This window comes from Patella vulgata, chromosome 1 (genome assembly GCF_932274485.2).
Source record: "Patella vulgata chromosome 1, xgPatVulg1.2, whole genome shotgun sequence".
Taxonomy (NCBI): Eukaryota; Metazoa; Mollusca; class Gastropoda; family Patellidae; genus Patella; species Patella vulgata.
Window position 1 is genome coordinate 85,285,475 of NC_065879.2, and position 60,948 is coordinate 85,346,422.

Genomic DNA, 60,948 nt, shown 5'->3' on the forward strand with positions numbered 1-60,948 from the left:
AGGATGGCGAAGGGGTGGTTGGTTGTTTTACCTCCTTAGACATTGATGTGCACACTGTATCATAAGGTCTGTCAATGTGTCAACTGGCGTGGTTTCCATTCCCCCTGGGGGTCACGGTGGCTAAGTGGGTAAGACGCTGGTTCGCTAGCCTGGAGGTCGGGTGTTCGATCCTTGCATTGGCCGAGAAAGTTCATTGGGATTTTCCGGCTTGGTTCCCCCTTGTCAGTGATGCGGGACGGAGGATCTGACAAGTATAGCTGTCTAGTCGTTCGGATGGGCGAAAAACCGTTGTTTTGTGTACACATTGGCGTGCACGTAAAAGATCCCTTGACAGTTGTAATTCGATATAAGAGTAGGTCGTAGTGCCGCTGTCCGGGCAAAATTTCCCTCAAAGCACACTGTATGGCGTATGCCCGTCTTCATTAGCCCAGTTCGGAGCAGAATAGTAGGACGTTAAACCCCATTTCATTTCATTTCATTCCATTTGGTTGTACGTGACAAGGAGTAGGGTCGCCTGTTCAACCTTTTGTGGTTTTCTCCAGGTCCTCCGGTTTCATTCCACTGCTAATGACCCCTGCTGAAGACCTCTCTCTCTCTCTCTCTCTCTCTCTCTCTCTCTCTATCTCTTAAAGGGACTACCCCATTTCTCTTTCTCTCTCCCTTAGACTTAGTTTATGATAATGTAACAGACCGGATAATCTAGCCAATGACCTTTTATTCTCCGATGTTGACAACGCATCCAGACAAATATTCGTAGATTTTAGATTATTACTCAGATTAATCATAGATGTAGAGACAGAGAAATGGGGTTTAACGTTCACTCAACACAAACTAGGTCATTTCAGGACTAACACATGATTCAAATTTATTTCAATAATTCGCATGCGCGTAGGGGTGTTTAGCAGTGAGAGGAAACCGGAGAACCCGGAGTAAATCTACGAGGTTGGACAGGCGACCCCACTCCTTGTCACGTGCAACCGGAGGAATCGAAACAAGTTGACTCAGTGACCGACCTTATGATTCAGTGCAAACCATTGGCCAACCTCAGCTCCCTTCCCCCTCCCCCCTTCCCCCGCCCCCTCATAGATGTAGACTGTCATTCCTGATTCTTCGAATGATGTCACAATTGAACAAATACTCCGGTGTATATATCCACGGGCGATTACCACCTAAATCAATAAACGCGGCCTCCGGTTTCCTCCGACTGCTAAAGACCTCTACGCGCAAGCGAATTATTGAAATAAAATTGAAGTATATGTTAGTCCCGAAATGACCTAGTTGTGTCGAGTGGGCGTCAAGTCACCCTCTCTCTCTCTCTTAACCTATATATATATCCCCCTCACTTGCCCTAACCTTATTTACATCTCAACAAAAACTGACCTTAGCCAATAGATATAGAGAGAGAGAGAGCGAGAAATGGGGTTTAACGTCCACTAGACACAAAGTAGGTCATTTCGGGACTAACATATGGTTTAATTTTATTTCAATAAATCGCTTGCGCGTAGGGGTCTTTAGCAGAGTTTGGGAGGGGGGGGGGCATACCCCCATCAATTTTTTTTAAAGTTTCAGTCTTTTGTAATCACTGTTTTGGCATATTTTACGGGGTTAAACTAAAACATCACACCAATACAATGTTTATCATGCATATTTGACAATCACCTTGTTAACTACAATATTATATACATATACACATTGACATTTACAAGAAAGTTGTATAGATATTAAAAGTATTGTGTACATTTTGTGTATTATAAATGGATTTCCAAAAGTAAACATATAAGTGTTTGTGTTTTTATTTTTACATTGATTTATACAGATAGAATCTTAACTAATCCTAATAATTGTTGTAAATAAATAGGAGTTTGGGCCTACTATGTAATTATTTTTTTTTTTTTGGGCGGGGGGGGGGGGGTCCAAGTATATTCAGCCCCCCCCCCCCAATGTGGGGGGGGGGGGGCACCCCACCACCACCACCCATGTGTGACGCTCATGGTTACGCCTACAATGGAATGGGGGATAATAATTAGTGATTAGAATCAGACAGTATTAAATTTGTTTTGACAAGTCAGATTATACTAGTCTTGTACATTGCCCTGGTATATTTGATATTATATTCAGACGACATTTTACGAGAAATACAATACAGGCACCATTAATTTCTGGACTGTACAACACAGTGCCACAGTGGGCGGAATTTTAAGGCTCAATATAGTCGTGTTTTTGTGTGGTTGAATTCTATTTGTTTCCAATCTTCCTTCACTATTTGGGATGGCCGAAGGGTTAGCACGTGAGCGCCATATCGTAAGGTCTGTCATTGAGTCAACTGGGGTGGCATCGATTCCCTTGGGGTCGTTATCAAGTATGATAGAAAGGGAGAGAGAAATTGGTTTAACGTCGACTCGACACAAACTAGGTCATTTCGGGTCTTACATATGGTTCCTTTTCATTTCAATAATTCGCTTGTGAGTATGGTTTTGTAGCAGTGGAAGGAAACTGGAGGACCCGGAGAAAACCCGCGAGGTTAGACATGCGACCGGGGAATCGAAACCCCGCAGGTTGACTCAGTGACAGACATTATGATGCAACGCTCACGCGTTAACCCTTCGCCTATCCAACCCCCTGCATAACAATATACAAATGAGGAAAACGAAAAATTATGTGTATAGACCCCTTAAATAACAACAAAAAACACTTTGGTATTTTTATACGCAGGCTATTGTTACGACCATGCTTTCAGAGCCCTCCATCGGCGAAGTTAAAAACTTAAAAACTGAATAGTCGTAAAAATAGTCCTGTGGCTATTGTTACCACCATCGATTTCTTTTATTCCTCTGAATCAATGGATTTCAACTTCACTACAGGCCCGGATCCAGGGGGCCGTGTCCCCCCTCCCCTCAGCCCACGCCACTAATGCAAACCACTAATGCATGTGGCACTCTGATGATTACCCTTTGCTCCAATGTATGCTACTATCTTAGTTAGTAGTTTGGACGTTTGTCTTACCAGGAATAACAATGCAACAGTTCAGTTCTACAGTTTTATGTCAAGCTAGATACATATGGTTACAATGCATAATAGATTACATAATAGATTACATAATAGATAACATTAGCATACTTAAAATTGACATCTTTCTCTCACCTCCAACTTTTGTAAAAGTCTAACCAGCATGGCTAGACCCCAGAAACGGCTACATCATATGGTCGTCTAAAGAACCAAGGCGATGTCTATCCTCTCTGAGAATTTAGAGGCAGTCTCTAGGAACTCATATGGTATCTGTCCGAAACCAAGTGATATCTAAATCTTAAATGGCTGGTTTGGGCTTTTTAATAGATTTGCTTACGTCTTGACCCAAGATTCTGTAAATAATGAATTAAGTTGGATGATTACAGTGTATGGTGCAATTAGTAATTTGCTTTATTATGAGCTATAACGTTAGCAGCGGCATCTTTTGGTTTAGTAAAATTAATATCTTCGAAGCCCCTTCGTTAGGCCAAAGAATAACATACTAGTAGTAGTTTCCTTTTGTTTTTAGAAGGTTCTCAAAACAATCGTTGAGTTGCCTAACGTGGGTGTATCTAAATTAGATTTATTGATCTAGCTTTCTGTAATGTTTCGTTTCGTAGATAATAATCTTGATTATCTCGGCCTGTCAATCAGTCGGAGAACGACCAGTAGACTGGTTAAGAGGGACTAATTTCAAATCACGAGAATCACGAGCAGATAACCTATTTTCCACTCAAAAATGCCTGGATTTAATGGTGTCACTTGTAAACCCTTTCAGTCTATTTTTCCATTGATGTTAAATGGTTAAAACTTGTTAAATACAACACGGCCTTTAATTTATGAACTATAAATGTGATAAGATAAGTTACGGTTTTGTATATATATATACACACACATCCTCGGTTACCCAGTGTATTCATTCCGTTCTACTCCACTATACCCTGGGTTAATCTATGGGGGAGACACGTTTTCAAGTTATCCGCCCTTGATGATTGGCAAAGGGAAGTAACTCTCATCGGACAATGTAAGGAGTTGACCTATTCTAAATGCGTTATTATTAACAACTAATTATATATTATGTTAATGAAGACCAGACGTTCTTATAATAATATAGGGTCATTAGTTTTATTTAGAATTGTTCGTTCGTTCCGGGAATTTTATGTCCACGTGATATCGTAGGCAAGTTAATGTGAATCAAATTGTCAAGTATAAGTTCAATAATTTTAAAACATAACAGAATGACATATTTCAGACAAAGAACAAATAGTAATAATAATAACAAAAGTCACACATATAGATGTTGTCCATATTTGATCTCAACAACACATACTACAGATTTTGATAATACAAATAAATATATATAAATTATAAATATATACATTATTTACATAAATCATTCAGTAAATGGTCATGAATATGGTTATCTACCCTTATAAAAACGAAGGTGAAACCATTGGTGTTTAAACTGTTTTCTGATTGGTTCGAAAACTGTAGCTACATTCTAGGCCAGGGCAGATAATTTGAAATCGTGGAAACCCTATGGATTAACCCAGGGTATAGTGGAGTTGAACGGAATGAGTACACTGGGTAACCGAGGATGATACACACATAGAGTTATAATTTTCGAAATATTTGTAGATATTTGGAGATATTTATTTATGGCGGGGCACCCTACCACTGTATAAGTTCTAACCACTTTCTATACATACTATACATTAATTAGAGAAGGATTGGATGGCCGAATGGTTAGCACGTGCGCGCTGTATCATAAGGCCTGTTATAGAGGCAGCTGGAGACCTAGACGAACGCACCCAGCCTGTGATCATGATAACAGGAGTATAACACCATAGATTGAAAAGGAGACTCGACTAACTGTAATACACCATATACATATCTTTATTCATTGTCTCTTTAATGCTTCATGACATCGGACGAGGATATCATCGTATAAACATTGGAAATAGCCTAACGTAGAATATCATACAATCATGATGAACGCAAACAACTTAGACTCGAACTTCCAGACTTGAATTAAAAGACATGCCGGTAACACAGACGTGAAAACTGAAAAATACAAATTAATACAGTTTAACACAACGCAAAACCTAGCAGGACAAATAAATGAATACTACATTAAACGAAATATGACATACAAATGCAATATTACAGAATTATTTACCTCCAAGAGCCTGTTAACTTGACCACACGCAAAAACGAAAAAACATGGTTTCTAGGAAAGCCATTTGCAAGACTGACACAGGGAGCATTAATTACGCAGGGATATTAAACAATTTAACAATCAATGCTTTAGGTTACTATTTTACGAAGCGTAGCGCAGCCTGGAAGTTTATAACGTAATAAATTAATATACATAAAAAACATACATCAAAAAACATTACAACAGTCCAGAGAGTTCATATTATTAGACAATAACAATAACCTATCCCTTAAACTAAAAGCTCTTCTATCATATTAACTTAAGGCTGTTCCAACGTACAAACTGACCCGATTTATGAATCGGTTACATGGCTCCTCAAAATTAAAGACATTTAATTTTCATAAAATGAAGCATGACAAGACACTCTGCAATCTGCGCAGAAAGATATTACATGTTACATGTACATAAATATACGCACATTACCAAGACTAAAATTGACAATTATTACAGAATGTTCGAATTCCCATATTCGTATCGCACTAACCAAATCGCAACGAAAATGTACATAGGCCTACATCTATATGTATGGCAAGATAGAACAACAAAATGTCCCGCAACGCACTGACGTAATCGTAATCGCAAAAACGAAGGCTCCTCGATGGGGAACACCCCGGTCTAGTTTTCCAATAAAACAACTAGTTTATGAATTGGACGATCCAGGTATGATATAGGATTAACTCGCTTTCCGTTATCATCCAACGCACGATCACCAATCATAATCTTCACCTTTCGCACATGTCCATCTGAGTCTGGATCCGCAACAACAACTCTTCCTAAGTTCCAACTATTTCGGGGAGATTCAGCATCCTTAATCAAAACAACGTCACCAACTTGAACATTTCGAATGGGTTGAGTCCACTTCTGTCGAGTTTGTAGATTCTGTAAATATTCTACTCGCCAACGGGACCAAAAAACATTAGCCAAATACTGTACTCGTCTCCAACGTTTTCTAGAGTAAACGTCAGGTTGTTGAAAATTACCAGGTGGTGGTAACAGAATTTTTGATTTCATAGTTAATAGATTGTTAGGCGTGAGAGGTTCTAAAGAATTGATATCATTTAAAGTATCAGTCGTTAAGGGTCGGCTGTTTACGATTGCAGCTGCCTCGCACATAAATGTCCGAAGTGACTCGTCATCTAGTTGAGTACCGGATTGGTCCATTAATGAAGAAAGAATACTGCGTACGGTACGGATTTGCCGTTTCCAAATGCCTCCCATGTGACTGGCAGAAGGGACGTTCATCTTGAACTCGAAATAATCGCAACTACGTTTAAGCAGGAACTGTCGGATGTGTTGATGATTCATCTCTTTGAAAGCATCCTTAAGCTCTCGCTTAGCTCCAACAAAGTTAGTCCCGTTGTCACACCGAAGCACTCGTATTGGACCACGAAATGTTAAAAACCTACGCAACGCATTGATAAAAGAATCAGTAGTCATGGTATTGACAGTCTCTACATGAATCGCGCGACAATTTAAACAGGTAAACAGAACACCATATCTCTTGAGTTCTTTACGCCCCTCTTTGATCAACCAAGGGCCAAAACAATCAACTCCGCAATACGTAAAGGGCGCCGTGGATTCCAATCTGTCCTCGGGAAGATTTGACATCTTCTGGTCTTGACATCGACCACGCAATTTCCTACATTTAACACATTTATGAATGTATTCCGAAACCGCACTGGTACATCCCAGAATCCAATAACCGTTTAAACGAAGTTCATTCACAGTAAGTCCACGACCTTGGTGTTCACACAATTCATGATGATGAGCAATTAAAAGTTCTGTCACGAAAGACTTACGCGGCATAATAATTGGGTATTTCTCAGCACAACTTAGTCTTGAGTTACCAAGTCGTCCATCAACTCGTAAAAGGTTATGATCATCCAAAAATGGATCTAACTTACTCAAAGTTGAATTCTTTTGTATATACTTCCGACGCAAACGAATGTCATTTCTATTAGACTCATTTTAAAGCTGTTTCACGGATCGCAAAGTTTCCAACTCCTTACTAAAAACTTCTGATTGAACTAGCTTCAATAACACAATTTCTGCTTTATTAAGTTCGTTAACCCTTAAAGGTCCAACAGGATTTTCAATATTAGTGTCCTTAGCAATTCGATTTCTAAGAATAGACATGTAACGTAAACAGTAGGCAATAACCTTTTTAAGTTGAAACCAACTAGAACAAAAACTCAGTCTCATCACATCAAAACTGTTCTCGGTTTTCAGAGCGAAAGAGTTAATTTTACGAATGTTAGGATCATCTGCCTCAAAGGCGATACTCGAATAATCTTCCTTGTCATCCGGTATTACAGATTTCCACAGAAACTCTGGTCCTTTAAACCACATTGAATTTTCAACTAAGTCATTAGCAGATGCGCCCCTAGACGCTATGTCCGCCGGATTTGCTTTCGTTGTAACATGATGCCATTCTCTCGGTTGTGAATGATCTCGGATTTTCTGGACGCGATTTGCAACAAATGTTTGAAAGCGACGAACATCGTTGTTTATATACCCTAATACTAGTAATACGACACGACTATCAGTCCAAAAATATTGAGCAACTGTAGGGTATCCTAATTCTTTTTTAATAAGTAAGTTCACATTGACAGCAACGACAGCTGCAGTCAGTTCAAGACGTGGAATAGTTATAGCTCGCAACGGAGTCACTCTGGACTTCGACATGACTAATGAAACATGAACACTTTGATTAGCATCCACTAGTCGCAAATAAGAGCATACTCCATAGCCGAATGTACTCGCATCCGAAAAATTATGAATCCCTACGGAAACCACAGTTCCAAAACCATCAGGCTTGAAACATCTATCAATCTTAAGAGTCTCAATTTTAAACAGTTCATCTCTCCACCGTTGCCAACGTGGTAGCAAATCTTCAGGAATCACATCATCCCAACCAGTGTTAAGCCTACACATTTCTTGTAAAACTTGTTTCCCAACTAATAACAAAGGAGATATGAAGCCAAGCGGATCGTATATCGAACTTATAATAGAAAGTATACCTCTTCTCGTTAAAGGTTTATCCGAAAGTTTGATTCGAAATCGGAACGCATCCGACTCAATGCACCACTCAATCCCTAGTGCACGTTCTGTTGGGAGATCATCGATAGTCAAATCGAGATTCTTTACTCCTTCCGCACGATCATGACACGGTATAGATTCAATAACTTCTGCTGAATTAGATAGAAATTTATGCAAACGTATTCCACAACACAATAAAAGTTCCTTACTCTTACTGATTAGGTCGATAGCTTCACTCACAGACGAAACTGACGTTAAACCATCGTCAACATAGAAATCCTTCTGAATGAAATTTGAGACAATTGTGCCGAAATCTTTCTCGTGATCTTTCGCGGCTTGTTTTAAAGCAAAGTTTGAGCATCCCGGAGATGACCCAGCCCCAAACAAATGAACGGTCATACGGAATTCTTGAGGTTTAGAGTCACAATTACCATTTCTCCACCAGAGAAATCGAAGGTAGTCTTGGTGTTCAACATTAACGTGAAACTGGTAAAACATCTTTTCGATATCGCAAATAAAGGCAACTCGTTCTTTCCGAAATCGACAAAGTACACCAACTAAGGCGTTTGTTAAGTCCGGTCCTTTCAACAGGTAGTCATTCAAAGATTTATCTCGGAACTTAGCTTGACAATCGAATACCACACGGATTTTTCCAGGTTTCTTTGGGTTGTAAACGGCGTGATGCGGAATATAATTAACATGTTCAGATATGTACGAATCATCACTAACCCTTTCGGCATATCAATAATGTCTTCCATAAAACTTACGTAATCTGAGCGCAAATGTTTATCCCTACGAAGACGTGACTCTAAATGATACAAACGACGAAGTGCTAAAGTTTTATTATTCTGCATAACTGGTTCAGAACTCCGAAACGGTAATGGCATTTCGTAATGTCCATTTGGCGCAATATGAATCTCTCGCGACATTATGTCCAAAAATCTCCGGTCGTCACTAGACATAATTGAAGAGTCATCCAAGTGTTCATTGAAATCCATTTCCATGAGCTTAAGAATACAATCTGGACTGATGACTTCCTTTATCTTGTTGCGAAACGAAATATGAACTTGACCTTGATCGCAGCGATCGACAACATCCTGTCGACCATCAATGTCCGCAGTGTTCAAATTAGGCACTTCACAAGTTATAATGCGATGACTCAAGCCAATATGATCTACTTCATTAGTCGAATTAAAATCTACAATACCAATGATGCCCCAACCCAAGTCTGTCCGTTCAGCGTATGGACCATTACTCTCGGGGGGTATGACATCGCGTGGAACTAGAGCTCTTGCGCAATCGTAACCAATGAGCAATCCAACGTCGCAACTCATCAAAGGTTGAAGTTTATTTGCAACGGGTTCTAAATATGACCAACGCTTCGCCACATCAGGTGTCGGTATATGAGTACGATTAGCCGGCATAATATCTCTTGTATAGGTATCAGGCAGCGGAATTCTAACGTCAAAATTATAGCCACGCACAACAAGACCATTAAGTTTAGGACTGTCGATAAGAGTGTCTTTAGAAAACATAGTAGACAAAGACAATTTAACAGGAAGTCCTTCTATGTCAAGAGCATCACATGTTTTGTCTAAAACAAATGTTGTGTCGGACTGAGAATCCAAAAGAGCATACGTCAAAATTTCTTTACTTGGATTATCTTTGTGAGACAACCACACGGGTACGATCATAGCGCACTTATCAGTCCCAGTTCTTAAAGTATGCGAAACAGCAGACTTGACTTCAGTATTTTCATTACGCATTGGCCTACTTGGTTGACCAGTATCTCCATGAAGTAATGAAGGATGCAAATGATTACAAATTCTACACCTGAGTCTTGATTTACAAGCACGTGACACATGCCCAAGACATAACCAAGCAAAACATAATCTGTTTGACCTCAGAAAGTCTTTACGGTCAGACATTGATTTTTTAGTGAATAAAGTACAATCATTAATGGAATGACTTGATCTATGACAAAAGGCACAATTTTCTGGAACATAACTCGAATATTCCTTTATTTCAGTTGAAAATGCAGTTCTACGTTGATTTGTTGAAGGAACATGTTCTTTCTTATTAGGCGCATATGTAATGGAAGTTAAAGGGTCACATGCAATGTCTGCTTCATCAGTCACAAAGCCAACAAATTCACTAAAGGGAGGGAACTCTTGTCTCTTTTTTCTATAATCACTAACAGTTCTTCCCCAACGCATCACCAACCAATCAGGGAGTTTATTTAACAGTTTTCTATTTTCACGCATATCATTCAGTACATTAAGGCAATTAATTGTTCGCATCGCAGTGTAACACTGTTTAAGAAAATCCGCAAAATGACGCAGTGCAGGACCATCTCGGTTAGGTACTTTTGGCCAAGCCTCTAATTTGTCCCTAAATGCATTAGCCACAATAAATGGATCGCCATATCGCTTTTCAAGCAATGACTTTGCATCTTCAAATGCTGTCGGAGTGTCAAGAAGACAGTAACTTTCAATGGCTTCCTTAGCTGGACCACTGATATATCGATGCAGATAATGAATACATTGTTCTTTCGGAATGTTCTTATGTTCGATCAGTGTTTTAAAGGCACACTTCCAGTTTGGATATTTCAAAGGGTCACCGGAAAACACACCTGGTTCTGGAGGGGGTAATCTATTAAAGTTAGCCTGATCTGTCAAAATACGAACCAAGTCACTGGCAGGTACATGTACAGCAGAAGAAACTTGGGCAGGAGCGGACTGTGACGCATGAGAGTGATCAGCATTGTTCATAGGTGGGGTATTATTATATACATCACTAACTGGAATTTGGGGCGGCGGTAAAGACACCAAAGGTGAACTGACAGGAATGACAGGTTTACTTATCGAACTCACAGGGTTAATAGGGTTAACTGCAGGAGACAAGTGAGGCGGATCACCATAATCTGTAGAAAAATTATGACTATTCACAAAGGTTGCGACAAGTTCTGACTTATTTTGTTCACATACTGGTACCATGGATTCAACTTTAAAATCTTCATTTTCAAATCTTCGAAGAGCATTCACCTTTGCATTCGCAATATCCAAATCTTTACGTAGCTGAATATTTTCAAGTTCTAATTTCTTTTCGGCTTCTATGGAATGATACTTTAATTTCTGTTCAATAACAGCTGCTTCCTCGGCTGCTTGAATTAACTTCAATGAAATAACAGACGATCTTTTTGATGAACGTTCAGAGTTTTTCGCTGATCTTGATTTAACAGAACCGTATGCACTCTGATCAGTAGGATCAACTGGATCACTCGCAGACGAAGCCATTGTAAACAATGCGCAAACGAAAAAATATAATGTCCTCTTCATCAATACTGCCGCAATTTTTAGAACACTTCAAATAATACTAAGGACGCACTAATGTCAGAAAACTTCAAAGTTCACTTACATATTTACCGCATAAAGTTCCTTTCATTCCATTCGAAAGGTGTTCGAACTCCGTGCAGAGGAGTTTTCACTATAGAGGCAGCTGGAGACCTAGACGAACGCACCCAGCCTGTGATCATGATAACAGGAGTATAACACCATAGATTGAAAAGGAGACTCGACTAACTGTAATACACCATATACATATCTTTATTCATTGTCTCTTTAATGCTTCATGACATCGGACGAGGATATCATCGTATAAACATTGGAAATAGCCTAACGTAGAATATCATACAATCATGATGAACGCAAACAACTTAGACTCGAACTTCCAGACTTGAATTAAAAGACATGCCGGTAACACAGACGTGAAAACTGAAAAATACAAATTAATACAGTTTAACACAACGCAAAACCTAGCAGGACAAATAAATGAATACTACATTAAACGAAATATGACATACAAATGCAATATTACAGAATTATTTACCTCCAAGAGCCTGTTAACTTGACCACACGCAAAAACGAAAAAACATGGTTTCTAGGAAAGCCATTTGCAAGACTGACACAGGGAGCATTAATTACGCAGGGATATTAAACAATTTAACAATCAATGCTTTAGGTTACTATTTTACGAAGCGTAGCGCAGCCTGGAAGTTTATAACGTAATAAATTAATATACATAAAAAACATACATCAAAAAACATTACAACAGTCCAGAGAGTTCATATTATTAGACAATAACAATAACCTATCCCTTAAACTAAAAGCTCTTCTATCATATTAACTTAAGGCTGTTCCAACGTACAAACTGACCCGATTTATGAATCGGTTACACCTGTCATTGAGTCAACTGGCGTGGTTTCGATTCCCCGGTTGTACGTGACAAGGAGTAGTGTCGCCTGCCCAACCTTGCGGGTTTTCTCCGGTTCCTCCCCAGCTAAAGACCCCTACGCGCAAGCGAATTATTTAAATAAAATTGAACCATATGTTAGTCTCGAAATGACCTAGTTTGCGTCGAGTGGACGTTAAACCCCATTTCTCTCTCTCTCTACGGCCCCTCCGTCTCTTCTCTCTCGCTGTCTGTCTGTCGCTCTCTTTACAATATGTCCATCATCTACACAACCAGAAGCTATACTCATAGACATCTGTGTCCAACTATTAAGATGGTCGACATCTACACCAGCATATGCTAACTTAATAACACTCGGTAACACCATACCCTTTGTCCTCGACATCAACTGCTGTGGCTTAAAAACATGTGCAATAACTTATTCGAGCTGACCTACATCAACCAAATGTACATCAGCACCATGTTCCAAAAGATATATCACATCAATATATAATCTACTGTAGGAGTCTCTTCATCTTCATGTCCTCCACAGAACAGTGTATGGTGTATGCCGGTATTTATAAGCCCGGCCATTGCAGCAAAGTATGTCACTGAATCCCATTTCATGCCATTTACTATTGCCATATAAAATAACAACACACCAGCCTGTGAACTCATCATAAATATTGTACTATGAGAGACATTTGCCTATCGTTTTATTAAATGTACATCCTTTGGTTTCCCTTTTGAAATGAAATAGGGTTTAACGTCCTACTGTTCTGCTCCAACGGGGCTAATGAACACAGGCATACGCCATACAGTGTGCAACGAGGGACAATTTACGCCGGCGGGAGCGGCACTATGGCCAAACCTTATATTGAATTCCAACTGCCCAGGGATCTTTTACGTGCATGCCAATGTATAGACGGGACCTCGATTTTCGCACCATCAGAACGACTATACAGCTGGCCTTGTCAGGCCCTCCGTCCTGCACCACTGACAAAGGGAAGCCAAGTCGAACACAATCGACTTTTAGGCTAGCGAGCCAGCGTCTTACGCGCTTAGCCACCGTGACTCCCTCCTTTTTGGGAAGTCCACTAATATCGCTCACTACTTGTCACTGCTCTATCCCATATTCATCATTAATTAATCCCATCAACACATTCACATCACGCCAATCCTAATATTACATTCTGTAAAATTATATTTCAGGAGAAGAACTGCTTCTGTTAACTTCCAAAGATGAAATATATATGTATAAAACAAAGAACAATCAAGCAAAGATAATTGCTGGAAATGGTACACTTCAATAATATTTATTGTTCTGACGCTCTTCCGATCCCTTTAATTTCAAAACAAGAAATATTTCAAGTTTAACACCTTAGCTGTTCGTAATCATATAAAATCTCCAATTTCTTGAAATAGACACCGTCTGACTTATATTTACAGCTACCCACATGGCATGTGACTTTGAAAGAAAACTTGTATATTACACTCAACTGCCTGTAAGCAATCAAGATTCCATAAAGATTTTCAGAGTTGATGATGACGGTGGGGATATAGAAACCATATCGGACACAGGTAGCGTTAACATTAAACATACATTATGCATGAGCTAAATCTGTCGATTGCAGGTCTTTCTTTGAAATGAAATGAAATGAAATGGGGTTTAACGTCCTACTCTAGGTCTTTCTTTAGGCCTGAAATGTTTTCTAAATTATCAATTAGACATTAATTAACTTATCCAGACCGTAATCAACCCTCGATGGTATCGCTGGCATGCGATGTTTATTGGATTAGGTTCCGATTTGTTGTTCGACTTCCATTCATAATTAAATCATGAAATCGATAATCGAGACTATGTTTTTTTTATCCTACCGACTTGAGTAATGATGAGGCTAGGCCGAAAATTTCAATCGCTAAAATCTCGGTACATAGTGGATCAATTTGACTGAAATTTTTTAACTATTATATAGAGAACTACCAGCTCTCTATCTATTCTCCCATAATGTATTTTTAATATACACATTTTATTTATATGAAATTATTCGTAAATATTATGTTGCCCACGTACATCAGTAGAGGTCTCTTTCGTACTTCTGGTTAATTATCATTTCAAAGTTGTCTTTCATCTCAACTTGTTCAATGAAATGAAATAAAATGGGGTTTAACGTCCTACTGTTCTGCTCCGACTGGGCTAATGAAGACGGGCATATGAGGGTATTTTTTCCCGGGCAGCGCCTCTATGACCTACTCTTATATCGAATTCCAACTGCAAAGGGATCTTCCCTGTGCTATGAGGGACATTTTGCCCGGGCAGCGGCACTATCGCCTACTCTTATATCGATTTCCAACTGCCAAGGGATATTTTACGTGCATTCCAATGTATACACGGAACCTCGATTTTACGTCTCATCCGAAAGACTAGACAGCTAGACTAGAATCTGAAAATGTTTTCCTATAATCATTTGAAGAAACACACACATTCAATATTTTAACAATACTATTTCTTGACAGAGGAGTTTGGTGGCCGAATGGTTAGCACGTGCGCGCTGTATCATAAGGCCTGTCATTGAGTCAACTGGCGTGGTTTCGATTCCCCGGTTGTACGTGACAAGGAGTAGTGTCGCCTGCCCAACCTTGCGGGTTTTCTCCGGTTCCTCCCCAGCTAAAGACCCCTACGCGCAAGCGAATTATTTAAATAAAATTGAACCATATGTTAGTCTCGAAATGACCTAGTTTGCGTCGAGTGGACGTTAAACCCCATTTCTCTCTCTCTCTCTCTCTCTCTCTCTCTCTCTCGCTCTCTCTCACACACATTAATTAGAATAATGATCTACGATTTAATGGCCTAATGGTAATTAATAAAAAGCCAAGGTATAGAATTTTATCAATGGTATCAGGTTAATTGTGATACGGTTCATAATTAAAAAAAATTGTAATTTAAATCTTGCCTTTAAGACTTCAGCCAGAAATCCTGATCAATACTTGCTGAAAAGCACAGATATCTAAAATATTCCACTGTGCCATTTGATGTCTAGAAATGGAGTTGTTTCGATGTATTCTGATTTTTTATATATTTAATGCAATATTCGTAACAGGTAGGATACTTTTTCTACTTAACACCTGGCTACCCAAATTGCTTCTTCTATTAGTGTCCCAGTTGTCTTATTGTATTATGCTTAGGAGACGCCCTATCGCCAGGCTCGAAACCACGACTGTAGACTAGAGGTAACCGGCCATTCTAGACCACTTGGACATCCCAACCCCAACCTTTAAGATAACATAAGAATAATAGAAATGTTTAATCGAATGAATGAATACTGAACGAATGAAATATTGAAAGAATGAAATAGAAACAATTCATAAATTTATCACCATTATACAATCGTATTTTGTTTTGATGGTTCACATTTGAACCAACTTCCATCAATACGATCACCCATTTACATTTCAATCTTAAGACCAGTCTGATTAAAATACAGATCTACATGCATATTTCGCTTTGTTTTTTTTATACTTTCGATGGCCTACACTACATGAAGATCTGACAAGTTGTACTAGAAGGTTGTGTCAGGGGTCGTAGGGGCGGCTTTTGACCTATGACGTCAAACATTGATTAATCAATCAGCGTTGGCGTTGCTAGTGCTTTACTCAAAGTTCCGTGCATGACACGCCAAGAAGTCGCCGTAACAGATTGTTTCATTGGATTATCCATCACTTCAACCAATACGCCGATAATATAACAACTGTTCCAGAGTAACACCTCTTCCAGTAAAGACAATTAAAACGAAATTTTGAACTATAAAAACGAAACGAAATAGCTAGGTTCCGTGTTTTAATCAGATTGATTGCGTAATCTGTTCCGCTTTGTATTTTATCGCAACCCAAATAAAAGATCGAGTGTATCCTCTGTAATTAATATTTATGTCATAAAATAAAACATATTTCAAAACATTTTTACCAGCCTTATCAACAGTATCGATTCCCCGGTTGTACGTGACAAGAAGTAGAGTCGTCTGTCCCACCTCGTGAGTTTTCTCCGGGTCCCCGTCCCTCCCACTGCTAAAGACCCCCGCCCCCCACGCGCAAGCGAATTATTGATATAAAATTGAACCATATGTTAGTCCTGAAATGACTTAGTTTGTGTCCAGTGGACGTTACGGCCCCTCCGTCTCTTCTCTCTCGCTGTCTGTCTGTCTGTCGCTCTCTTTACAATATGTCCATCATCTACACAACCAGAAGCTATACTCATAGACATCTGTGTCCAACTATTAAGATGGTCGACATCTACACCAGCATATGCTAACTTAATAACACTCGGTAACACCATACCCTTTGTCCTCGACATCAACTGCTGTGGCTTAAAAACATGTGCAATAACTTATTCGAGCTGACCTACATCAACCAAATGTACATCAGCACCATGTTCCAAAAGATATATCACATCAATATATAATCTACTGTAGGAGTCTCTTCATCTTCATGTCCTCCACAGAACAGTGTATGGTGTATGCCGGTATTTATAAGCCCGGTCATTGCAGCAAAGTATGTCACTGAATCCCATTTCATGCCATTTACTATTGCCATATAAAATAACAACACACCAGCCTGTGAACTCATCATAAATATTGTACTATGAGAGACATTTGCCTATCGTTTTATTAAATGTACATCCTTTGGTTTCCCTTTTGAAATGAAATAGGGTTTAACGCCCTACTGTTCTGCTCCAACGGGGCTAATGAACACAGGCATACGCCATACAATGTTCAACGAGGGACAATTTACGCCGGCGGGAGCGGCACTATGGCCAAACCTTATATTGAATTCCAACTGCCCAGGGATCTTTTACGTGCATGCCAATGTATAGACGGGACCTCGATTTTCGCACCATCAGAACGACTATACAGCTGGCCTTGTCAGGCCCTCCGTCCTGCACCACTGACAAAGGGAAGCCAAGTCGAACACAATCGACTTTTAGGCTAGCGAGCCAGCGTCTTACGCGCTTAGCCACCGTGACTCCCTCCTTTTTGGGAAGTCCACTAATATCGCTCACTACTTGTCACTGCTCTATCCCATATTCATCATTAATTAATCCCATCAACACATTCACATCACGCCAATCCTAATATTACATTCTGTAAAATTATATTTCAGGAGAAGAACTGCTTCTGTTAACTTCCAAAGATGAAATATATATGTATAACACAAAGAACAATCAAGCAAAGATAATTGCTGGAAATGGTACACTTCAATAATATTTATTGTTCTGACGCTCTTCCGATCCCTTTAATTTCAAAACAAGAAATATTTCAAGTTTAACACCTTAGCTGTTCGTAATCATATAAAATCTCCAATTTCTTGAAATAGACACCGTCTGACTTATATTTACAGCTACCCACATGGCATGTGACTTTGAAAGAAAACTTGTATATTACACTCAACTGCCTGTAAGCAATCAAGATTCCATAAAGATTTTCAGAGTTGATGATGACGGTGGGGATATAGAAACCATATCGGACACAGGTAGCGTTAACATTAAACATACATTATGCATGAGCTAAATCTGTCGATTGCAGGTCTTTCTTTGAAATGAAATGAAATGAAATGGGGTTTAACGTCCTACTCTAGGTCTTTCTTTAGGCCTGAAATGTTTTCTAAATTATCAATTAGACATTAATTAACTTATCCAGACCGTAATCAACCCTCGATGGTATCGCTGGCATGCGATGTTTATTGGATTAGGTTCCGATTTGTTGTTCGACTTCCATTCATAATTAAATCATGAAATCGATAATCGAGACTATGTTTTTTTATCCTACCGACTTGAGTAATGATGAGGCTAGGCCGAAAATTTCAATCGCTAAAATCTCGGTACATAGTGGATCAATTTGACTGAAATTTTTTAACTATTATATAGAGAACTACCAGCTCTCTATCTATTCTCCCATAATGTATTTTTAATATACACATTTTATTTATATGAAATTATTCGTAAATATTATGTTGCCCACGTACATCAGTAGAGGTCTCTTTCGTACTTCTGGTTAATTATCATTTCAAAGTTGTCTTTCATCTCAACTTGTTCAATGAAATGAAATAAAATGGGGTTTAACGTCCTACTGTTCTGCTCCGACTGGGCTAATGAAGACGGGCATATGAGGGTATTTTTTCCCGGGCAGCGCCTCTATGACCTACTCTTATATCGAATTCCAACTGCAAAGGGATCTTCCCTGTGCTATGAGGGACATTTTGCCCGGGCAGCGGCACTATCGCCTACTCTTATATCGATTTCCAACTGCCAAGGGATATTTTACGTGCATTCCAATGTATACACGGAACCTCGATTTTACGTCTCATCCGAAAGACTAGACAGCTAGACTAGAATCTGAAAATGTTTTCCTATAATCATTTGAAGAAACACACACATTCAATATTTTAACAATACTATTTCTTGACAGAGGAGTTTGGTGGCCGAATGTTTAGCGCGTGCGCGCTGTATCAGAAGGTCCGTCATTGAGGCAGCTGGCGTGGTTTCGATTCACCGGTTGTACGTGACAAGGAGTAAGATCGCTTGTCCAACCTCTTGAATTTTCTCAGGGTCCTCCGGTTTCCTCCCACTGCTAAAGACCCCTACGCTCAAGCGAATTATTGAAATAAAATTGAACTAAATGTTAGTCCCGAAATGACTTATTTTGTGGACGTTAAACACCCCCCTCTCTCTCTCTCTCTCTTAGCAAGGACATGTTCATTGTTTAAAACTCAAACAAAAACATGGTTGCCATGTAAGATACGTCCACATTTTACAAGAGCGCTCGGCAAACCTGAGCACTTACCTCTATACAGCCGAGGCTAGATGTAGAGTAACGGAATCTGCCGAGGTTTGCCGAGTGTTTACAAGAGACGGATGGGGAGTGTATTTCCTAAATAATTCAGTGTGAATTAACAACCCATTCTATATTAAACAAGAGTTTTGACGCTCACCAAAATCTAATTCATTGATGATCTTTTAATCTTTCATCTTAATTGGACAGAAATTATGGCCGCTGGATGTTCAACAAACATTGGACATATTTCACATTTTGCGTAAAAGGCAGGGGGACTAATGCCAGAACTGATAACTTGATGGCTAATTGGGTAAGACGCTGACTCGCTAGCCTGGAGGTCGGGTGTTCGATCCCTGCATTGGTCGAGAAAGTTCATCTAGATTTTCCGCCGTGGTTACCCCTTGTCAGTCATGCAGGACTGAGGGCCTAACAAGGACAGCTGTCTAGTCATTCGGATGAGACGAAAAACCGAGGTCCCGTGTACACATTGGCGTGCACGCAAAAGATCCCTTGACAGTTGGAATTCGATATAAGAGTAGGCCGTAGTGCCGCTGTCCGGGAAAAATTTCCCTCATAGCACACTGTATGGCGTATGCCCGTCTTCATTATCCCAGTTCGGAGCAAAACAGTAGGACGTTAAACCTCATTTCATTTCATTTCAATTTATTCCTTTCATATCAGCTGAAAAAACAACTGGTCCCATCAGCGTTGACCAAGAAACTGGAAACTTATATTATTATTCAAGGGAAGGAATTGGATTTTATTCTTACACACTGAATTATAGCAAAACAGTTATTTCTATCGCAGCTCTTGCCGATGTATTTGATATTGGATTCCATGGTACGGGCTCCAATAAAAGGTAATATTATTTGGTGTAATTATACACTTAAAAAAAGGAGGGGATATTCAGAAACAATAGAATCAAATTAAACGTAACACACTAAAGAAAAGATACGCTAAACAGTAAATCTTATGCAAGAACCGATAGGAAAGTAAACATGAATGGGATAAACCAGCAAGCAGCAGTTGTCATCAACCCCTCCTTTAAATGTCAAATTTGACAATGAACCCCTTCCACATGTATGGCGCTATTGCGTGCCGGACATGCAGCTCAGTGGTTTTGTTGGGGCGATAAGTTCTTCATCTGTGAACATACTCTCAAAGCATGTCAAGTGTCCATGACTATATATCATACCACAACCTGCATATGTATTTGCATTTCAATATCCCTTACTTTTTTTGAAGAGTATATAGCTGCAACTTGTAAAACGTGATATGATTGGTTATAATTAGTACGGGAGTTTGATGGCTGGATGGTTTTCTCCGGGTCCTCCGGTTTCCTCTCACTGCTAAAGACCCCTACGCACAAGCGAATTATTGAAATAAAATTAAACCCTGTGTTAGTCCCGAAATGACCTAATTTGTGTCGAGTGGACGTTAAACCCATTTTTCTTTCTCTATAGTTAGTACACAATTGTAGCAAGCTTAAGGGTGAATCTGGCGTTTTGATTGGTCAATTAGACACTGTCAATGTATAGGATATTAGGTTTATATCCGACATATACAACGCCATTTCACCCTTAAATTTAATGGGCTCTTCCATTAAAAGACAACAATGATTAGATAATTACTCGATAGTTCCGCCAAATAGCGAAAAGTACCGAGTAATTACGCGAAAGTACATATATGTTTTTGGTTATACGTTGCCATTTTGGACTAATTGAATTGAAAGCAAAAACAAAATGGATAGTAATACGAAGTCAGACGAATAATCAATCCTTTTTAACCAACATATTGACGATGTTATAGATGTGAATGCAAATATCGATGAGGATCTATCCAAATTCTCAAGAAACTTTCGACCAAAAGGCAATTTTTTCCGATAATTCTCACAGTGAACCGTGATGGAAGTTTGTCGGTATATTCAGAGAAGCATTTGACGGACTGTTTTAAGTGGACTGAACCCAAAAATACTTTACAAAGGAACTCCTGGAATGCGTGGAGAAATAATCGAAATGTGGACGGAAAGAAAATTCTGAAAGATATCTTAGACATGGAGTATGAATAACCGATTTAAATATGCCTCTCTATTTCGGTCCTGAATTTTACAAACTGTACCATAACAATTTTTAACTGTCAAAAGAATAAAAAATTATTTCTGTTTTTTTTTTTTGGTATTGTTTCGATCATCTACGTCATCAGCAGTTGATATGAGCCGAATATATCGACCTGAGATGACGTCATTTTTTTTGTGTAAACAATATTTTATTTTAGAAATTTATGAAAAGGGAACAGGCAAAGCCTATATCACCCTCTCCTCATACAAGGAATATAAAACATATATATAATATACAGATCTCCTATGTACATATTATAACATAATGGTGAAAATCATATAAATTAAATAATTTATATACATACTATTTAAAACAAATGAAAACAAAGAGGAAGTGCTATTTTATAACATGATAAAAGGGTTCTATAAATAGAATCAGATATTGAAGCGTCTGGTAACATCGAAGTATTCATGAACTATTTTAAAGATGTTATATTAGATGTAGTCTGATTTTCTATGCCAAAAAGAAGTGGTTTAATTGATTGCTGGTGTGATGGTAAAAGATGTATTGTATTTTTTCGTGCATCTGAATACAGTGGGCACCAGCGGAGAAAATGTTCAGAATCTTCAAAGCGATGACCACAGCTGCATGATGGATCCTCGGAGATATGTCGTAGAAATTTATGCCCGTTTAGGTCGCTACAAGAAAGCCGCAATCTACTGTGTATGATCAGAGGTTCTTTCTTTTGCCCTGTAGAAATGAATTTGGAATAATGAGATCATTTAGTTTTAAATTTTGTTTGAAAGTAGTGAAATATCAACCTGTCATGACGTCATCAGCGGTTGATATGAACGAATATATCAACCTATGATGACGTCATGACAGGTTTCTAGGAGATATAACTGCTATGGACACCAAAGAAAAAACTACAGCCAGTTCTATATTGGACAATAACACCCCTCCATTTTAGTAATTTCTTTAACAATGCTAAAATAGAAGTTACAATGTCGATAAACACTTCCTGTTTCGCATTTAGAGGGGTGTTATTGTGCAATAGACATGTCCTGAGATTTTACATTAGAACCCAGTACGCGTCTTGGGTCCTAATGATCTCAGGACATGTCTATTGGACAACAACACCCCTCTAAATGCGAAACAGGAGGTGTTTATCTCCTAATTATATCTCCAATTTGTAAAGGGCCTAATAGAAATAAAACTACCTCGATTGTGATAATATGTTATAGCTGACAAAAACATACAATTTCCTTTACTCATCTACAGAATTATGTTCATTCTATTACAGGGTGTACTGGTCGAATTTAAAGGGACAATAACACTCTTGCCGGCTTGACAGCTCCAGAAATTAAATATTAGCCTTATTCTAAGTATTAGATGTTTAAGTGTCCTACCTGTTGAGTAAATTATCCATTACATCCTATTTTACTTGTCCAGAGAGTTCGAAAATATTTTTAAATCCAAGTCACATTTGAAAAGGTTTATGTTAGGCCTTTCAAATCATTTAGTTGAATTTTTCCAATTTTTTAAATTAGGTGTGTTAAGATGAAATTTGTATCATCAATTACTTGGAATACTGTAAAATAGTACAATTTGTTGACCAGAATAAAGATTGGGACATATTATTCTGTTACAACAAGAGTGGTATTGAGCCTTTAAACAGTAAGAGTGATTGTGTGTTTTATAGAGCTATGAGCGAAATGAAATGAAATGAAATGGGGTTTAACGTCCTACTGTTCTGCTCCTAACCTGGGGTAATGAAGACGGGCATACGCCATACAGTGTGGTATGAGGGAAATTTTGCCCGGGCAGCGGCGCTACGGTATACTCTTATATAGAATTCCAACTGCCAAGGGATCTTTTACGTGCTCGCCAATGTGTACACGGGACCTCGGTTTTTCGTCCCATCCGAACGACTAGACAGCTGTCCTTGTCAGGCCCTCCATTCTGCATCACTGACAAGAGGAAACCAACCTCCAGGCTAGCGAGCCAGCGTCTTACCCACTTAGTCACGGGATCCCCGCGCTATGAGCGAGACTATATGTGGAACTAGTGCGATATAAATGAACTTATTATTATTTATTAGCTATAAAATCTATTTCATTCTATTACAGACTTTACTGGTCGGTTTTAAACAGCTACATAATCAATTTCATTCTATTACAGGGTGTGTTTGATCATAAGGTCTGTCATTGGGTGAAGTGATGTGGTGTCGATTTCCCGCTTGTAGGGTAGCTTGTCGAACTTTTTGGGTGTTCCGGTTTCCACCCACCGCTAAAGAACCCTACGCGGAAACGAATGATTGAAATTACAATTTGAACCTTGTGTTAGTCCAGATATGACCTTGTTTGTGGACGTTAAACTCTGTTGCTTTCTTTCTTTATTACAGAGTGTATTGGTCTACTCAAGCTAATCTCTATAGGTCACAATCTGGCACATCTGAACTTGTCAATTTAGGAAGAGACTGTGTGCTGTTTAATATTTTAGGTAAGGTTTCGATGGATATTTGTAGGGGCATCGTCTCTAACACTAAGTTGTTGACTACTTACTTATGGGGGGGCGGGGGGGGGGGGGCGAATGGTTAGCAGGTGCGCGCTGTATCAGAAGGTCTGTCATTGAGTCAAATAGCGTGGTTTTGATTCCCCGGTTGTACTTGACAAGGAGTAGGGTCGCCTGTCCAACTTCGTGGGTTTTCTACGGGTCCTCCGGTCTCTTCCCACTGTTAAATACCCCTACGCCCAAATGAATTATTGAAATAAAATGAAACCGTGATTTAGTCCCGAAATGATCTAGTTTGTGTCGAGTGGACGTTAAACTCCATTTCTTTCTGTCTCTGTCATCCCCCCCCCCCTCTCAATCTCTCTCGGTTTAATATTGTAAAATATATTGTTGTTTTGTTTGGTCGTTTACGACCTCGCATACTTTGAACACTTCAATTTCCAAATAACTTACACAACAATTTGCTGAGTGTTTAATTAGATTTAATTAACAGAAAATGGTATTGTATGTTATCAACTTCTGGGTGGTGATCCTCATCTAGCAAACCTGAATGGCAAGAAGACTGAATCGCTACCGAATATGACAGTAACATCTTCATTACTTAAAAATTTTCGATGTTGGGGTGGCAATCTTGTTGAGGATATAACAATAGTTGATGGTAACTTGTATATCGTCTGTCAATCTCCAAATCAGTAAGTAATAATTATGCTATAATTTATAACTATCACATGTATTTGAATGGTCGAGTGCTATAGCACGAATGCTATTACGCTCTGTCTTACACGAGACCATAAACAGCCACTCGGCAAACCTCAACAGATTCCAGTACTCTACATCTAGCCTCGGCTGTATGACGAAGTCCGTCATTCGGGCCACTTTCAAGTTCCCGGATTACCAACGGCGTTGCCTATGACGACGCCTTTGAAGACTACACAAATATTTCAAAGTCTTAAGCTGTTTTTCTTTCAAGTTTATCCGATGTTCTTCAAACAAGGACAACTTTGCACTAAAAATTCTACACACGCTATAAACGACGCAATTTGTGTAACTTCTTTTTAAAAGCGGCAATTTTTCCTAATAAGTAAACCGGTGCTGCATCGCAATTGTATAGGCGTAGGTACATATCACTTACCGTCATACAGCCGAGGCTAGATGTAGGTTACCGGAATCTGCCGAGGTTTGCCGAGTGCATAAACACTTAAAATTTAAAAGCTATCCTGCACGTCCATTTCAATGAAATACGTCCCGCTATCCTACAAGCGGGAAATGGACACCACATCACTTCGTTCAATGGCACACGTATATATAGCTGTTTAAAGTCGACCAGTACACTCTGTAATATACCCTTAAAAAGTAGGGGATATTGAAATGCAAATACCTATGCAGGTTGTGATATGATAAATAGTCATGGACACTGCATGCTTTGAGAGTGTGTTCACTGGTGAAGAACCACTGAGCTGCACGCCCGACGGGCAATAGCGCCATACACGTGGGGGGGGGGGGGGTCATTGTCAAATTTGACACTTCAAGGAAGGGTTGATGAAAACTGCCGCGTGCTGGTTTATCCTATCCATGTTTGCTTTCCATGAAGCAAATATACCATTCATGTTTGCTTTACTGTTTAGCGTATCTTTGCTTTAGTGTGTTACGTTTAATTTGATCGGGAGACGTGTTCGTCGACGTCAACGTCAACCCTGCAAGAATTGATTGTTGGAGCAATTATTCATTATTAAGACAAAAATCAAAAACTTTCATTTTCACTTTTTGACAGTGTATTTCTTTGCGAGTGAAGTGGGGCCGTCAGATATGAACTGTTTATGTTCCTGTGAAGGCAATTGACCTGTTATTAACATACACTGGTTACCTCTAATAAACACAGCAGTGAATTTCGGGCTATACTATATACCGGAAAACACCCGGAAAACAACCGGAAAACACCGGAAAACTACTGGTAAACACCATGTTATACTGAATACCGGAAAACACCCAGGCACACAGACGACCAGGCTCCAGGTTACCTATTTAGGGTGCTAATCTCCGGGTTACCTATTTAGAGTATTTTCCGGTATTTAGTGTGTTTTCAGGTATTTAGTGTTTATCCGGTGTTTTCCGGTATTCAGTATAAAATGGTGTTTTCCGGTATATAGTATTGCCGATTTTCCCCAGTTTTCTATTGTTTCTGAATATCCCCTACTTTTTTTGAAGAGTATAGAATGAACATTATTCTATGATGATTAAATAGAGAATCTCCTACGATTATTTTTTGATATGAAAAAAGACGAGTAGAAGATTTTATTTATCAGTCAAACCTTTCTTACATGCACAAATAAATAAATATAATTCTTGCTATAGATTTCACTTTTACTGAACCTGATAACATTACGGCGTAGTGATACATCATTTTTGACAACAATTCAACGATTGCAGAGTCCTTTATATTGACCCAGTATTTCCACCAAGGTCATTTAAATAAAAATAGTTCATTTTTAATAAAAAAGAAAAAGTTACTTTTAATAAAAAATTAACTGTTTTTTGAAAATAAAAAAGTAGTACCTTTTTAACTGTCCAATCAATTCATGTCAAGCGAAATATGTCCTAAGGAGCTATCGCAGTACACAAGCAATATCTACTATAGAATGTATTATTGGGTGATAAAGAAAATTGTATGTCATTATCAGCTACATAAATCACAATCTAGATAGAATTATTTCTATTACGCCTTTTTGGTAACCCGTCATTTATACTTTACAGGATTTTAAAAGTGGATTTAAACACCGGCATCAAAAATGGTTTGATTCCGAAGAGGATCCCAGCCCTACAAAATCAGGTGTGGATATATATATGTGTATTACTCAGGGTGAAAGTTGAACTAACCGACCAGAAAGTTGTAACATCTACACAGACAGGTGAGAGGTGTTATTTCTAGTGTGCTAAATTATGCTAACATAACCCCGAAAGTTATCACGGATATTATGAAGCTACAAATTACCATCGAAAAACCACCACACCCCCACCCCCAGCCCTCCTACCCTCTCACGATAAAAACGTATCTATGGTTACCCAAAGGTTACCTACTACTTAACGTTTTGTCGCACTGTACATAGCTACAGAGAAAACACATCACTGAAATTGTAATATATTCAACAGTCTGAATCGGCATTATTAACGAGAACCCTACTCCGTATTTCGTTAGAATTGTTAGGAACTACTTAATAACCACTTTACGGTATTTATAGAGGGGACAAGGTGGCTAAGTGGGTAAGACGCTGGCTCGCTAGCTTGGAGGTCGCGTGTTCGATCCCTACATTGGCCGAGAAAGCTTTCTAGTCGTTCGGATGGGACGATAAACCGAGGTCCTGTGTATCAATAGCTTGCACGTAAAAGATCCATTGGCAGTTGGAATTCGGTATAAGAGTAGGCCATAGACAAAATTTCCCTCATAGCACACTATGCCGAATGGCCGTCTTCATTAGCCAAGTCAAAGCAGGCAGAACAGTAGGACGGTAAACCCCATTTCATTTCATTTCATTTCACGGTATTTTTAATGACAGTGGGAGTTCGAAATAATTTCCGGGTTTAATTCTCCTCACAGCAATATGCCCAGTCGGTGCAGAAAAGTAAAACGTTAAACCCCATTACATTTCATGTCTTAAAAACCACTTGACTGTATTTCAAGGACATGGGGGCGGGGGGTGGGGGGTCTGGATGGGTGAATGGCTAACGTGTGCGCTTTTTATCATAAGGTCTGTCATTGAGTCAACTGGGATGTTTTCGATTTCCCGATTGAACGTGACAACCTCGCGGGTTTTTTTCTGCCCCCCTACCCCGGTTTCCTCCCACTGCTAAAGATCCCAAAATTGAAATAAAATTGAAAAACATGTTAATCCCGAAATGACTTAATCTCTCTCTCTCTCTCTCTCTCTCTTTATTAACCTAGTCGGAGCAGAACAGCAGGACGTTAAACCCCGTTCATTTCAATCACGTACAATAGTTAAATATAATATATTATACTAATGTAATCTGTATTTTATTTTTTAGTAACATTACTTCCGGTTTCTACAATATTGTTAATAGCTGGAGGAGTAGTTACTGGCCTTGTCATGATTGTAAGTCTGATAGCCACCATTAGAACGTGTAAGAATACGACAACAGACAGTATGCATAGAATTAATGACAATAATCCCGTTAATCAACCAAATGAACCCGAATATTCCAGTTATAATGCCAACAACCGGGAGGAAGATCATGTGTATACCACACTTGATTCAAATACATACATAGAATTAGACCCAGTTGAAAGTCATGTATACACTGAAGTTTTGTAACTTTTGTATAATGTTACTCTCGAGCTTGATATAAAATATGTGTACTATGAATAGAAATCTTCAAAATCTGTCCACATAAGCTTAGATTTGTATTACTATTATTGTATACATTGTTTAATTTTATAGTATCATACATATTGTACATTCTATAATTGTTTAGATTTAATACTCTAACATCATATACATTGTTTAGTTTTAGTGCACTAGTATTGTATACATTGTTTAGTTTAAGTAAACTTGTATTGTATACATTTAGTTATACAGTAGTATTGTATACATTGTTTGGTTTTAGTACACTAGTATTGTATACATTGTTTAGTTTTAGTACACTAGTATTGTATACATTATTTAGTTTTAGTACACTAGTATTGTATATATTGTATAAATTGTTACATTGTATAATATATAGAATATTTTTACGCCAACCTTTTCATTATTATGTCGTTGCCCATGTCCGTCCGTTCACATTTGTTTGTAGACCCTCTACAGGTCACAATTTGTTTCCTTAGTTTTATTTTGCAAAGATCTCGAATGAGTGCGATTTTGTCACCTAACGTAACTTCAGGGATCATGGCCCCTATATGTATAAAAAATCACGTGTTAAGATTGTGGACACTGTAGACGTCACGACATGTATTTGATCATTAAATTACCGTTTAAATATCTCCGTTACACAATAATTACGAATGAGTTCGCATTTCGTAAAAACCGGACCGTAACTTCCTGTCACAATGGCGCATCCCCTTTACGCAAATAGATGCAATGCATGTAATATATTTACCAATGTATTGTCGTGGCCGATTTGGATGAATCTTAAATTATGTGTTCAGCATCAACAGATCTCGAATAAGTCGGATGTTGGTGTGCATCGGCCCTTCCATTCCAGAGTGATTCTCCCTTTTCCGAATACCTTGTCAACACAATAACGTCTATATTATCCGAAAATGAAATGATATGAAATGGGGTTTAACGTCCTACTGTTCTGCTCCTATACTGGGCTAATGAAGACGGGCATACAGTGTGCTATGAGGGAAATTTTGCCCGGACAGCGGCACTACGGCCTACTCTTACATCGAATTCCCACTGTCGAGGGATCTTTTACGTGCACGCCAATGTGTACATGGGACCTCTTCTTTTCGCCCCATCTGAACGACTATACATCTTTCCTTGTCAGGCCCTCCGTCCTGCATCACTGACAAGGGGGAATCACGCCGGAAAATCTGGATGAACTTTCTTGGTCAATGCAGGGATCGAACACCCGAACTCCAGACTAGCGAGCCAGCGTCTCATCCATTTAGCCACCGTGCCCCCCCCCCCCGCTATATTGTTTAACATATTTTTATTCATATTTCGTTTGAAGCATTGAGTTCATTGGATGACGAACCCTATCGATAATCAACGTTCCGCGACCTTTCAAGAGTTATGTCCCCACAGTCGACAACTTTGTGAATACGATAAAGGCCTCAGCTGTTTAACAAATCTTTTCCAAAATTTGTGTGAAGCTTTGGGTTCATTGCATGACGAACCCTATCCATACCATATTCATTTTTCGTTGACCTCCCGTTATTTCCTGTGTCGACAGTCTTTTTCAGTTATTTCAAATTGATTTTGTAGCATGAGTGGACGAAGGGCGAAGACGCTATCGGTATTCATTGAGATTCCGTTCCGAGTTTTCCCACATTTTCAGAAAATCTTGTGTTCTCGATAGACGCTACAGCTTTCGACAATTGTTTTTCGAGAGTGTCGCGCTTTGACCTCTAGCTGCCCGGCCACCTCTGGCTTGCGGTTGTGGTTTCGATCACACGCGTGAGCGAATGTGGCTTGGAGATAGGAGGCGCCTTCTCAACCTCGTGGGTTTACTCCGGGTACTCCGGTTTCCTCCCATAGGAAAAACCCCTGCACGTGCGCTAAGATAATGAAAGAGAGAGAGAGAGAGAGAGAGAGAGAGATGGGGTTTAACGTCCACTCGACACAAACTAGGTCATTTCGGGACTAACATATGGTTTAATTTTATTTCAATAATTCGCTTGCGCGTAGGGGTCTTTAGCAGTGGGAGGAAACCGGAGAACCCGGAGAAAACCCACAGGCGAGGTTGGACAGGCGACCCTAATCCTTGTCACGTACAACCGGGGATTCGAAAACCACGCCAGTTGAATCAATGACAGGCCTTATGATACAGCGCGGACGTGCTAACCATTCGCCCCCCCCCCCCGCTAAGGTGATGAAAATATCTTTAGATATCATTGAGAGCCTTCCTAGGGGAAAGTCGATTATACCAACAGCTAGGCTGAGAGGCTGGGAAACAAACATCGTTCGGATTAGAGCACCCTGTTAAGTCGTAGGAGAACCATATGATGTTAGGGGGTACGTCAGTAAATTTGTCCTACGAAATGGTGGGGTAAAGAGAATGATATTAATCGTAATATAGTAAACACAAGCTGGGGAAAGAGAATGTATATGCAGCTTATATTTAATGGCATAGATGTGTGTCTAGTTTCCTGTATTATGGATGTTGTAAAGATATAAAAACATAGTTAACGTAAAAAGTCGAAGAACCTCCTAGAAGATAGTATCACGGGCCGTTGTCTGGAAGTTCCTCATTACACATCTGTCAGGCCGTAGTGTCACAGTACTTTGTAAATATACATCTCTGTACAATTATTTGACCAATCTGATAAACACACAAATCCTATTTCGTTTCGTTTTTTTATAGTTCAAAATTTCATTTAACTTGTCTTTACTACTCTAGGATCTGGAAGAATTATTAAATAACCTGTGTTCTGGATGATGTGAGGGATTAGCCAATGAAACGGTCACCGACCTGCTGAGAAATTTCGAATAAATAATGATCAAATGAGACAACAAAAATTCAACAGAGATCCTAGTTACGTAACTTCCTGGAAGCGGTTCGTTTTCTTTTGGAGTTGTTGTTTTAGTTGGTCAGCTCGGGCAAAGAATTGAATGCGTTAGAACAGGAGACAAAAACGAGAAAGTGTAACATTTATTTTCCACGCTGGTATTAAACTAGTTTAGACACTGGTGTAAACACTTGTGTTACATCTTGCGGCTCGGGTTAAGGCACTAAACAGAACACCAGTTATACACCACTACAACACAACCTTAACACAAGCGTAACCCGGGACTTGAATTGACCCACTGATCTAACTGGTGTTAAACTCTACACAACCTTGGATTTGGATATAAGAGTAGGTCGTAGTGCCACTGTCCGGGCAAAATGTCCCTTATGGCACACTGTATGGCGTGTGCCCACCTTCATTAACCCAGTTCGGAGCAGAACAGTAGGACGTTAAATCCCATTTTATTTCATTTCTACACAACCTTAAAGATACGTTAGTTAAGGACTTGAACTGACCCAGTGTCCACGCCGTAATAATAAGTTCGTTTGTTCGTTCCTGGAAGGGTGATATCGTAGACAGGGCTAGTAAGTTTTTGTTGTTCTTAGTGTTTAACATCCGCATCCACCGAAGGTACAAGTCTTATTTTTCATTTTTATTATCTTAATAATACCCGGAGTAAACCCACGAAGTTGAGAAGGTGCCCCTGTCTCCTAGCTACATACGCTCACACTTGGGATCGAAACGACAACCGCAAGCCAGAGGTGACGAGCCAGCTAGAGGTCGAAGCACGGCACTTTTTGTTTCGTGTAAATATGTTTATTCAGATATTAAAATATATACATGAATAAACAAAAATATACTTAAACATACGTCATTATGCAAGAGCTAAATCTGTCTATTGCAAGTCTTTCTTTAGGCCTGAAATGTTATATAAATTATTAATTAGACATTAATTAACCTATCCAGACCATAATCAACTCTAGATGGCATCGCTAGCCTGCGATCTTTAGTGGATTATGAGCCGATTAACTGCATAACTGTCCTTCACGATTCAAATGGATAATCGAGACTATACTGTTTATCGTACTGACTTTAGTAATGATGATCGAGGCTAGGCGGAAATTTCAATCGCTTAGTTCTCGGTTCATAGTGGATCAATTTGAGAGAGAATTGCCTTTACATTATCTAGTTTTTAACTATTATAGTGAGAACTGCCAGCTCTTTATCTAATCTCCCATAATGTATCTTTAACATATTTAGACTTTTACATATGAAAGAGTTAATAGGTAAGGTTTAAAAACATATTTCTGTGGGTTTTACAGCTATACATAGTATGAATATTTAAAGTGTTTACATTAAAAGTAATTACAAAGTAAAAGTCCAGGGTATATACAAACTCTTTCAAAAATCTAATTTAATATTTCCATTATCTTCATATATACTCTTAAAAAAAATAGGGGATGTTGAAATGCAAATACCTATCTGCAGGTTGTGATATGAAAAATAGTCATGGACACTTGACATGCTTTGAGAGTATGTTCACAGATGAAGAACTTATCGCCCCAATAGAACCACTGAGCTGCACCTGCGACTCGCAATAGCGCCAGAGGGTTGATGAAAACTGCCGCTTGCTGGTTTATCCTATCCATGTTTGCTGTCCTATCGGTTCTTGTGTAAGATTTACTGTTTAGAGTATCTTTGCTTTAGTGTGTTAGGTTTAATTTGATCGGGAGACGTGTTCGTCGACGTCAACGTCAACCGACAACACTACAAGAATTGGCCGTGGCACTGCAGGAGGAATGGGTCATATTGCTCCAAATCGTGATTGGACGGTTGATTAGGAGCATGCCATGACGAATTGCTGAATATCTGAGGATTGGTGGAGCAATTGCGCATTATTAAGACAAAAGTCAAAAACGTCCATTTTCACTTTTGACAGTGTATCTCTTTGCGAGTGAAAGTCGCCCATATGAACTGTTTATGTTTATGTGTAGGCAGATTGGCCTGTTTTAACATACACTAGTAACCTCTAATAAAAACAGCAGTGCAATTCCACAGTTTTGTATTGTTTCTGAATATCACCTACTTTTTTTGAAGAGTATATTATAAGGAATGACGGCTTAATGAACTTATCAATAAAATTTGACATATTATTCTTAAAGAAATTACTAGTATTGTATAAATTCTCTTTAAATATATTTTTAAACAAGTTAATAATATTTAATCTACAATTTTCTTTATCTAAAGTAAACATGCGACGCTTATAAATAGCTTGTTTGCGCAAGATAAAGCACCATTGCACTAGGTCAAGTTGAGATTGTCTTATATAATGTAGACTACTTAAGACCTATTCACACTAGGAATTTGTCAAACACCAACTGTAATACTTTTAGTAGAATTTTTGCTCGAGAAATAACATATTCGCATAATATGTGATATGTACTTAAAATACTTAAATCAACTTAGTCTGTAATTGACAGTTGACACATAAAAAAGAGTTATTTATCGAAAACATATGTCACTCATTTACCACCAGAATTACACGTGAGTGGAATTATTTTAATTGCATCATTTGATTTAAAGTAACCAATCATTTTGTTAATTACACAAGTTCAGGGCCATGATCACGCTTTATGGTGCATGATATTTATATACCTTTAAAAGAAACCGTGGAACCCTGTAAGTCAGACTTGCATTAGATTCCAGAGATCGAGGGTACATCTGAGTTCCTAGACAGCCGAGAGGCTGGATAGGGTGGAGAAGTGGTTTTAGCTATATAGTATTGTAATTTGTGCTATGCTTGTATACCTGTATTCGGGGATCACGTGGCTAAGTGGGTAAGACGCTAGCTCACTAGCCTGGAGGTCGGGTGTTCGATCCCTGCATTGGCCGAGAAAGTTCATCCAGATTTTCCGGCGTGGTTCTCCCTTGTCAGTGATGCAGGACGGAGGGGCTGACAAGGAAAGCTGTCTAGTCGTTCGGATGGGACGAAAAACCGAGGTCCCGTGTACACATTGGCGTGCACGTAAAAGATCCCTTGGCAGTTGGAATTCGATATAAGAGTAGGCCGTAGTGCCGCTGTCCGGGCAAAATTTCCCTCATAGCACACTGTATGGCGTATGCCCGTCTTCATTAACCCAGGTTAGGAGCAGAACAGTAAGACGTTAAACTCCATTTCATTTCATTTCATTTCATTTGTATACCTGTATTCAGTTATATGCTATATAAAATGTAGAAGCGAACTATGCATTATTATTCCTGGTAAGACAAACGTCTTAAGAAACTGGAAGAAGTAAATACACAACGTGAAGCAGAAGTAAAGACAGCTAGAAACAAATTCTAGACGATCACAAGGCTACAGAAATATGTAGTAAGAAAAGATGCATGGGTCGTATGTAGGATGTGGCAACCGGTTTGACAATGTACGCTCTCCACGTCAGACAAAAGACCCATGGTGCTACACAACCAGCAAGACTTATCTCCATTTTGAACTACAACGATGTTTCGAGTCAAACACGTCAAAGCACCGTGTTGAGATTTCTATTCGATGAGTTCTCGTCACCCATTGTTCATCTACTAACTACTATTGTATTTCACAATTGTAAATTCCAAGGACAAGGAAATTTATACCAGGTGGTGTGGGGTGCCCTTAGTACGTTTTGTAAGTGATATGTTGCGCGGTTGGTGGCCCAAACATTTACTAAGTACATGTATAGTCATTCGTATGCGTGTCATTTATATAACTAAATAGATAACATAATTGCATAGGCATTGATGTGGACCATTCTCATTGGTGTGGACTGTCCTTACTATCAAACTGAAAGTATAGCGGTGGGTGGCGATTTTATTTAAGATGGCTGTTTTTAGAATCAGAGATGCTGTAATTGATGATTGTGAAGATTTATTCAGAATGTGCAAGGTACGTGTAATACAGATAGTTATTATAAAATTTCAATTTCATCAGGCAATTTGTCGTCAAAGTTTTATTAGTTATTTTTTGTTTTGAGAGAGAGAGAGAGAGAGAGAGAGAGAGAGAGAGAGAGATGTGGTTCAACGTCCACTCGACACAAGCTAGGCCGTTTCGGAATTAATATATGGTTCAGTTTTATTTTAATAATTCGCTTGCGTGTAGGGGTCTTCTTTAGCAGTGGGAGGAAACTAGAGGACCCCGAGAAAATACACGAGGTTGGACAGGCGACCCTACTCCTTGTCACATACAAGCGGGGAATCGAAACCACGCCAGTTGACTCAATGACAGACCTTATGACACAGCGGGCATGCGCTAACCATTCGGACACCCAACCTCCCTTGAAGGAGCAATGATATGTATGAATTTCATATAACATAATTTATAATAACCTTAGGTGTTAGAAATAAAAGTGTTGGCCTGTTGAGGTGAAAGCAAAACTGCTTGAAAACAACTAACAAAGTCGCTTAACGTTATTAATAAGGGCCCGACGGTACAGCGCAGTGGAACTAAAATGAAATGGGGTTTAATGTCCTACTGTTCTGCTCCTACTAGGCTAATGAAGACGGGCAAAATTTCCCTCATAGCACACTGTATGGCGTGGGCCCGTCTTCATTAGCCCAGTCGGAGCTGAATTCCCAAAAGCTAAGAGTTTCCAGCCGTCTGATTTTTTCACCAGTATTGATACCCCGCTGATTGCTAAAGATATTAGAGATTTTTACAGGCCTGTATGTATATGTTTTACTATCATTAAGTAAGTCTATGGTTACTTTCCCATTTTGTTTTCAAGCTGGAATTATTAACCCCTTCATTTGTTTTGTGATATTATCATGGCCTTATAAAACATTGTTATTTTGTCTCACAGGATCAGGCGATTCTTCATGGCTTTGGAAATGAGATGATATCATCTGTAGACAGTAAGTAATATATATATATATATATCCAGAAATATTAGCACAACCGTAAAGCTGCACTACTTTGTTTCACGGTAAACGATGAAAAGATAAAAGGTATGCCGACAAAAACTGATTTCAACACTGGTTTAATAACATTTTAACATTTTAAAATAACATCCCATCTTCTTGTGAGGGGTTAAATGTTGTGACTAAAGCAACATTTAGATTTCCGCATGCTGTATGTATTTTTGGTAGTCTGTGTTACTATGACGCTATGACGTCACACTCATTGTTGTATTAACTAAAATTTATGTTGTTTACCTGAAGAGCTTAATAAAATAATCGAAATTGCTAGTAATCAACATATTATGTAGTTCTTTTTTCAAAAGCTTTTATATCTTTGTGTATTTAATAGCTAAGATTAGTTATTTTTAACTTTTCATATATAAAAGTAGGGGATATTGAAATGCAAATACCTATGCAGGTTGTGATATGATAAATAGTCATGGACACTTGACATGCTTTGAGAGTATATTCACAGATGAAGAATTTATCGCCCCAACAGAACCACTGAGCTGCATGTGCGACACACAATCGCGCCATACCCGTGGGAGGGGTTCATTATCAAATTTGACACTTCAAGGAAACTGCCACTTGCTGGTTTATCCTATCGATGTTTGCTCCCCTATCGGTTCTTGCATAAGATTTACTGTTTAGAGTTCCTTTGCTTTAGTATGTTACGTTTAATTTGATCGGGAGACGTGTTCGTCGACATCAACGTCAACCGACAACACTGCAAGAATTGGCCGTGACACTGCAAGAGGAGTGGGTCAGATTGCCCCAAATCGTGATTGGTCGGTTGATTTGGAGCATGCCACGACGAATTGCTGAATGTCTGAGGATTGGTGGAGCAATTACGCATTATTAAGACAAAAATCAAAAACGTCCATTTTCACCTTTGACAGTGTATCTCTTTGCGAGTGAAATGGGGCCGTCAGATAAGCTGCGCATATGAACTGTTTATGTTAATGTGTAAGCAATTGGTCTGTTATTAACATACACTGGTTACCTCTAATAAAAACAGCAGTGGATTTCCGCAGTTTTGTATTGTTTCTGAATATCCCCTACTTTTTTTTGAAGAGTATACTTAGAGAGGGAAAAAAAATGGGTTCAACGTACACTCGACACAAACCAGGTCATTTCGGGAACAACCGGGAAATCTAAAGTACGCCAGTTGACTCAGTGACAGACCTTATGATACAGCGCGCACGTGCTAACCATTCGGCCATCCACTCCCCACCCACCCCCTGTAATCATAGGAGTACTTGTACATCATCAGTAGAAATATATACCTTCATCAGTAAACAATAAGTAACATATATAACACCATCAGTAAGTAACAGATATAACAGCATCAGTAAGTAACAGATATACCTTCATCAGTAAACAATAAGTAACATATATAACACCATCAGTAAGTAACAGATATAACATCATCAGTAGACAATCAGTAGCAGATATAACACCATCAGTAGGTAGTAAGTAACATATATCACATCATCAGTAGACAGTAAGTAACATATATCACATCATCAGTAGACAGTAAGTAACAGATATAACATCATCAGTAGGTAGTAAGTAGCAGATATAACATCATCAGTAGACAGTAAGTAACATATATCACATCGTCAGTAGACGGTAAGAAACAGATATAACAGCATCAGTAGACAATAAGTAGCTGATATAACAGCATCAGTAGATAGTAAGTAACATATATAACATCATCAGTAAGTAACAGATATAACATCATCAGTAAGTGACATTTATAACATCATCAGTAGATAGTATGTAACATATATAACAGCATCAGTAAGTAGCAGATATAACATCATCAGTAGACAGTAAGTAACAAATATAACATCCTCAGTAAGTAGTAGATATAACATCCTCAGTAAACAGTAGATATAACATCCTCAGTAGACAGTAAGTAACAGATATAACATCATCAGTACACTGTAAGTAGCATATATAACATCATCTTATCTCAAAAGACAATGCCGATATTGCATATGTGATAGAACAATCGTAACACGAGATCAGTAACAATGATTTGAAAAATCGAGAAGTAACGTTAAAAGGAAAACAGTTACCGATACTCAATGAGGTCGAGAGAGATAACAGGAACACGGTCGATTTTCAAGTCACGGCCGATTCCATTAAAGGGGATGGCAGTGAGTGGGGATAACCGCTATCCATAACAATAATTGAAAGAGTGACAATGATTTATAACATGGGGGTCACGGTGGCTAAGTGGGTAAGACGCTGGCTCGCTAGCCTGGAGGTCGGGTGTTCGATCCCTGCATCGTCCGAGAAAGTTCATCAAGATGCAGGGCGGGGGCCTGACAAGGGCAGCTGTCTAGTCACTCGGATGGGACGAAAACTTAGGTCCTGTGTACACATTGGCTTGCACATAAAAGATCCTTGACATTTGGAATTCGATATAAGAGTAGGCCATAGTGCCGCTATCCTGGCAACATTTCCCTCATAGCACACTGTATGGCGTATGCCCGTCTTCATTAGCCCAGTTCGGAGCAGAATAGTAGGATGTTAAACCCCATTTCCTTTGATTTTTTTTATTTATAACATTAATAAAACCGGTGAAAAATAGAAACTCCACGTATTATCTAGGAGCACCCTTTAAATAAAGTCATACTATAATTATTATCATTATCAAATTATATTATGTTTTACAGCTTTCAGAAAAGATGGTTTTGGTGAAAAGCCTTTATTTAGATGTCATGTAGCTGAAAAAATTGAATCAGGTTGGTAGCAAAGCAAGATGTTTCGTACTCTCATCTTTGTCCTTATTCGTGCCATTTGTAGCATAGTAAGTATAGTGGGTCCGATAAGTTGAAGACAATCCCTCTCACTACTGTGTTAAACATACAGAGATGGAGAGAGAGAGAGAGAGAGAGAGAGAGAGGGAGAGAGAGAGCGAGACAGAGAGAGAAAGAGTGTGTGTGTGTGTATGGGGGAGGGAGTAACGTCCACTCGACACAAATACATAGTTCAATTTTTATTTCAACAATTCGCTTGCGCTACGCGTAGGGGTCTTTAACAATGGGAGGCAACCGGTGGGCCCGGAGCAAACTCACGAGGTTGGACAGACGACGCCACTCCTTGTCACGCACAAGCGGGGAATCAAAACCACGCCACTTGACTCATGCAACAGGTACGCGTTAACCATTCGGCCACCCAATCCCACATATCTTTCGTCGTACTTGTTGGCCTGGAGGTGGCGTGTTCGTTCCTTGCATTGATCGAGAAATTTCATCCGTATTTTCCTACGTGGTTTCCCCTTGTTAGTGGTGCAGGACGGAGGGTCTGACAAGGACAGCTGTCTAGTCGTTGGGATGGGACGAAAAACCGAGGCCCCGTGTATACATTGGCGTGCACGTACAAGATTCCTTGACAGTTAGAATTAGATATAAGAGTAGGCCGTAGTGCCGCTGTCCGGGCAAAATTATCCTCATAGTACACTGTATGGCGTATGCCCGTCTTTATTAGCCCAGTTCGGAGTAGAACAGTAGAACGTTAAAGCCCATTTCATTTCGTCTGACACCATAGCGTCAAAAGCCGCCCGTATGATCCCTGGCGCGACCTCTCACTACAATTGGTCAGATCTTCATGTAGTAGAGGCCATCGAAAGTATAAAAACGAAACGAAATATAGATCTATATTTTGATCAGATGATAGAACATATTTTTTTTTAGGCCCAGTTACTAAATGCCACTTAAACATACATTATGGGAGATTCGATAACGAGTTGGCAGTTCTCATTATAATAGTTAAAAACTAGATAATGTAAAGGCAAAAGGCAATTTGCTGAAAATTTCATTCAAATTGATCCACTATGAACCGAGAACTAAGCGATATAAATTTCCCCTAGCCTCGATCATCATTACTAAAGTCAGTACGATAAATAGCATAGTCTCGATTATCCATTTCATCGTTAAATCGTGAAGGAAAGTTATGCAGTAAATCGGCTCATAATCCACAAAAGATCGCAGGCTAGCGATGCAATCTAGAGTTGATTATGGTCTGGATAGGTTAATTAATGTCTAACTAATAATTTAGAAAACATTTCAGGCCTAAAGAAAGACCTGCAATAGACAGATGTAGCTCTTGCATAATGTATGTTTAAAGAATAGAATATGTTCAACCCATGTTCAATCCGTTCTATGTTTTCATGTATTTCAGGTGACATAATAGCATACACTTTGTTCATTCCGGCCTATCTGTCGTGGATGGGAAAATACATGTCCATGGTAGAGCTACATGTTACAGAAACTGAACGGGGTAAAGGCGTTGGTCGGGCTCTTGTGCGCCGATTGGAACAGGTAAAATTTACTACGATATATATTTATTTACTTTGAGAAGTCATCCGATATCTCACAATGATTCCTAAACATACCAGAATCAAACTTTAATAGAGAAATGAAATGAAATGGAGTTTAACGTGCTACTGTTCTGCTCAGAACTGGGCTAATGAAGACGGGCATACGCCATACAGTGTGCTATGTGGGAAATTTTGCCCGGACAGCGGCACTACGGCCTACTTTATATCGAATTCCATCTGTTAAAGGATCTTTTACATGCACGCCAATGTGGAAACGGGACCATAAGAAATGATTCCTAAACATACCAGAATCAAATTTTAATAGAGAGTTAAAGAAACCATCCGGATTTTCACAATTATTTATAATTTAGTAGCAGGAAACCCGGCTTTGTTCGGGGGTCATAACTCCGAAACCGGAAGTGGTAGACTAACGCCACCTGTTCTATGTTACTCCCCGGTCCGAGCTACCCCTATACCCCAAATTTCAGACTCGGGGCAGACCTAGTGTAGCCGTCAACCCCGAACAGACAGACAGACAGACAGACAAACGACAGTCACAAATATTAGTATAACTAGCAGGATACCCGGCTTCGCTCGGGGGTCATAACTCCGAAAGTGGTAGACTAACGCCACCTGGTCTATGTTACTCCCCGGTCCGAGCTACCCCTATACCCCAAATTTCAGACTCGGGGCAGACCTAGTGTAGCCGCCAACCCCGAACAGACCGGCTTCGCTCGGGGGTCATAACTCCGAAACCGGAAGTGGTAGACTAACGCCACCTGGCCTATGTTACTCCCCGGTCCGAGCTACCCCTATACCCCAAATTTCAGACTCGGGGCAGACCTAGTGTAGCCGCCAACCCCGAACAGACAGACTTCGCTCGGGGGTCATAACTCCGAAACCGAAAGTGGTAGACTAACGCCACATGGCCTATGCTACTCCCCGGTCCGAGCTACCCCTATACCCCAAATTTCAGACTCGGGTCAGACCTAGTGTAGCCGCCAACCCCGAACAGACCGGCTTCGCTCGGGGGTCATAACTCCGAAACCGGAAGTGGTAGACTAACGCCACCTGGCCTATGTTACTCCCCGGTCCGAGCTACCCCTATACCTCAAATTTCAAGGTTGGGGGCAGATGTAGCCGCCAACCCCGAACAGACAGACTTCACTCGGGGGTCATAACTCCGAAACCGGAAGTGGTAGACTAACGCCACCTGGCCTATGTTACTCCCCGGTCCGAGCTACCCCTATACCCCAAATTTCAGACTCGGGGCAGACCTAGTGTAGCCGCCAACCCCGAACAGACCGGCTTCGCTCGGGGGTCATAACTCCGAAACCGGAAGTGGTAGACTAACGCCACATGGCCTATGTTACTCCCCGGTCCGAGCTACCCCTAGTCCCCAAATTTCAGATTCGGGGCAGACCTAGTGTAGCCTCCAACCTCGAACAAACAGACAGACAGACAGACAAACGACAGTCACAAATATATATAGAGATAGATAATATAGAAGATGGCTAACTGGGTAAGACGCTGGCTCGGTAGCCTAGAGGTCGGGTGTTCGATCCTGATTCGTCCAAGAAAGTTCATCCAGTTTTTCCGGCGTGGTTCCCCCTTGTCAGTGATACAGGACGGGGGGGGGGGGCTGACAAGGGCAGCTGTCTAGTCGTTCGGATGGGACGAAAACTTAGGTCCCGTGTACACATTGTCTTGCACATAAAAGATCCCTTGACATTTGGAATTCGATATAAGAGTAGGCTTTAGTGCCGCTGTCCGGGCAAAATTTCCCTCATAGCACACTGTATGGCGTATGTCCGGCTTCATTAGCCCAGTTCGGAGCAGAATAGTAGGATGTTAAACCCCATTTCCTTTCATTTTTTTTATTTATAACATTAATAAAACCTGTGACCTAATAACCTATGGGGGTTTCTTTCGATGTCTTTTTAGTGCGTGATTCACGTGCTGTACTTGATAACAAATGGTAAATGTCACCTACACGTTTTATTCAGACACCAATGCAGCTTGGAACATCGGTCTCCATTATCAGATGAAGACTAACGGGTTTAAGTTGTTTGAAAACGTATCACGTATATTGAGTTAGTTGCTCGGCCCTAAGTTGGAGGTTTTTAAGTGCTTTTCACAGAAATTTAAGCAGTTTTATTCTCCAAAATATAATCGAGATTGGCCCTTTAAAGACAATTCGAATTTTAAAAAAAAATATTTATTTTCTTTTGTCTTAAGCCTTTTCTAATCGATCAATCCTAATAGTAAGGGCGTCGGGCTCATGTACATCGATTGGCACAAGTAAATTGTTTATTTACTATGAAAATTCATCCACAGCTCACAATTAAGCGAGAGAGTGAGAGAGAGAGAGAGAGAGCGAGTGAGAAGGAGGGAGAGAGAGAGAGAGAGAGAGAGAGAGAGAGAAATGGGGTTTATCGTCCAGTCGTCAGAAACTTGGTTATTTCAGGACTAACATACGGTTCAATTTTATCTCAATAACTCGCTTACGCGTAGGGGTCTTTAGCAGTGGGACGAAACCGAAGGACCCAGAGAAAACCCATGAGGTTGGACAAGGACCCTACTCCTTGTCACGTACAACCGAGGATTCGAAACCACGCCAGTTGACTCAATGACAGGTTTTATGATACAGCGCGCACGTGCTAACCATTCGGCCATCCACCCCTCCTTGTCTCTCGCGAGAAACAAGGGTGCCACGCTTTGACCTCTAGCTGGCCGGTCACCTCTGACTTGCGGCTGTGGTTTCGATAACTGGTGTGAGCGTATGCGGCTGGAGATAGGGGCGCCTTCTCAACCTCGTGGGTTTACTCCGGGTACTCCGGTTTCCTCCCATAGGAAAGACCCCTGCGCGTGCGGTAAGATAATAAAAGTGAAAAATAAGACTTGTCTGCGATATCACCTTCAGTGGAAGCGGACGTTAAACACTAAGAACAACAGAAAAGAGAGGAAATATATTCTTGTGCAAAACTTGTTCAATTCGGTCAATCTACGATACCATTTAAGGTTTATTTCGGTTTCCAGTTATATCTGCCAGCCACTGTGACCTAGTGAGAAGACACTGATTCGCTAACCTTGGAATTTTCCGATGTGGTTTACCTTTGACAGTGGTGCAAGAACAATGTCTGGTTGTCCGGTAGTGGACGAAAAACCGAAGTCCCCCTGTATACGTTGCACGTAAAAGATCCCTTGACAGTTGGAATTCGAATCTAAAGTAGGCCGTAGCGCCGCTGTCCTTGCATGGCGTATGTCCGTCTTTACTAGCCCAGTCGGTGCAGAAAAGATGGACGTTAAACCCCATTTCATTTCCAAATTAAATACAAATGAAAGGTCGATAGTGTAGGAATTGCCATTGGGTTGAGATATCCATGTCACTACTTATTGAGCTCTTTCGTCTAACATCTTACGGGGGAAAGAGAAAATGGGGATTAACGTCCACTTGACGCATAGTGGGTCAATTCGGGACTAACATATGGTTCAATTTTATTTCAAAAGTGCGCTTGCGCGGAGGGATCTTTAGCAGTGGGAGGAAGACGGAGGACCCGGAGAAAACCCACGAGGTTGGACAGGCGACCCTCCTCGTTATCACTTACAATCCGCGAATCGAAACCACGCCAGTTGACTCAATGACAGACCCTATGATACACCGCGCATGCGCTAACCAATCGGCCATCCGCCACTCACCCCCAACCTCTCACGAAAATCCAGAAATATAACAGACTAAATTTTATGTTAATTTTTAATTTTAATGTTTGTAACAGGTTAGTCTAAAAGAAGGATTCTGTAGACTTCAGTGGGAGGCTATGGAATGGAATCATAAAGCAATGAAATTTTATGCTAAAATTGGAGGTGAAGACACTTCATTAACCGATGGGGGAAGAAGAACATTTATAAAAAATATAAGTAAACTAGAAATGGAAAAATGTGGCTAGCGTCAATACCAAATGATTACCCAAGTCAAGATTAATTTTTATATAAGTAATCGAAGAAAAATGGAATAAGAAATCTCGCTAAGCAAGAATTACCCCATGTGACCATCAACGACGTTATTAATTATGTAGAATCTTTGAATAAATTACCGGGTCTTATTAGAAATGAAATGAAATGAAATGGGGTTTAACGTCCTACTGTTCTGCTCCTAAACTGGGCTAACGAAGACGGGCATACGCCATACAGTGTGCTATGAGGGAAAGTTTGCCAGGGCAGCGGCACTACGGCCTACTCTTATATCGAATTCCAACTGCCAAGGGATCTTTTACGTACACAGGTCTTCGGTGTTTCGTCCCATCCGAACGGCTAGACAGCTGTCCTTCTCATACCCTTCGTCCTGCATCACTGACAAGGGGAAACCACGCCGGAAAATCCCGATGAACTTTCCCGGCCAATGCAGGGATCGAACACGCGACCTCCAGGCTAGCGAGCCAGCGTCTTACCCACTTAGCCACGTGATGCCCGAGAGAGAGAGAGATAGAGGGAGAGAGAGAGAGAGAGAGAGGGAGATATACCATTGACTTATCCTCTAATTTATCTTCTGCTAAATAAGTTCATCTTCTAAAATCCAAGTCTAAAGTATCGTTCCAGTTAGCACTATATCCAGAACACGCTGTTTGTTATACGTTGCCAGTGCGGAGACGATCAAAATAATGATGAAATCTTCTCCTAGAGAAGTATCTTAAGGACTCCTAAAATCAAGAGAGACAGAGAGAAATGGGGTTTAACGTCCACTCGACACAAACTAGGTCATTTCGGGATTAACATATGGTTCAATTTTATTTCTACAATTCGCTTGCGCGTAGGGGTCTTTAGCAGTGGGAGGAAAAAGGAGGACCCGGAGAAAACCCACGAGGTTGGACAGGCGACCCTACTCCTTGTCACGTACAACCAGGGATTCGAAACCACGCCAGTTGACTCAATGACAAACCTTATGATACAGCACGAACGTGCTAACCATTCGGCCATCCAAACCCCCTCCCCAAATCAAAGAGTCCCAATAATAAAAGAAAACTTATCATGTCTGATGTTGGATGAAATTTTAATTTATTTAATGTTAAAGGTGCATTATATAAGAATAAAGAGCTGACGATTTTCGCTATAATAGTTAAAAAATAGATAATCTCTAATAGATAGTCAGATTATTTCAATTCGGGCCTAGTTATCGTCTCTGGAAGAACAGTGTAGTCTCGATTGTCATGGGCTTGCGCGTAGGGATCTTTTAGTAGTGAGGGGAAACCGGGAAGTTGGAGGCGGGGCTCCCTGAGAAATGGGGTTTATCGTCCAGTCGTCAGAAACTTGTTTTTTTCAGGACTAACATACGGTTCAATTTTATCTCAATAATTCGCTTAGCAGTGGGAGTAAATCGAAGGACCCGAAGAAACCCCACGAGGTTTGACAGACAACACACCCTACTCCGTGTCAGGTACAAGCGGGGAAATTAAACCACGCCACTTGATTCAGTAACATACCTTGGTAAATAAATGTTTAATTAATGATTTTTATAACCTGTAAGTGAAGCCAAAATAAAAATCGGCCTTAGCCAGATTTAGCTCTTACAAAATACATCTTTTATAAATACATTAATGTTTATGATTTTGGTATGTTGTTCTTATCTCCGTGTGTGATACAATCATCCCAATCAGGCCAGAATGTCGTCTTCATTCGATCACAATAATCACGAAGATTGGTGTACTTTTCTGAAAGAATAAACATTACAAGAGGGTGATATTATACCAATCTGATTAAAACACAAATCCCATTTCGTTTCGTTTTTCATAGTTCAAAATTTCGTTTTACACAGTACCCATGTCTGGTTGATGCGAGGGATTAGCTAATAAAACGGTCTGTACGGCAAGTTCTTGGCACGTAACTGTGGGTATCCCACTAGAAACAACAAAACTGATTTGTTAATCAAATTATGTCTGACGTCATAGAGTCAAAAGCTGTTCGTATGAACCCTGAAGCAACCCTAAACTACAACTGGTCAGATCTTCGTGCAGAGAAGGGCATCGAAAGTATAAAAACGAAACGAAATATATAGAGGATATTTGTCGTTTTGTCGTGAATAACATATTTTATTTCATCTCTAAGCAAGAAAACGTTTATATTTTCATGAATGCTACGCTACGCATTCGTGAAAATATAAACGTTTTCTTGCTTAGAGATGAAATAAAATATGTTATTCACGACAAAACGACAAATGTTCTATTTATTTTATGATTTTACAATCATTTTAGGTAAACTCTGCTAGCCAGTGGAATAACACTTTTATTTCACTGATAAAACGCGGTATTCCACTACTGTTTATAAAATAAAGATTTGTATTCTACTCAGATTTGGTATTATATATGATGAAGTTTATCAGCTACACAGTGTTGCCTCCATCTTCTATAGGAGGCTTGATCTCGCTTTAACTACGTACATCTTATCAAGTTCTTTACGTAATACTCTGCATATGTCGGTACTAATTTCGATTGGATACAAGCCCAGCTTGTTTTTAAAACTTTAAAGGTATTCGGTTTTAAATCAAACTTTGTCAGATGGATAAGTACTCTTTACAAAAATATTACATGTGCAGTTTTAAACAAAGGATTTACTACTAACTATTTTGATGTTAAGCGGAGTGTTAGACAAGGGGATCCACTAAGTTCAAGTATCTTTAATCTTTGCATTGAAATACTATTAAATCAGATAAGACATAACATAAATATATTTGGAATACAATTTGGAAAACAAAATATTAAGGTTACAGCCTTTGCTGATGATGTGACAGTATTTTTAAGAGATTATAAATCTGCAAGACATCTACTTGAGGTCTTAAAGCTATTTTATAAAATTTCAGGTTTAGAAATCAACTTATCAAAAACTGAAATTTATAATCTAAATTATAAAAACTTTAATAATGATGAAGAAATCAAATCTCTCGGAATTAAAATATGTACAAATTACATCAAAATATTAGGAATATACTTTTTCTGTGATGAAAATATATCATTTAAATTAAACTTCAACGATAAATATCAAGAAATCGAACAAACCTTAAGTAAATGGAACAATCGATGTTTATCATTAATGGGAAAAATACAGATTGTAAAAACATTTGCCGTTCCAAAAATTGTATATCCTTCATTATCACTACCAATTCCTGTTAACTTAATTAAAGAATTTAACAGAATAATATACAAATTTATCTGGGATGGAAATGATAAAATTAAACGAAATGTATTAATTCAAAACTATAAAAAAGGCGGAGTTAAAATGATTGATATTGAATCAATGTTAAAGGCACAATGTATATTTTGGATAAAGAAAATTGTAGATGATAAAGCAGAACAACCTTGGAAAGTACTATACAACCTTATGCTAAAAGAGTACGGTGGGCATTTATTGCCAATGTGTAACTATAAATCGACACTAATACAACTACCAACATTCTCTAAAAATCTCTATCAAAATTGGGAAGATGTATTTACAAGCTACATTGATACTATTGATAATCTTGAAGGTCAACGTATTTGGAATAATAAAAATATAACAATAAACAACAAGCTAATATATAATTCAAATCTATTAAATGATAATATTGTATATGTAAAAGATTTAAATACTGATAACTATAACAGTGAACAAAATAAATTAACTTTTCAAGGTATCAAGTCGAAAGTAGGAAAGCTATTAAACCTTTCCACTTGTATCTATAATCCTAACCCGACATCAATCTGTTACTATCTTAATAAAATATTAAACATAATATATAATAACTCAATCTGTAAAATTAAATCTAAAGATGTGTACAATAAATTAATCCTAGAAAAACTTACTAAACCAACATCGATTTCAAAATGGCAGACGTCTTTAAATGATGTCATCACTATCGATGATTTTTATAAATATACTATTCCAAAAAAGTAGGGGATATTTGATTTTTAAGTGTTATTAAAGTCACCTAATGAAACTGACGAAGAAACAAATGACAAAATGAAATGAAGTTCACATTCATCGATTTATTCCAAATGATCGTTAGACTAAGTAAGGCACAGACTGACCATTATAAGGGTAAAATGATACCCGGGGTCAAACAGCAAAGTTACCACAGCATCACAACCAAGTCAGTAACGGGTAAATCCTCCTCTGTTTGCCAAACAAGCATTGATCCGACGTGGCATACTCCTAATGAGACGTCTAAGGTCATTTGGGTCCAGATTGTCCCATTCCTGTTGCAACGCAGCAGCAAGTTCTTGGACATTGGCAGGACGTTGTTGACGTTGACGTAACCTCTGTCCAAGCATGTCCCAGACATGCTCGATGGGGGAGAGGTCGGGACTCAGTGCTGGCCAAGGTAATGTGGTGATGTTCTGTTGTTGGAGGTAACCTGTAACGATCCTGGCCCTGTGACATCTTGCGTTGTCATCCTGGAAGATGAAACGGCGGCCATGACGTCGTGCGAACGGCACAACATGGACTGCCAAGATGTTGTCCCGGTAGTACTGGCCTGTAACACGCCCTGCAACAACATGTAAAGCCGTTCTTCCAGCAACAGTGATGCCTCCCCACACCATAACAGAACCACCCCCAAATCGATCATGTCTGATGACGTTAACGTCTTGGAAGCGCTCGTTTCGACGACGCCACACCCTCCTACGTCTGTCCAAAAAATCAACAGTGAACCTTGACTCATCTGAAAACATCACATTGCACCAGCTTCGATTATCCCAGTGTTGACGATCCCTACACCAACGACGTCTTGCCTGAATGTGATGATCTCTCAAACAAGGGATCACGCGAGGACGTCGGGCGCGAAGGTGACCCCTATGCAGTCGATTCCGAATCGTCTGGCCACTCACTCTCACACCAGTGTCTGTTTGAAGACGAGCGCTGATCTGATTTGCTGTGATGACACGATTTCTCAAGGCCAAGGTACGGATAAATCGATCCTGGGCTTGAGTTGTCGCCCTTGGTCGACCTGAGCGTGGTCTGTCCTGTACAGATTGTGTATCACGGTATCTGGACCATAGCCTGCTTATGACAGACTGAGAAACATTCATCGTCCGCGCCACAACCGCCTGTGTTGTGCCGATCTGTAGCATGCCAAGGGCACGTAACCTTTCATTTTGGGTAAGCCGACGCATATCAAAATTTGTTTTCTGGTCACTAAAACAATTAAACTGATGTTTCCACCCTGGAATTCAATGCCACAATGACTGTAACATTCAAAGTCAGAGTCGTGCAAATCTTGGGTTGGACCCCCATGATGATCCCAAGCATCACCTGCATTCCATGCGGTAGCTATTGGTGCGTTTGGGCGTCACATGTAACTGGAAATGTTTCTTCTGTTAGGTTCTATAGTGACTTTTTTCGTATTCATTTGCATATTTTAGTATTATGCTCCCAAAATCAAATATCCCCTACTTTTTTTGAATAGTATATTTTAAATTAATTTATGAAATTTTACCGGAATATAATTTACAGAATATAATATATACAAACGATACTTTACTCAAATGGAAATTAAAGTCTTCTAACTTGTGTGATTTCTGCAGTGCCGCCATTGAAAACATAGAACATCTTTTCTACTACTGTTATTACTCTAGTAAAATTTGGTCTGAATTTCATAAACTAATTAATAAATTAGATATAGAAATCGTTTTGAAAAAGCACAATATTCACTTTGGATTTATTGACCAAAGCACATTTCTTAATAGGTCAGAGTGGACCATAACAAACCATCTATTATTCTTAACTAAATATTATATCTGTAGCGAAAAAAGTAAAAATAATACTCCGCAAAAGAATAAATATCTATCTTTTATAAAACACATAGTTAATATAGAAATTAACATTCATAAAGAGATTAGAAGTAATTGGACAAGTATATTGGAAATGAATTTATAATATATAGAGCCTACTGTACATGATTTTTTTTTTTTTTTTTTTTTTTTTTAATGCATATGATGATTTTATAAATATTTCTATTTATAATATACTTATATGTTGTGTTGTGTAGACTACCAATATGTAATGTTGTATGTTTTTATGTTGTATCTTTTGTTTTTGTTATGTGTTGTATCTTTTGTTTTTGTATTGTATTGTATTGTATTGTATTGTATTGTATTGTAATGTATCTTAATTTTAATAAATATTCAAAAAAAAAAAAAAAAAAAAAAAAAGCCCAGAATGTGAGCCTGTCAAATTCCTCGCTCGTCGCAAATACCAAGTATCGCGCTTTCAAGCTAAAATGTCTACCTATGATACTCGAGTTGCAAAGTTCAAGGTTCATTCAATGTCAAGGTTTCCGTGGAGGATAGCGATGTTACAACCTCAGATTGGACGCTATTGCTCACGTGTCTGTAGATAAATAGCTATATGTTCGGGAATTGTGAAGTAAACAAGCAACGGCCAGATGTTGTGAAACTCGCAGTCGTTGCTTCAGGAACATGTCCCAAAGTCAAACAATACATAGAAAAGTTATAATGTCTCACCATTTACAAAATATTCAGCCTTGGTACCGGGCAATTGCCATCTCAGCTGACTTAACTGTCCAAATAAAGCACAGTCCGTCTCACATGGTTTATCACCAAAGAAAAATGGCTTGGTATCTGAAAAGATTATTATTTATACAAGAGCTGAAATTAAAATCTTTTAATATTATACGGGTGGGAAGTCAGGCCACACCCATTTCACTTTTTGTTCTTCGGGAACATGGGGCTTGGATGCCCGAATGGTTAGCGCGTGGGCGTTGTGTCATAAGATCTGTCATTGAGTCCACTGGCGTGGTTTCGATTCCCCGGATGTACGTTACAAGGAGTAGGGTCGCCTGTCCAACCTCGTGGGTTTTCTCCGAGTCCTCCGGTTTCCTCCCATTGCTAAATACCCCTACACGCAAGCGGATTAAAACCTTTCTTCTTATTTCTTCACTAAAATGACTTATTCAAAAAAAAGTACTCGGGTGTGGTGTTCAAAAGCTTTTAGTACCAAATGTTTAAACATGCATTATGCAAGAGCTAAAACTGTCTATTGCATGTCTTTCTTTAGGCCTGAAATATTATATAAACTATTAATTAGACATTTATTAACATGAAAAGACATTAATCAACTCTCGATGCCATCTTATGTGTCAGATTTTCACTGGATTTGAATCCATCAACGCTCATTGATCAAGACTAGGTGTGAAATAAATTCAATCGCTAATATCACGGTGGCTCAGTGAGTAAGACGTTGGTGTAGTCTTTCGGATGGCGGTACGATTTACCCAATACTACCCAATACTAACTAAATACCACCACATAACACTTCAATATTGTGAAAGACTAACGGAATACTGCAATTATATGAGATAAAATGGACTTTATTCGTGGAATGCGTTAATAAGTGTTCGTGGAAAACTTGCAAAAATGTATGCTTAAAGTGATAGCCAATGTCTGGATGCTTCAGTTAGCTCCCTTGATCACCCAGTACAAATATTAAATATACAGGAATGGTGACTCAAAATGTCCAATTAGATCGCCTTATGTTTAATTTCAATAATTCGCTTGCACGTATGGGTCGTAGCAGTGGGAAGAAATCGCACGGGGTTGGACAGGCGACCTCACTCCTTGTTACGTACAAGCGGCGAAACGAAACCACACCACTTGACTCATACAACACGCACCAGTTAACCATTCGGCAACCCAACTCCCCTTATTTTTCGCCGTAATTGCTGTCCGAATGTAATGCCCGTGTAGTTGATTATACCCGGCTAGATTTATTTGTTAAGGCCAACTCAAGATTTCGTCAAGTTCGCTGAGATGTAAATAAAGTTAGGGTTCGTGATTGTTGGCGAGATTATAGGTTATGGTTAGGGTAAGCGTTCGGGCTAGGTCCAGGGTTAGGGTTGGGATTAGCTCTAGTCCTGTTTATAACTCGTGACCTTTGACCAAACTGGAAGTTGGCCTTATGAAATAGATCTAACCTAGGCCTATACCCTGGGAATCATTGCCAGTCGGGAATCTGACTAACCTAAGAAATCCGACATGGCCTTTATGTCGCCTTCTTCTATCCGGATCATCTCTTCGTAACTATGGCGACCAATACCCTGTCCTTCCGCTTCCGACTTTATCTTTCTACCGACAATCCACACAAATAATTTTGGTACTCCTACGACATCTTTCATCCAATCTTTATTGTCGTAAACCCATCTATGTAGTGCCACACACCTTACAAATAACAAGGTTCGATTGTCCAGTTCAACGTTAGTTGATTATATGGCACGGATAGCCTATTCTATTTAATATCGCAGCCATCCGATGGTCTAGATCAGGGGTGTCAAACTCATTTCGATTTAGGGGCCACATGAACTAAAATTTTACATCAAGTGGACAGGAGATATACAAAAATATGAAGATAAAGTCAAACGTCCTTGAACTTTACTGAATTCTAAAAACAAAGCCAAACGTCCTTGACACAGATAATTTTTTAGACTGGCTTCCAAATTCCCAAGGTATAATATTAAAGTAGCTAAGTCTCTAACTCAATATCATCCAAATTCTTCGTCATTGAAAACACGAATTATTTGTCAATTTAAATCAACATTGATGTTGTGATCTTACCGGGTTAAGATGGGGTTCTGATATCCAATATTTAAGACAAAATAAACATTTACCATAGGTACACGAATCGTGTACCATAACGCGTTTCAGTGCCATTTGTAACCAGGGACTCAAATAACGAGGCTAGACATATTCAACAAGTCATGTCAAACGGTGACAGACTCTTATCTGGAAAGCATGCGCAATAAATACTATTGGTGTAGACTGGAATAACCAGACACTAGAGACGGCCATTCGATTGAGACTTCTGACATATTTCGTCTAACATAACTGATTTTTGAATTAGAGAGTAAAAACGGAAACGATTGAATGTAAATCAGTTTATATACATTCATATGTGTCTATTTCTAGGTCCCAAATATTAGCGGTTTAGCTCCTTTAAACACAACGTCCTCGTGTATATCCATAACATACAGTACATAAGTCAGAGTTTTACTGAAACCGGAAAACAATAATAAATGATTTCCACCGCTGGAAATTAGGCTGCTCACGGGCAAAATATCCCTGTTAACACAATGCATGATGCGTGTCCGCATGTGTACAAGATGTTAATAAATAAGTGTTACTTTACCAGTACAGATTTTCTTCCGCCATTTTCTGGAAGGCTCTGGCTATGCCTCGTTCTGAACTGGTAAGATGGCTGTTTAGATCTATTTTGTATTTATCGTTAAGGAATTCTATAATCAAACTCGAATCATTCACTTCTTCACCTTCGAACTCGATAAATGGAATTTTACCCTTTTTAGACCGCTTCCTTTCGTGAGAATTCTGTAAGAAAGAACACACATTGGTTGTGTTGTACCATAAATAGAGGATTGCCCTTGTTTCTCGAAACTTTAACTAAAGATAAAATCGAAATTTTGGTAGATACTTCAATTTTGATTGGCTCGCTAGCCTGGAGGTCGGGTGTTTGATCCCTTCATTGGCCGAGAAAGTTCATCGAGGTTTTCCGACGTGGTTTCCCCTTGTCAGTGGTGCAGAAGGAGGGCCTGACAGGGACAGCAGTCTAGTCCTTCGGATGAGACGAAAATCCGAGGTCCCGTGTATACATTGGAATGCACGTAAAGATCCCTTGGCAGTTGGAATTCGATATAAGAGTGGGCGATAGTACCGCTGCCCGAGCAAAATTTCCCTCATAGCACACTATATCGCGTATGCCCGTCTTCATTAGCCCAGTATAGGAGCAGAATAGTAGGGCGTTAAACCCCATTTCATTTCATTTCATTTCGATATTGTTGTAAAATGAACAAACGATGAGCTATTTTTCTGTTGAAAGGTATATCTCGAATCCATTTAGACAAGAGTAGGGGCTATGACAACATGACATCACTCACCTTATATTCAAGTTTAGCCATCCTTAAGTAGGTCTCCAGTTTTAAAGGGAACGGCGAAAGACTAGGTGCAAATGGTCCACGACCAGCTTGTTGTAAGAGTATTGGTGGTTTTCTGAAATTAAGAGTAGAGGTATCAAAAACAAACATACTCCATATGTTGAAATGAAATGAAATGGGGTTTAACGTCCTACTGTTCTGCTCCTAACCTGGGCTAATGAAGACGGGCATACGCCATAAAGTGTGATATGAGGGAAATTTTGCCCGGACAGCGGCACTACGGCCTACTCTTATATCGAATTCCAACAGTCAAGGGATCTTTTACGTGCACGCCAATGTGTACACGGGACCTCAGTTTTTCGTCCCATCCGAACGACTAGACAGCTGTCCTTGTCAGGTCACCCGTCCTGCATCACTGACAAGGACTCCATATTGTGTATGACATGGCAAATCTAAACAGTGCCATATTTAAATGAAGCCATGCCGTGTGCTATTTTGCCAGTACGCTGGCGCTACTACGGTCTACTCATTTCGGGACATACATATGGTAAAATTTTATTTCAATAATTCACTTGCACGTACAGGCCTTTAGCTGTGGGACAATCTGGTTAAAACACAGATCCTATTTCGTTTCGTTTTTATTGTTCAAAATTTCGTTTTACTTGTCTTTACTACACTAGGATCTGGAAGAGTTTTTATCATTGTCGTGTTCTGAATGGTGTGAGGAATTGGCCAATGACACGGTCTGTTACGGCGAGCTTTAGGTGTGTTTTGCTCGGGACTGTGGGTTATCCACTAGTAACATCAATGCTGATTGGTTGATCAAATGTCTGACGTCATAGGGTCAAAAGCCGCTCGTGTGACCTCTGACGCGAACTATCACTACAACAGGTCAGATCTTCATGTGGTGTGGGCCATCGAAAGTATAAAAAAACGAAACGAAATATAGATCTGTATTTTAATCACATTGGCCGTGGGAGAAATCCCGCGAGGTTGTACAGGCGACTCTGCTCCTTGTCATACTTCCAAGAGCGACGAGAACTATTATGTAAACTCTAATTTCTACAACTCATAATATTTTTCTTTATATTTAGAAATGAGTCAGTAAAAGGAGTCGATAAAAACAATGACACTGCAGATTTGGCCAAAGGGCACGAGGTGTAAACAGGGCTTGCGCTAACCCCAACCCTAACCCTGGACCCAGCTCTAACCATTACCCAAAACCTAACACACAATCCAGTCAACAATCACGTGCCCTAACCTTATTGACGAAATCTGGAGATGGCCTTATGGAATAGATTCTGCTTGACACTGCAATCTTTAATAGGAGTCGCCATTGTGAATGTCACATGATACTGGTGCTATTCAATATGATTGGTTCCAGTGCCGCGTCGTTAAGGTAAACAACATTCCGTTTACAAAGATGAATCTACTTCATACTTCAAGAACAAATCTCCAACCTGAATGGCCGCAATATCCAAAAATTGGTATATTGTTTTGAAATGCAATACACACATCTGTCATACACACAAAGACTAAATAAACCTATTCCATTTCATTAAACAAATACTTCTAAAAATTCTCGAAGTATACTTAATGTTTTCGACTAAAAATCGTCAATTTAGGACATAACATGTCAGTCAAGTAGCTTAGTGTCTGTTTTCAAGGGGAGCTAACTGCAGATAGGCAGCCTAAGTTTAGTATAGGTAAACAATAAACAGGTATGTTTGTTTAGCGTTTATTATTGAGCTAAACGGTTGTTTCCATTTGTTATTCTTTTATCACCGCACAGCTACACGACTTTACTTGCCGTGTATTATTGATTTGAATCAAGCATAATTTAAATCTCCGATTCGAAACGTCATCGGCTGTAGAACGATGGTTTGTAAAATATATAGTAAAGTACATATATTCACTTCGCCGGTGTACCCTGGGTTAATGATGCATAATGCGTCGTTATACGTTTAACTTACCCGTTATTAGCCGCCATTAGTAATCCTTCAGTGTTTTAACAGTCATGTGGTGTTCTACCAACTTCTATAGTTTAATCACTTCATATCGTATGATATTACATTAATGTATACCAGAACTCAGCATCTATACCGTCGGTTGTATAAGACTGGTTGGTTGTAACAGCATTAACGATGACACATATATTGACCCACTCAATCTGAACACATTAAAGCCATGTATACACGGCTTGATAGAGTCGTACGCGACTTTGGGTTCAAAAAATGAAATGGGGTTTAACTCCTACTGTTCTGCATCGACTGGGATAATATTGGTTTATATATAACATGTTTTACAGTGTATGTATTATGCTGTATATAACACACATTGCAGTGTAAATAACGTGATGTATATATAACATGTATTACGGTGTATAAAGCATGCTGAATCAAACCCGCATTACAGATTACGGTGTATATAAAATGAAATAAGATTGTTACATTAATTATCAAATAGCACGTTTTACAGTGTGTGTAATTATTACATAACATGTTTCAATCTATATAATTAGTTACATGACATATCTTATAGTGCAGATAATTATTAAATACCGTACGGTATGTAAATGTAACCTTTAACATAATGAGCATGTCCTAGCTATATTTTAATTAGCTCCATTTTCTCTTGGTTATGTATTTAATACTTATGATAATGACTAATCTAGGCCACAAACTCTTATGTCGAATTTGAAATACACAGGCATCTGTTACATGCACACCAATGCACCAATGTGCACACGGGTACTCAGTTTTCGTCCTATCCGAACGAATATACGTTGTCCCTTGCCAGACTCAAAGTGTATGTTAAGATTTCGTAAGGTGTATGATACTACATCGTAACTTGTATGCTACTATATCGCAAATTGTATGCTACTATATCGCAAATTGTATGCTACAATATCGTAAAGTATATGTTACGATATCGTAAAGTGTATGTGGCAATATCGTAAAGTGTATGTGGCGATATCGTAAAGTGTATGTTACGATATCATAAAGTGCATGCGTGTCATAACACAGCGTATGGCGCATGCCCGTCGTCATTAACCCAGTAAGTGCTGAAAAGTGGGACGCTAAACCTCATTTTATTTTATTTCTATCTCGATGTTTTTACCAAAAAAGTACGTAGCATGATTTCCCATCGCCAATCGGGCGGTACAAAAACCGAGGTCAACCCGATTAGGCAAACATACTATTGACAGGCAACATTACCTCTTAAACCTATTGTATGGCGCGTGCCCGAATGCGTCAATAAGTGTCATTTTACCAGTACAGATTTTCTTCCGCCATTTTCTGGAAGGCTCTGGCTATGCCTCGTTCTGAACTGGTAAGATGGCTCTTCAGATCTATTTTGTATTTATCGTTAAGGAATTCTATTATCAAACTTGAATCATTCACTTCTTCACCTTCGAACTCAATAAATGGAATTTTACCCTTTTTAGACCGCTTCCTTTCGTGAGAATTCTGGAAGAAAGAAAACACATTGGTTGTGTTGTACCATAAATAGAGGATTGCCCTTGTTACTAAAAATAGATGCATTCATACGCTTGAAGAATATAGTTCCAAAATGTCTGAATCCAAAACATAATATATAGAATACATCAAAACGAGAATGAAACAGTACAATCAAATTGTAGGTTAGGATTAGGGTAAGGGTTAGGGCTAGGTCCAGCGTTAGGGTTAGAGTTGGGATATGCGCTAACCCTGTTTACATTCCGTGACCTTTGACCAAACATAAATTTGGTCTATATGAAATTGATCTGACCTTAATGACAAATGTTCTCCAATATGACGTCACTCACCTTATATTCCATTTTAGCCATTCTGAAGAAGGTTTCCAGTTTAATAGCGAAAGGTGTAATACTCGGTGTAAACGGCCCCCGACCCATTTGTTGTAACACTATTGACGGTTGTCTGAAATCAAGAGTAGCGGTGAACGAGATTAAAATTTAGCATACTCTACATCTTGTACGACATCTAAATGCATATTATCACATGCTAATCACATGGATGTTCGTGCCATCTGGGCCCTGTTTCTCGAAATCTTAACTAAAGATAAAATCCAAATTTAAGTAGATACTTCAATTGTGATTGACTAAACACTAAAATCTCTCCAATGTTATCCAATCAAATTACTAAAATTTGGATTTTATCTTAGTTAAAATTTCGTGAAACAGGCCCCTGAACGACTAGACAGCTGCCCTTGTCAAGCCCTCCGTTCTACACCATTGGCAAGGGAAAACCACGTCGACCAGCAGGGAACTTTCTCAGCAGGGATATAACACGTGACCTCCAGGCTAGCGAGACAACGTCGACCCACGTATAGCCACCCAACTTAAAGATACATTATGGGAGATAAGATAAAGTTCTCGCTATAATAGTTAACCAGCGGCTGCCAGGCAGGATACGCCCACATTTTCGAGAGATGGATAGAAAACAAGCTAAAACGAAAGTGATTTTTCCTACAATCAAGGGGCATAATTCAGGAAATTACAATTCGATATGCGCAAATATCGAAAGGAACCAAGATCTTTGAGTTATAAACTTACATTTCAAGTTTCAACAAAATCGGATAAAAATTGTGACCTCTATAGGGTCCACAACCTTGATATACCATATTTTTACGCAATTTGAGAAAGAGGGGCGGCCATTTTGTCTGTCAGTTTTGGGCCGATTTTCACGAAATTCGAACTCCACTTTCCTTAGGGTTTAACGGTGATATAATAATATGTTTTTTTAAATCGGATAAAAATTATGACCTCTATAGGATCCACAAGCCAAAAAACGCGTTTTTGCGTACAATCAGGGGCCATAATTCAGGAAGTTACGGTCTGATATGCGCGAATATCGAAAGGAACCGGGATCGTTGGGTTATAAACTTACATTTCAAATTTCAAGGGTTCACAACCTTGATATACCATATTTTTACGCTATTTGAGAACGAACGGCGGACATTTTGTCTGTCAGTTTTGGGCCGATTTTCACGAAATTCGAACTCAATCGTCCTTAGGTTATGAAGTTATGGTCCGATAGATGCCAATATCGAAAGGAACCGAGATCTTAGGGTGATAAACCTATATTTCAAGTTTCATTGAAATCGAATAAAAATTGTGACCTGTAGACTGTTCACAAACAATTGTGGACGGACGTCCGGACGGACGGACAGGGGCGACGACAATATACGTCCACATGAAAATGTGGGCGTATAAAAACTAGATAGTGTAAAGGTAATTTGCTGAAAATTTCAGTCAAATTGATCCACTATGAGCCGGAACGAAGTGGGTGAAATTGTCGCATAGTCTCAGTCATCATTACTAAAATCATTAATATAAAAAGCATAGTCTCGATTATCCACTGTTTTGATTTAATTATCAGTGGCCGTTAAGCGGCATATAGGAATCTAATCCAGCCAACATCGAAGGCTAGCTTTGACATCGATAGTTTTTTATGGTCTGGATAAGTTAATTAATGTCTAATTGATAATTTAGATAACATTTCAGGCCTAAAGAAAGACTTGTAATAAGCAGATTTTGCTCTTGCATAATGCATGTTTAATGCTGCAAATATTTTATATGTAATTGGGTGCAGGGCTAAGTGAGAGGGATGCAAAGACGCCCTTTGCATCATGGTTTTGAGTTTTTGCGCCCCCTTACAAATGACAATAATCAATGGTTTCAATGCGGTTTACAACATTATAATCATAATCATAATGCTTAACCCGTGTCAAACATATACCGAGGGTCAGATATGCTACAAATCATCGACTCTAGCATGTTCCACACAGCTCAATATTAGTCTCCCCCTCTCTCTCTCTCTCTCTCTCTCTACATAAACCATAAATGCACAGTAGTCGCTCTCTTCGTTATTGTACCGTACGTTAGTGATGCATTCTACTTACTTATTATTGTCGGCCATTATTAATCTTTCTGTGTTCTAATTGACTTGTGATGTTCTAACTTCTATAGTATCAACACTTCATACAGACAACAGTTATAGTGCAAATAGATTAATGTTATACCAAGGCATATTATCATACATTCATCATCCACAATGACCTATATATTGACCCTTATATATAAACAGAATTTAAGCCATGTATACACCGTCTGAAAAAAATCGCACACGATTTTCCATTTACTAGACTTTGCTTGAGTTGGCATCAAGCTCTACAGTAGCGTATCCAGAGGGGGTCGGGGTCCAAGGTGTTCGGACACGCCCCTGCTGCCACAGAGCATATTTTGTCTGTCCTACATTCAAGGAAATAAAGTGGTAAAAACTATCGTGCGAAGCATTGCTGCCCTTATGACTATTATATGCAACAAAATGAGCAGAAATTTTGTCTCAAACTTCTGATTTGATCAAATTTGCGGGTATCTTTCTCCCCCCCCCCCGCCCCGACCTAACGCACAATTTGACGTTGGTTCCACCTTGGGCCGACTGCTGCCCAAATTCCAAACACGCCCCTGAGATATGTATGTGTGTGTGTGTGTGTGGGTGGGTGTGTGGGTGTGTGTGTGTGTATGTATGTGTAGGTGGTTGGTGGGGGGATTTGCTGTTTTTCGGGCAGGGTTAGGGTTAGGGGTTGAACAAGCGACCCTACTCCTTGTCACATATAACCGGGGAATCGAAACCAGGCCAGTTGACTCGATGACAGACCTTATGATACCGCGCACACGCTAACC

The 60,948-nt window shown here is 39.3% G+C and overlaps 2 protein-coding genes and 2 long non-coding RNA genes across 4 annotated transcripts; 1 reads left to right on the forward strand and 3 right to left on the reverse strand.

The window, feature by feature from the left end:
- Positions 1–4,884: 4,884 nt before the first annotated feature.
- LOC126821090 (uncharacterized) lies at positions 4,885–8,761 on the reverse strand. The gene is made up of 2 exons (XM_050549405.2): positions 5,186–8,761; positions 4,885–5,070 (listed from the first exon to the last, which is right to left on the reverse strand). The coding sequence occupies exon 1, from the start codon at positions 8,759–8,761 to the stop codon at positions 7,193–7,195; it is 1,569 nt and encodes a 522-aa protein (XP_050405362.1). The 3' UTR covers positions 4,885–5,070; positions 5,186–7,192.
- Positions 8,762–11,850: 3,089 nt separating this feature from the next.
- Positions 11,851–12,491, reverse strand: LOC126821169 (uncharacterized). Its single transcript, XR_007680280.1, has 2 exons — positions 12,152–12,491; positions 11,851–12,036 (listed from the first exon to the last, which is right to left on the reverse strand). It is a non-coding gene; the product is annotated as an uncharacterized LOC126821169 (long non-coding RNA).
- Positions 12,492–34,852: 22,361 nt separating this feature from the next.
- Positions 34,853–44,445, forward strand: LOC130014111 (uncharacterized). Its single transcript, XR_008789091.1, has 5 exons — positions 34,853–34,993; positions 35,907–35,958; positions 38,691–38,759; positions 40,198–40,337; positions 44,113–44,445. It is a non-coding gene; the product is annotated as an uncharacterized LOC130014111 (long non-coding RNA).
- Positions 44,446–45,369: 924 nt separating this feature from the next.
- LOC126821138 (failed axon connections homolog) lies at positions 45,370–56,403 on the reverse strand. Its single transcript, XM_050549476.2, has 6 exons — positions 56,234–56,403; positions 54,264–54,375; positions 53,501–53,697; positions 52,340–52,536; positions 50,824–50,940; positions 45,370–46,041 (listed from the first exon to the last, which is right to left on the reverse strand). The coding sequence occupies exons 1-6, from the start codon at positions 56,248–56,250 to the stop codon at positions 45,932–45,934; spliced, it is 750 nt and encodes a 249-aa protein (XP_050405433.1). The 5' UTR covers positions 56,251–56,403; the 3' UTR covers positions 45,370–45,931.
- Between the last annotated feature and the right edge of the window lie 4,545 nt (positions 56,404–60,948).

What these genes read in the sequence shown, in the direction of transcription:
- LOC126821090 (XM_050549405.2), bottom strand. Translation starts at nt 8,761, where the DNA reads ATGTTTTACCAGTTTCACGTTAATGTTGAACACCAAGACTACCTTCGA.
- LOC126821138 (XM_050549476.2), bottom strand. An exon ending in TGGCTAAACTTGAATATAAG is followed by an intron (nt 53,698 to 54,263) that starts GTGAGTGATGTC and finishes TCTTTCTTACAG; the next exon opens with AATTCTCACGAAAGGAAGCG. An exon ending in GGCTGAATATTTTGTAAATG is followed by an intron (nt 46,042 to 50,823) that starts GTGAGACATTAT and finishes TTATTCTTTCAG; the next exon opens with AAAAGTACACCAATCTTCGT.